The sequence below is a fragment of the Calonectris borealis genome, chromosome 4 (genome assembly GCF_964195595.1).
Source record: "Calonectris borealis chromosome 4, bCalBor7.hap1.2, whole genome shotgun sequence".
Classification (NCBI taxonomy): domain Eukaryota; kingdom Metazoa; phylum Chordata; class Aves; order Procellariiformes; family Procellariidae; genus Calonectris; species Calonectris borealis.
The window spans coordinates 47,436,412-47,501,418 of record NC_134315.1 but is presented as its reverse complement, the minus strand read 5'-3'; the positions used below and the strand labels follow the sequence as shown (position 1 = coordinate 47,501,418).

The window sequence follows — 65,007 nt, the reverse complement described above, 5'->3', positions numbered from 1 at the left end:
CTTACGAAGTCCATATGTAAAATTGCTGTTCTTGAATTTGTCTAATGCCTTTGAATCTCCTGATACTATGAGTTTCCACAGTCCCTCACGGCAGCAAGTTCCAGCTCAATACCTGCTCTGTGAAGAACTTTCTTTTATCTGCTTAAAAGAGATACTAGTTTCACTGGGTGCTCCACACCTCTGGTATTGCAGGATTTGCTGAATAACACTTTCTGCATTCACCTCATCCATCATCTTCATGATTTTGTAAACCTAAATTACCAGCCCCTCCAGCTTTCTCATCTTCAAACTGAAGAAATCTCTTCTTAGAAGGCAGCTGTTTCAGCACCTTGATCACTTCAGTTGCTCTTCTCTATACTGACTCTAACATCAGCTCATACTTCTTGAGATGTGGAGACCAGGCTGCACACACAGTCCAAGATTTAAAACCTCTCCAAGGTTTTAAATAGCGACAAAGTGAAGCCCTTACATTAATCCATACTGAAGCTCATCTGCCAGGTTTGACCTACTCAGTTTCATGAGATTCTTCTAGAGTCTTTCACTATTAGTCTGTCATATGAATGTGCAAAAAATCTTAGTATCATTTGCATCCTTGGAAATTTCACTGTTCACTGCCTTCTCTATGTCAGTGATGAAGATGATATAAATAAAATCAGTCCCAGCACTGATCATTGGAGGACCCCATTGCTTGACTCTCTTCCATTCTGAGAAGCTCTACCTTTGCTTGCCATCTTTTAATCAGATTTCAATCCACAAATAAAACATTCTTCATATACCATGGAAATTTTTTTTTTAATAATGTCATTTTGAAATACAGTTCATGTATTTCATGACAGACTAAAAGAAGATAGTGCTGCACTGCTTATTTTATTTTTCATCTCAAACGTTTGTATTTGGCTAGGCAAGGACTTCCCACAGAAATACAGGATAGTATTCTGATAGTCTGATATTCTGAAGGCTGATAGTCTTCAAGGAAAACTTGTAGATCCTGCTTGGAGCCCACAGATATTTGTTTAGAGAACTTGCATGCCAAGTTCTACACCCATGCTGTATCTCAGGCAACTGTCCTTCTTATTTTGTCACTCTCCTTAGGTCTCTTTTTGACCTTAGGGTTCAGTTCTCCAACCACTGAGAGTATGCATTAATCTAACTGGCTTTAACTGATCCATCTGGAAATGGGATAATTCAGTGGAATTGTAATGAATTTACACAAATGTATCGGAGAATTTAGCCTGAAGTATTCAGTAATGTGCAAAAATAAATAATGTTTTTAATAAAACAAATCAAATTACTTTGTGTGGGAAAGAGAATGTTTAAAAATATTTCAACATCTTTGTGTTTCCCATTAGTCTCTCTTGGATCATGGAAAAAATGTAAACTTCAGAGACCAGAAGTTCTTAGGCTACTTTAACTCTGTGTGAGTCTCTATCCCACGTAGAGTTCAGTGTCTTTCTCCTATCGCTGTACTTGCTCACGGTCTATTAGAAAGTTTACCAGCCATTGACCAATATTTCTGGCATCATAAATGGGCACGGCCTTTTCTGCTCGATGTTTGTGTAAGTGGGCATTGTCAGAGTGGGTAAAGAAGGCAGTAAATACTAATGCTGCAGTAACCAGAAGCTCCACAGCTACAGTGAATCAGCTTTGTAAGAAAGAGTTACAAGTCTCGTGAGTAAACAGCTAGAAAATATTTCCACAGGAAGAACTTCATAATCTGGTTTGGATTGTTTCTCTGAAGAAGCAGTTTGAAGGCCATAGTTCTTTCTAAACTGTATCTAGTGATCCACATATTACATTAATATGCATTACGGTTTTGTTATTGCAACTTAGAGATCTGAACTAAAAATCTGATGAAGACATCATTTTATTTTGTATATTCCTGGACATTACATGACAACAGCAGCAGAGATGCAAACAATTCATAATGCTTTTACTGTTACTAATAAAAGGACAAATAAATTGACTTTTTAAATGCACAAATTCCAAAAGAAAATGGGAATTCAATATCTAATATAAAACTCAATAAAAACATCTGATTTGATATCACTCTGTTGTCTGGCAGTTTAGCTTAGACACAAACATATTGCTGTTTTTCTCTACAATTGTAAGTAGAAAACTTAAGATTATATGAATTTGTTGCAAGAGGAGAGTTAATCCTTTGAGAACAAAAGTTTCATCCATAATAATGTTTTGTTTAAACTTCAAGTTGTGTATACTCAAAATTGGACTTACACTCACAAATACAATTCTACATGTAAACAGCAAATTAGATAAACAACTCACTCTTTATTAGCCAAACTGACCATTTTATAGAAACAAACCAAGGTATATATAGATATACATGTATGTTTGTGTTCGCATACACACACATGCATGAAAGTGTTCCCAGAATTGGCACTGGAGGCTTGTCCCTTAATGTACCCTAAATCTGCATTTGCTCTTTTGAAACCATGGAATTTATCTTTCTTTAATATAATGCATTATAGAATACACACACACAAAAAAAAGAATGAAACTGTGCTCCACAGTGCTCCACAAAAGTTTTCATGTCCTCAGCTTCTGAAACATTTAAGATTATTAACTTGCTGGCAGGCTCCCAGGGAATTTTAAGGCATCTGTGCCTGTGCTACTTATTTTAAGCTCTGTCTTCCAATGTTATGAAATAAGCAAACTCTTTTGACTTTCTTAGTAATTCCATTTCATGCGGTTCTGGCTTTCAGGCAGATTCAAGAATGACATAATCGTCTTTCCCACCCACAGGTTTTGGACTGTTGTCGTCGGTTACACCCTTCCTAGTAATGTGCAACATGAGTCTTTGTCTGATCCCATATGCCCATATATGGAAGACAGCCCAGCAAAGATGACTAAAACACAGTTTCTTGGCTTTCTGTCGATCACCACCATAGGTAAAGTAAGGCTTCTTTGGGTTTTTTCCTACCGGTTAGTTTTACTTACGCTACAGTGCAGGAATATCAGTCCAACGTCATGCTGTTTTAAAAGGAAGTGGACTGATTTCCCAATAAACTTTACTCCTATTACTGAAGGGAGAGCAGATATCTTGAATGTAGTAGCAGTGAATAAACAAGCTCTGCAAAGTGCTTCTTTCGTATTTTTTACTGGAGCATTTATGCACTCAACAAACACAGAATTCTTCACTTTTGTAAAAAAACCTAGAACTTGGCTAGTATGTAGTCATAAGCACTATCACAATCATACTTTGTATTACTAACAATACTGGATTCAAGTACCAAGCTCTATAGCAACAGGATAAACGTTATGGAGAAAAGGCACTTTCCAGAGTTTGTTATCAACACTAGAGAATACGAAGCAATTTACAGTCCAGTCCCACTGCCCAATCTCACAAAGCCTCTCCTGACTTCCCTGAAGACGATGAGGGTGTTTGTATGCATAAGAAAGATGGCATGTTAACACAGGATAGAAAGCAAAGCCTCCAGCTATGCATAGTGCAATGCTAAGGCACCGTTGTAAGGTGAAAGCAGGATGCAGAACGCCTTGTCCTAGACCCAAATTCAGAGTTTCAGAGAAAGTATTCCTACGCCCTTGGAAAGTGTAATGTGTGCAGTAATGGTACAGCTCTGGACTCACTGGTCCCTGCAGCAGTTCTGAGAAGACAGTGCCTTTATGTGCCTGTCTGGTCCATACTGGACAGCACAGGGAGATACACCTATCCTTCCCCTTGTACTTTCTACGCAAGTTTAAACATAGTTTTGCCCTGCAAAATGACAACTTGATCTGTACACCTCTGCCACCAAAAATATCTAGTAAAAAACACCATTCATTTCCTAAGGACATTCTTTTGCAGGATTTGTCTACAGAAGATCTGCTCTTTACAGTTATGCTTTTCACACTTGGTCAAATTTTTAAGTACTGCACAGCATCATGGCTACTTGGACCTCTTAAGCTCAGGACTACTGAGAGGCATGGCTCCAGGTCAGCTTCAGGGCAATTACTCACTAGTTGGCAATTACATTGCTGCTTTAAGAGCTGGCAGTGCACTACCAGGCAAATAAAAGAGCATGTATTGTGCTCAAGGAAACACTAGTGTCCATGTCCAGAACAACAGGAGAAGGCGGCATCAAGTTATCACCATAAAAATAAATGACCTAACCTGAAAAGATAAAAAATCCTGACTTCTGATTTCTTTCTCTTCTTGGACAATGAGTCAATTCTGGAAAAAACAACAACTGGGCAATGTGAGGCAATGACTTGTCATCAGGATGTGCAGTCTAAAGATAGAAGAGGAGAATCTAGAAGACAGAGTTCTCATGGGACCTTTTTTCATGATCTGGTACACTCTTGTATCTCCACTTGGCCCTCTTCTAAGCTCAGTGCAGCTGAGAGTCCTGCCTTTCTCTCACTCCCAGCAGTGTGTGATAATCCATTTGAACAGGTATCTAGCAGGAAGAAAACTGTGAGATAGGCTAGAAAATTAGACAAATTGATTGTGACGGTCACCAAAGAGTGAAATTTACTGCAACAGGAATTCCGTGTGAAATGGATCCAAAGGATTAGTTCTTTCTCTAGGCTCTGTTCACAGTGCAAGCTACAGTAATATTTTTGTTTCTGTGATAGAAATTACCGGGCTAGTAAGTTACAACATTTTAAGAAAAGGATAATATGAAAATATTATAAAATTCTACTTTGGTGCTATTAAAAAGCCCAAGGCACTCTAAAACGTGTCCTCTCAAGGCAATAGTTAAGCTCTAGGAAGTTTTTACAAATTTATCCGCCCTTTGCTGACAGAATAAAATAGAAGATTATTTAGATGGCCAAGCTCTTAAAATTTTACTAAGTATCTTTATCTCTGCCTATAGCGAGATCTATTTCTTCTAGTAAAGCAATTATTGTTAATAGCTGTTCTGATACTAGAAAAGAAAATCTGCAGTGGAATTGTAGTTATTTAAAACATTAAATTCACCTATCCAGTTAACATCGACATGAAACATTTTAGTTTCTCATTAATACCATTACATAACACTTTCAAAAATATTTTAAAATCTTATACACCCTATATTTTTTTACTATATATAAAGACAAGAGTAACTATGAAAGTTCAACTTTTGCCATTATCTCATGGCAAGAAGATAAGAGATATTTCTCTAGAAAGACGATAAAAGTCTTTCTAAACAGATAGGAAGAAGGTGTATGTCATGATAGACTATATCAGTTGATATTTTATTTCTGGAGCAGAAAAAGGTTAAGAATCCAAAGTGCTTATCCAACCTTCTCTAACAACCTTACCTGTGGGAATACCTGGGGCGAGTCATCAGCTAAAATTATCACCCCACAGTGGTCAATCTTAATGGAAAACTAGAGACTGAATTGCTGGCTAGAGCTGAGCACATAGCACAAACATTTTCTGTGCTGAGTTTAACAACACTCACGTCCTTAGTAGGTCTGCTTTTTGATAATATTCTAAAAAAATATTGTCAAGAATGTTGCAAAAACAAAACGTGTACACTTATTTAGCAGCATATTCACACAAACCTAAAGCTGAACTTCTTTTTTAAAAATAGTGGTAATAAAGGACGATTCTGTGAGTAACACCCAGTTAATCAGTAGACAGAAAATATCAGATCATCCACCCACACATCAAAACAACCTGTACTGAAAATAGTACATTGTAACAAGTGACTCATGATGAATTGTACTCCATACTGGCCAGGTAAAAACTGTATTTGTCAAATTATTATTGTTAAAACCATGTTCTCCTCACTCTTTTTAAATTTCCCTCATGTCCAGTGCAAACACCCCTGCATTTAAAAGAGCTGAATTTAGTCCTCAGATTTCAAAAGATCAAAATAAAATAAAACAAAATAAGCCTTTGGAAATGTTGGCATTTTAGTATTCATAATCAAAAAGACAAATTCCTGTACTACATATGTTTCAGCAGGTAGATGCAATGACAGTTTTCATCAATGTACTAAGTGCTTACAAATCTCTGTTCCCACTTAAATTTGCCATAAAACTTTTACTGACTTGAATGAGGGAAGTAAGAGTAATCCAGCCTAATGTACTGAAAATCCTGTTGCTAATTTTCAAACAGTTTAACAGAAGGAGTGTTCATGGTACCTACATATTACTACATTATTTATTGTACCATTTGGGTATTTTTCATTCCATTTCACTGGTGACAGAAGAGACCGCACTGTGTTGAGCTGCAGCTGCAGTTAAATGTTGCTTTTAAACCATGTAAGATTTCTTATTTAAAAATAAACTCGAAAGTTTGGAAAAAATAAAAATTAAATAAGCCTATGAATTAAATCAATTTTACTGTCAGTTTTTGCCTCGTACAAATTTTTTTAAAGACTCTCTCTCAGATAGAAACAAGACTGCCTCATTCATTCATGGGCAATACTTTGGCTCCATGTGCATTTATGTAAGTAAGAAGAATTTTGGACCTCCTTTCTATTACATCAATAAGCTTTTCAATTCCTTTTCTGCCTCCTTGGCTCTCCCAGTATATTTTGTCAAGGAACAAAGACTGTAGCAACTTCTCACGTAAACGCTGGCTCCTCAGCACTGAAACTGCAGATTCAGGGAATCTGGAAAAGCACAAAGAAATTCATCAGCTTTGCCATCACTCTGAATTGCAATATTTACGTTGTGGTTTAGCAATCACTTCTATGAATATAGACTGCAGCTCAGCAAAGGAAGTCCATGCATGGCTAACGATATGCATGTTAATTGTATCTTTTACAGCAGTGGGATTACTCATACATTTTTAGACACATCCTGTAAATGTCTGAGGCCAATGATATCTATTCCAGTAACTTAGTGTCTCATGCTCAAACTGGGAAGAAATTATCAATCTTTTTACAAAATTAATAACTTAAAACTTACTCATTGATTCCCTGCAGTATTTTGAAGTCAAGATTGTCCTCGTTTCTGTCAAAGAAACCCTTATTGTTTATAAAGGCCAAGTGCCTTTGGTCATGCCTTCTCTGAACAATGTGTGTCAGGTCAACGGCATCCTGATCACTACATTTCAGCTTCAGTCCTTGCTGCACGCAGGTATCCTCCTTGAGAGGTTTGAATCCACAGCAGTTTCTGTCTAGTCGATTATAGATCTAAAACAAAGCACAGCAGAGTGCCAAGTGAACACAATATCAAAGTATTTGGTGCAAAGTGTCACTGTAAGACATCACTCACTAACACAGCTGACAGGAAAGCAACTCGGGACAAGTGTAGTTAAAGTCAGCAGTGAAATGGCGTTGAAGACCTGGTCCCCAAACTTCACGTACTGTTAGAAGCAATTTCCCAGACTGTGTATTTTATCCATTTTATAGCCATGATTTGTTATGTCAGTAGAAATTCTTTGAAAATAATGGAACAATACCACTGTGTAACTGGAATAACAAGATGGTGAATACAATTCTATTTTTTTCAGAAGGCTGTAGTTTTTTTACATTTTCTCTGCTGGAAAACAATAGAAACAGCAGAGCCTGATACACACAGAGGGTCTCCATTTTGTGGGACCTATTAGACTAATAGTATGCAAAATAATTGAAAAGATTACTAAGGGGCACAGCAAGCCATCAGAAGCTACAAAATGCAACAAGAGTGCATTTATAATCACAGAGCAGCCTCCCTGAGTTGCACTGTGGTATATACTTCAACGACATGATGGTCTGGGCTATTTTTTCCCATGCGAACCCTCGCTCATTCATCACACAGCACTTAGCTGGAAGGAATACATCTGGTCTAACTTTAGTGGTGTAAATGTTAAGCATCTCTTCTGACTTAGTCGTTTATGTTCCCTTTCATAAACGATGACAAGAATGAGGCACCTCCAGAGCAAAGGATGCCATTTTAGGATAACCATCTAATACAGGAAGGATAAATCACTCCTTGAAAGTGCTTCTACCCCCGGTGACTAGATGAGAGTAAATACACAACATTGCCAGGGCCCTGAGTGCACAAATAGGCCTTAATTGCCCTAAGCAGTGACACCTGGGACCTCCACACACACACCCCCCACCTGTGGGCCCAGGAGCCCCATTTAAGCTCAGGCCTGGCACCTCAGCACTCCCCTGAGCCCTTCTGGGGTGGAGCAGGGTGGTGCGTGTGTATCCTGCTACCTGCTGCTTGGGGTTCCTGCTCATTGGCCTTGGAGCTGGCTTGCTGCCTTGTCTGTGCCAGATGCCCACTGGGCTGTCAGGGGGACCCATGGCTTTCACCATCCTTCCTGCTGGCCCTGCCTGCCGTGGGGCTGCCCTTGGCTCCAGCTCATCTCCCCAGGGAACAGCCCTGCTCCTGCCGACAGGTGCTCACAGAGAGGAAGTCTGCTTTGCTGCAGCTAAGGCTTACGGAGTAGCTTATCACAGGTAAATTATTTTTTCTGCCCTTGTTTGTTTTATGCTGCCAACTCTTCAAACTGCTCTAAGCACAAAAGCATTAATGTTCACTTCTAAAATTGCAATTTTATTTTTGTGACATCCCAGTGAAATGAACTGCTAGGACTCTTCTCCCGATGTAGAACTATGCTGCATGTTGAAAAGGCCTCCCATTTTTGTTCATCAAATGAAAGTCTGAGAGTTGTTTTGTTTTTTCTTAAGTAGGTAGTACTGCTGCCATCAGTCTTGGTGGCAGCGTTTGTTTTCAGCTGTGACAATCCTGAGGAAAGGAATAGATTTCTCTTCTTCTTTCTCTTTTCATGAGCAGCATTCAGCATCTGCAGGCAGTAGAGCCCCTCTTGCTTGCAGCATTTTAGCTCATGGGATGTCTCATTCAACTCACCCAAAGGCTTTGCCGAAAAATGAAGCAGAGGCCTTCCAGACAGACTCCTTTGATATAGCGCTAATTCACATGCACTGCACTTCATCTCATGCATTAAATAGACGAGGAGATCACGTTCTTACGGACAGCCTCTTCATAATATCTTGCATCATTCAGTGTTACGACAGAATGATGGGACAGTCCGGAATTGCTGCTGCAACCTTAATAGTTTAGCATTGGGTTTTGTCATGTATTTATGTACATGAGAGGTCCAAACCCTCAAAATTAAAGAAGCCATTTTACATTTAATGTCCTTATTTTTCTTGAGTTCTTGCAGAAGGCAAGTGAAGGTCAGCTATAAGCATTTTTCAGCCTGCTTCTATATTTTATAGCATTTGAAACCAGAGATTAGGAACATCTATTCTATTCTAACAATGGGCACCAAAACCATTCTTCTGAGGCAAGTATATTTAATGGAGAATACTTTTCATTATTCTTTACTTCTGAATGACTCATGAAGCACAGATTTATTTTTTTTTAATTCAGAGCCCCTTCTTGGCATATTTTGTTTTAGAGTCTTCATGTTCTGCTGCTGATAAACTTTAAAGTCTAGTCTAAGAGCACCCAGATAAAATTTTAATCTTTAAGAACCGTAAGACCAACTTTCACTCACTTTCTGGTATGCATGTTCTTGTCTGGTAGGCAACTGGAGGTATAAATCACTCTGATACCAGCTACTCTTATGAGAGTAATTTGTTTCTTTATTTCATGCACAGTTCAATCCTGTTGTATCTTATTTTAACTGACCTCTCCTTCTGGATAATAGGAGTTCTATTATGAAGTTTAAAAACTTGACTTAGAAGACCTTAAAATTAGAAATCAACACGGAACTCATGAGAATTTTTAAACTGTTTGACAAGAAGACAATGGCATGAAAACATATTAACTCTATGACACATTCTGTACTATTCCTATAGGGACATTACTATGCTTAGCATCAGAATAATTCACATATGGCTTTATACCAGTTTAAGAATTACTTGCTCGTAGTGGGACTAAAGATGGAGTCATTAGACAAGTGGCGCAATCTATTTTTAGAGAAGAATTGAATGCTCTGTTTAACATAACAAGTCTACAAAAATGTAACCCCCAAAAAATCGGGAATATCCATTCATCCTGGAACAGGACTAAGAAGGACAGGGATAGGCTATGCGTAAGTCAAGTCATGATTTTTATATTTCAAGAAATGTAACTCTATAAAAAGCTGAATTATATGAACAACCAAACACAGTGCATAAAACTAGTGCTTGCTGCAGTTTTAAATAGAAATAGTGTTACATCAACCAGTAAGTGCTGTAGGATGCTCAGTCACCCGGACCTGTCTGGCAGGCAAGGACAATTGGAAGTAGTGCCATATCTCAGGAAGCCATAAAATTAGCTTCCAGCCAGGTGGTTCAGTTCAGTCCTTACTAATACAGAGAGTGTATTAATATTTGACTACATAATTGCTGTAACTGTAGCCACACATTATGATACCACTGGGCAGAGTCCTAGTTTGGTGTTATTTGGAGAGCTAATGATTACGTGCAATACCTAATTGAAGAACAGCAGCCATATCATTCATCAGTTGCTGCTCTATTCTTTCCTTACTAAGTCACTGGCTAGGTTTTTAAAAAGAAGGAAAATTAGCTGCTACAAGTGTTATCTTGATCCAGATTTCAGCTGACCGAAACCACTTAAATCATCCCTGGGGGCTGGGGAGGTGCAGGAAGGACCACACAGTAAAAACCAGTGATTTACAGTCGTGAACATAGTCAAGAACTATGTTTGGAGAAACAAGGTATCACGGAGAAACAGTATGCCTGCCTCAAGGTGAAGTAAATCAAGACGTCTCAAGACAAAAGCCTTTGCTTCCTCTTTTAGAAAATGAGTCAGTTAAGTTCCTGATCTTTCCCTGATTATAAGTTGCATTTTGGATATTTTAATCATAAGAAACAACCAGAAACAAGTTCAAACTGTGCAAATACATTTCTTCCCCATTTAAAAAAAGGAAATAAACTAAAATGACTTTTCTAGGAGTCCCATGTGTGCTCACATGACTTTTGAGGCAGAAAGTTGCATTCAGTAAATGTTTTACCTGCAGAAGAAAATCAAAGAGTGCCATCTTGGACCACTCATGATGATGGATTTCAGTACAGCCCCACTCAGCTTTGGGAACTTTACCATTCTGCCAGCATTTCTGCTTCAATAGCTGCTGATATTGCCCCCAGGTTAATCTCACTGAAGAATGGGTACTATTATCTGTTGGGCTCAGTGACGAATCCCAGAGAATAACAGGACAGGCTTGACTGTCTGAAAAAGGAAAAACAGATCATCAGTATAGTGCAATACTGTCAGACTTACTTGATCATTCTTTAGACATTGCCTAAGCATCAATAATTACCATTTTACAGATGTGGCAGGATAAATGGCCAGGGACTAATAACTTGACATCCTTTGGTTAATGTGGTCTTATTCCACATCTAAAACCAGCCACTGCAAGAATGGAAGAAGCATAGACGTTATAAACGCCTTCAGTGTACAGAAGGCTTTCTCTGTTTGAAGCAAGAGATTAATGTACAAAATCATATACTAAACCAGACTATTAAAAAGTTTATAGGTAGAAGATTAAGAGCCTGCAATGCCACTGTGAATCAACGATGTAATTTCCCTCTGATTCCAGTGAACTGATAATGATTTACAAGAGCTGAAAACTTATGTCAAAGTATTTTTTCTGCATAATGGGCATAGAAATACTACAAATCCTATACTCAAAGTGGATTTATTTTGTTATCTTTAGTATTTTAGGCCTATAATGTATGATTTCACAGCTCTGAAATGATATATGAGAACACTAGAGAGTGTGAGCTTAGCATGAATAAACACCTTGACAAGCATTTCTTTTTTACCCAGATATAACATGAGATCTGTTTTGTATAGCAGCTATTTTGGCCAAATTCTTTAATTCTTCTGTGTAAAGAATATTCTGCTCTTCCCTGAAACTAAGTCAAAGGCCTTAGCTTTGGTGAGTTCAAGTGTTCAGGGTTCTTAGTGGGAAGAACCTCAGCAAAGAATTTAAAATGAGCTTTCACAGTATAAGAACTGATAAATATATTTCACCCAATATCAAGTAACAGGCATATCTATCTTAGGAAAGTGGAACTCTCCTCTTCATTGCTGATGCAATGCTGCTGCCGCCTTAAACTGTCAAGGACCCAGGACTCACTGTGGCTTGTACACTCTTTAAAACAAAGAAATCCTTTATATTTTTGGGTGTAGACAGAAGACCAAAATAGGATGTCTTGGTACAGAGAGGAGGAACCATTTAACTGCAAAGCTGGTATTTGCTAAATAGCACGTGTTGGAACATGTGTAAAGCTTTAAAATTTATTTATATTAATCTTGAAGATCAATGAACCTAAACTCTACACTGTTGCACAATTTATCGCATAGTTAAATGCAGCCTAAACTGCCTCTTTGTCTTCCACATGCCCGTGGAGCCAGAGATGCATCTGAAAAGAAGCTTTCAGAAACTCGCGTGAAGGCAATGAGATCCACGGCACCTTCTCCAGAGGCAACCCAGAGAATAGCACATAGAAAACAGGTATCAGTGCCAACAGCAAGGTAAAAGCTGCTAACGTGAATGCTCCATCTGTAAGCAGCAAGAACTGTTAAAAACACATCTCCATACAGCTGAATCAAAAAGCTACTTATTCAAAGGATGCTGACTGATCTAAAACAACAGGTAAGAAGTTATCTCTGCCCATACTTAGCAGCGAATCATATGAAAAGAGCCATCTTGTATTCACCAACAGTGCATGATAGGTCCTGCACGCAATCAAGCCCAAGAGAAAACCAAATTCCTCTCCAAAACCAGAATGTACTTGATCTTCTCTCTGCCAGGGCTTGCACATACAAGGTAGTCCTTCTCAAGCCAACCCAACGTGCAGGTCCATCTCCTCTTTAACTTCCTTCCCAGTTGCCCAATGTTTCCTTAGGAACACAGAATGTGTCCTTCCATTAGGAACATCAATCTCTCTCTGTCACTAGGATCAGTACTACCTTTATCAGCACCATGCTCCACACTTTCCTCTGCTGAAAAAAGCACTGAGCACTCCTGAAAATCAGTCTTCTCCTCTACTGAAGTGTCTGAATAAGTACTTAGGAATTTAATTTGGGAAATCTTAGCCATTTCCCCATCTCTTTCGCTCTGGGTCCATCACCTACATTGTAGATGACTTTAGCCAAGCCAGGTCAACTATCGCCTAAGCTTCTTTTCCAAGCTAGTTGGAGAAAGTCTATGTAAGCATTGGAAATTTTCACAAAAAAAGGACAGCTTTCTTCAGGACCAAGACTGATCTATTGTTTTTATATCTCCAATAACAGCTTATGTAACTGCTAATGAATTCTTCTACAAACCAAATACATAAATGGTCTTCTAACAAAACAAACATCTCCTGTCTACCCAAAAGGGACATGATAAACAACAGTAATATAAATACTTAAAAAATATTAATAATATCTTGCCAGTTTCCATTAAGATACAAAAACATTTCTAAAAGACCAAGGCTAAATACAGGAAATGTTTGCATTTCAGAGGAAATGGGAGCAGAAAAGATGAGCCAAAATAAAATCTTTCAACTCTATAATATAAATTGAATTACAGGAAGATGAAACGGCAGCTTCAGTAAGGAGCAATGACTCAAATTTTTTACACTTGCAGGAAAAACATGAAGATGCTGAATTAAAGCAGATAAGGGGTCTGATTCATAGCTGCATGAATTGGCATGACCCCACTGAAATCAGCAGAGCTCTTCTGATTCAAACCTCATGAGGATGGGGCTGAAGTTAATTGAACAATGAAAAGTAAGGCCTGGCTAAGAATGAGAGCATCCAGTTTGATACAGCCAAAACTGAGGAGATTGAGCACGCTTCAGAATACATCCAGCGTGTTCTGCATGCACTTCTTTCCTAATCAGCTTTATATATTAACACAAAGGGCTACGGCTTTTCTGTTGCTGCAGCTGCATTGCACTGAACCTTGCCCAAAGCTGATCGTCTTCATTTTCTTTTCCTCTGCCATTTTAGATTGATATATCTACTTGACTATCTGAAGATGATCTGCAAAATTGTATGGGAAAGATTTTAAAACTCATGTCAGAACCAGCTTCCTAGTAATTCATATAGATTTTTAAACAAAATTTCTAAAAATTTCTTGGGCCCTTAGGAGCTACTGGCTCAGGATATCCTAAGTTGAATAAGCTAACAGGTGAATCCTCTTGCAAAGTTCTCACCTGGGCTGTTTGAACCTGGGTCCATGCTCTCTTAACCCAATTGCTATTTGTTTTTAGAATGGGCAGACACAATCCACCTGCTTCTGCAAGCAGCATGGTGACCTGTCAGAGTTCAAGGATCATCTGGATGATGCTCTGAGTCATATGGTTTAGTTTTAGGTGGTCCTGAGAGGAGCAGGGAGTTGGACTTGATGATCTTTCTGGATCCCTTTCAACTTTAGATATTCTATGATTCTATGATTCTAAATGTTACTCTTCCATCTTGTGCTCTAACTTGTATCTATAGCAATTTTTCTAACTTCCTTGAAAGAAAATATTTTCAAACATGCCCATGGGAGCATCACTAAAAAGAGCAAATTTTTCACAAGGTACCTAAAAGTCCTTTCTCAAACTCCTCATTGTTCACTGTAAAGCAGTATAGCTTAACACTGCCACATTTGAAAGAAACAGTTTAGTTGCCCATGTATTAGCAGGAGAGAGTAATTTAGTGTGGAAAGATGAGAAGGACTGTCACACAGAGCATTACTTGAATTTGAGAGTTTAAGATTAAGTTCTGAGGGAAAATATAAGGGACAGAAGCAGAAAGCAGACAGAAGTTAGGCCATTTTTGTTTCTTCCCTCTGTACCTTATTTGCAATGTTTGTCCTGCACTCATATGAATGTCAGAATTAAGGAATGCATGAAATGTGCATTAGTTTCTCTCTAGACTACGGGCTGCCTTATTGCTTATACATTAACTTCTCTACCCAACAAAATATTGGAAATATGCCTTCTGGTACCCTTCTGAGAGGTACAATACTATGGTGCAAGTTGTTTGGGTTGATAGAAAACAGGACAGATAAATTGAAGCCTTTCAGAGCATTCTGAATGCATAAGGCAGCATTAGGTTTTTCTTATTCTTTGCTCTGACATTAGTGATTCATAATATCTTTTCCTGCTTTTGCATAACTTTTGGTGGGATGGCAAGGGCAGGCTGATAGTGCAGGGTATAACACAGAAAAACCTATGGCTCCATTTATCATCATGTAGAGGCCAGTAGAGCAAAATGACAAGTACAACCAGTGGAGCTATCTATCACATGTCACTCATCTATTTGCACTAAACCAACCATGAAAGGTGTTATTCAAAGAGTTTCTTGCATGTTTTTAGGAAAAGAAGTGGTTCTGGGCAAATATTAGGTTCAATCTTTAGCTAAGAAAAGCCCAACTGAATTGAGTACACCTGTGCTTATTCTTCTCAGCAGAGGATAAAACATTTAGCCAAACATGATACCAGAAAACCAGGGGGGAAGAGGGGTGGTTGTCAGCATGCAGTAGCTCAGGCCCTCAGCCAGTGGCGCAACAAAACTGCATAGCAATAGCTGTGTATTTTGTACCAAAAGCTGAGCAAAGAGCTCAGCCTTGTTGCTATGATCCAAGGAGTCAGTCCTATTCCTACAGCTGTCAGCTGCAACACAGGAGCAAGCCTGCTCCAGCCCATGTTGCTCCAGTGGTAGCTCAAGCCCTAGCAAACACTGGCATCGTCCTACCCTGCAAATGCTGTTGCTGAGCTAGAGGCTATAGGTGCAGTCACTTTACTTAGCTTCTGTGCAAATTAATTAAGGTAGGGCTGTGACACCAAGCAAGGTCACTTATGTCTCTCCTGTTCCTCAGGATGATCAAATAATGAAGATTCTCAGTCATGTGGTATTAATGTGAACATCCCAAAACTCAGACACACAAGGGTCACCCTTCATGTTCTCCACAATAGACACAGTTTTATGATTATTTCTTGTTGTTTTACAGGCTTATCCTTCTTTGTTTATAAGCGTTTTGGAGCTCTCGGCATTTTTCACACCTTGTAGGTGGCAATGGGAGTAATGAACGAGTGCTTGCATGTGCCCAGAATCATACTCTTTTAGTCTGTAACACTGAACTCAAAAGGGCTTTGCCCACCTGTACTCCCCAGGCTTTTTACGTTCAGCCAATTCATTGCAAAAATACTAGGGAAAGAGTTATCATACCCGATTTTTCCATCCATGATGGAAAAATAAGATAAACAATAAAAAAGATTCACTGTTAACACTTAAAAGGGTTTACAAGTAACTAGGGAAAGTAAGGGCAGCAGACAGAGGACTTGCGTACAGTATTTTTCTAGACTTTTAAAAAAAAATCAGTGGGGGATTTGTGGGAATAGGGGAAACAGAAACTGTACAGGGATTTACTACGCAGTTCTTTGAAACTGCTTCTGACAACATGAATGATGGTTTTGAAAAGCCCATTTTTTAAGATTTTAATGCTACATCAAACATGTCTTGTTACATCAGATCACAACTGAGGCAAGCTAAAGGGATGTGTTGTAGAGAGAGATATGTCAGCCCAGAAATTGTGTACATTCATACATACATGCACAGTCTCTAATCCTGCATTGCTTTCTTTCCCATATGAATAACCATGATTCACACAAGCTGCCCTGTAAAAAACTTTACAGTGCCTACCCAATCTTAACTTAAATGCATATGGGTTATAGAAATGAGCTCACTAATTGTTCATATTTTTCTAAGAATATATTTTTGCTCATTTTCTCAACACAGATGTTTTCTAGATTATACCAAACACAAGCATGTAAATAGTAATGAGCTCAAGTAGGTATTAGGCATCTGAGCTCCAGCATATTTCCAGGCTAAGGAAATGGAGAGAGACAAGGTACAGTAACTGTTCCAAATGCTCTGTTCACCCTTTAGCTGGAAAAAATGAAGTGGGACCAAAATAATGTTATTTCTCTTCTCATCACCTAGCAACACTCTTCTTGCTGTAGGAACATAGCCAGTTCTCAGGAAAAGAAAATTAAGGAGGGCAGAATGACACTCTCTGTCCCAGACAGTCTAAAACATACTGTAAGGTGACAGACACTGAGCAACACAATGCACAATTAGCCTAATAGCAGTTTTCAGAGGCTTGCAGTCTGTCGTCTCTGCAGCCACACTATGCAGAGCTCCTCCAACCGAACTACCTTAATGCCTTACGGCAGCTCTATAGCAATAAATCTTATTCCTAAAAATAAACTAGGCCTAATGTATCTTCCATGCTCTGCAACTATGAATAATATTCAGAAGCCTCCAAACTGTTGTTCCTAGAGATTCATTCACATTGTTGTACAGGCTACCAAAAGGAAGGTTTACAAAGCAGGAAGAAATCAGAGATCACTGCGTCCTCTTCCTGCTGTCAGACTTCAGACTAAAGTCATTCTTGCATTACTTTTTTTTTTAAGAAATGCAAACTGATATAAAAATATTTTGTATAAGCTAATTTCAGCAGCAAGAAAGGAACAGCAAAAACATAGCTAGCCACTTTAGCAATGATTCATTAAAATGCAATGTAGTCCTTTCGGATTGTGATTTGTGACTGTACAAAAATAGCAGTTAGGCTGAAGACATTTCACAAGATAGCAATGTTAGTAGACTTACTTCTAACTCACATTACATGTTTGAAATCTATCTTTAATTTCACTAAAGCATAAAAATCAAATTTTTAATTGAAAACTTTATACCAATCATGTAACAGGCATATTGAGATATTTACTGTGTATATTTCTTTGTCAGCATAATATATAGATGTGTGTAATGAACCTCAAAATGTACAGCAGGATTCACTGAAATGTAGGGGGTTTTTTTAATTACCAGGGAGAGGGAAGCACTTTTAAAATTTTTTCAGTTCCCAGAGGCATTAGTACCGTGAAAGTAGCATCAAACTTCTGCAGGAGTTTCCCAGTTCCCCCACCTCCGAGTAGGTTATCTGACTAAATACAAACCCCCTTTCCTACCATCTGTTTGAGAGGTGAATTTTTGTGCTCCCTTTCAACAACATTTTGTTAAAGTCAAATCTAAAAGATGAGAAAACTTAGAAAAAAAAATCAGAAATACATATTGAATCACAGGGTATTCTGGAATTTCTTTCCCCAGTTTCACTTCAGGCAGTCTGTACAACGTCATGCAATCTATGCATGACTCCCTCTTTTTTTTTTTTTTTTCCCCCTCATTCCAGGCTCTTGTGGAAGAGAAATTGTTACTGCCCTCAGCAGCTCAATGGTATTTGATCTAAACTTTGGGGTACTGCGTCCTTCAGACAGGATAACTGCGCTGCAGAAATTACACACAGATACCAGCTTTACGTCTGCCGTAATGATGGGGTTAGTTCTCAGGCTCGCAGGAGTTAAGGTGGCTGCCGCCCTATGGTTAATATGGGAGGGAGGAAGGAAACCTCAGCACCCCACCTGCAAGCTGAAAGCCATAGGAATGTGTTACCTTGGAAGAACTCCGATCTCCTGCTTACAGAAGGTAAGCTCCTGTTCAGCCCCAAGATCCTATCCAAATGAAAGGCAAATACCTCGCTCATGTCGAGGGGTCTTTTGATGATGCCACAGTGCCCCTCGTTACAAGCAGTTCCTGTGCTGCTGGGACCCCTTGCAAACACTACCAGGACTGCTTTGTGAGAAGGTAGTTCTTGGATGTTCTCTATCTGAGAATCCGCCAGCATGCGCATGTTGAGGATGTCGTCTTTACTCAGCCAAGAGGGAGAGCTCTCGCTGTAAATCCTGATATTGCTTTCCTCAGGCTGGGGCTGTGCCTTTATAGCTCCAGAAATCCTCCCAGGTCTCCGGTGACCCCTCTCCCTGATTGCCATTCCTTTATGTCTGAGTTCATCCAGTTGGTGCCTTCTTGCCTCCAGAGCTACTGCTGCTCCCACCGCGCCCGTAGCACGCGTGGCCCTCCCCGGCTGTGGGGCAAAGGCCTCCTCCCGGCCTATAAAAGCGGCTTTTGGAAAGTGCTGCCCGTAGGACAAAGCGGTGGCATGTTTCTTCCTGCGCTTTGGCTTCACCGTGCCTCTGATATTGGCAGGCTTGCTGCGCTTGGACCGCAGGGTGATATAAACTACATTGGGTGGCAGCAAGGTCCCATTGCTACCAAGCTGGGGTTCCTGGAAATTGGGTGGTGACAGGGTGCCATCCAGTGGGATGCCCAGAAAAGGAGTTTGGGCTGCATCTTGGAGACTTCTGGAACTGATCTTTTGGTGTCCTCCTTTGTGCTGGGGTAAAACATGACCCACTTGACTGACGAGGAATCCCAGGTAGATCACACAGGCAGTGCCCGCTAGCAGATTCCTCCTTGTCCTTGGGCGCCTGCAAGTCCAGAGCCTCAGCACCCGCGGGGGGCATAGGCAGCAAATAAACAAGTTTTTGATTTTACTTGGCTGATCAAAGGTGGTCATTTCTCTAGTGAATCCACATGATAAAAACAGCATAAAGTCTTCCGTACGTTCCAGCCAGGATGATGATGATGCATGATTTCCCTTCCCCAATTTCTATTTCTCCTTTTCCAAATAGCTTCCAGCATGGGTGATGGACAGAGGCTACTGATATGCCTGCGAACGAGTTTAGCACTAAGGATGCTGACACTCCACCTTCTCAAGCTGTTGAATTCTTATCAGCCACCACAGGGGAAGTGATTGGCTTCAGGGAATGAATGGAGCCAGCTACGTAAGCGCAGTTTACTGATTTGTAGTCTAAAATATCTGAAGTATCTCCTTTGCAAACTGCAAAAAGAAGAGTAGTAGCATTTCATTTCATTACTCACATACAGTGTCTGTGGCTCTACATTTTTAAGAGATAGAAGTTCTAGATGACACAGTATGCATCTAGAAATTTGTCAGGGTACATCTTTCACTTTCTCATTACAGTGTAAATTAAACACCAAAATCATGAAATACGGGCTCAATTTGCAATCTCAGCTAGCTGTATTCCAGCATTAGAAGAAAAGCTTGTCAAACCCAGATCATTACCATCTTTTTCTTATGAGACGAAGTCTTACTGAACCTCATGTTATGGAAGTGCTGTAAATTATACTATATTAAGCATCAGGAACTGTAGCAGTTAAATATGCACATATTCACTAATAGACAAATGTATTAGCAGTGCCAAATTTTCCTACTTGAATATGAATACAGTTCACATTCATAAACACAATAAAGGTGAAAGAGGGTTAATTCTCTTTACTCTTGTGAAGCCATAAATAGGATCTAGCTATAGTTTTTCAAATAAAATGAGTGGTTTATATATCCTTTCAAAGAAACAAAGATAGAATAAATGCATGTTGTATATATATTGCTATAAAAATATAAAATCTCTTACCTATTCGGCTTGACACATCCTTTGTTCTGGTAAACTCCTTAGGGTAATAAAAGTAACTTAGTAAAAGCCGACGTTCTCAAAGTATTCTAGCACATATTTCAGTTTTAAGTATGGTTCACATTTAAGTATTTCACTGCAAGCTAAATACTGTTTGGAAGCTAACTGTACTGAGAGGTGGTATGAACTGCTATAAACTTACATGAACCTCATGTTATTTAAAAAAAAAAAAAAAAACACAAAAAACTCAAAACCCAGCAACTTCTATTTTAAATTCTTTAATGAAAAGTCCTGTGAAGTATGTGCCTTCCAAAAGTGCATTCCATCCATTTCTAACTCCTGAGGGCCCTCTAGTGCACTGCATGCAAATGTACTGAAGAAATTCCCATTTTCCATGTTTGGGGGTTTTTTAAATTTAAAATACTGCCCCCTAAATTTTAGGACTTTTGGGAATCATATGTTCTTCTAATGAGAAATGAAAAACAGATAGTGGCTTTTAAAAATCTATTAACATGCTATTAAACAGCTCAGGAGTGTTTCCTATTTGTGCTTTCCAAAACGAGGCATAGCATAGTCACTATACAGATGGAAAAGTTGAGGCAGAGAGAAGTTAAGGGCTTGTGCAGAGTTAAGCAGTGAGACACTGGCAAAGCTCTGACTTCTGACTCCTTGCCTAGTCTAGGCAAAAAATAATAAAATGTGTATGTTCGCTGTAGTTCAAGCTAACGGAGATATTCTCTTCTCCATAATTAATACCAAGGGGAATAGGCAGTTAAGGAATTGGTTTGTATTTCAGACGGATCCAGTCTGAATTTATAAAACTTTGTGAGTGGATTTTGTCACTGGCCAGCATCCGTGCCTGTTACAGGAAAAAAGCCTTCATATCACCTGCTTTTTCCAAATCTGAGTTCTTGGAGAAATAGGGATTGTAAGAAATCTCTCTGGCCACTTAAGTTCTTCTCTCTTTTTTTTTTTTTTTAGTTCAAATATGACTTAAGGGACATATCCCAAACAAAGAATAAGTCAAAAAGCTCCAGACAAGTGTATCAATAAAATCAGTAAAGATGTGGCTACTGCTGCTTAACATTTATGCTTTAAAGAAGCTGCCAAAGATGGGTATTGTTAGATCAGCCTTAGATGCCTGAGGGTCCCTCTGAAAGATGAAGGGTCATTAGCGAGAGGTACCAGCTTTGCAGCCCATTTGACCAACAGACACTGTACGTGGCTCACAGTGAGAACGGCCCATATCCTATTTAATACCAGTGCAAAGTATCAGCAAAGATATATGGCTAAAACCAGGGTAAATAAGGGTAACTGGGTACTGCAGCCTGAGAGCAGAAGTTCACCCATAGTGCATATTTACAAATCCACACGAAGAAATTTTTTGAAATGTCTAAGATAGGCTCCCCCCTTTAAAGATAAATAATGTAAAAAAAAAAAAATTATACCTCCTGGATTCTGTTTTGACTTACCGCTGATTTTGACAGCAAATAACTCATCATGAAGCATTTACTCCACTATATTTCTTCCAAGTGTCTTTGAATTATTTTGTGGGATTTTACCTTATATTGCTAATGTCACAGAGTTGCTTGAGTTGGAAACGTATCACACTGCAACAGTTGTTTTCAAATGCCCAGTTCTTGCATGTAGACAGCACCATGACCTGTCCATTACAATCAAGCAGCGCCAAAACGCAGTCCATTCCAGTTACTAACAGCTTTCCTTTGCTATGACGTTTCTCTTAAATTAAAATTTTGGAACCTACATAATCTTCCTACTGCAACTCTTTAAAGATTATATGGAGGAAATTTTAAAAGTATATGGAGAATTGTTCTTCGCTCCTCATTTCCTATGTAGCCTAGAAATTAAAATGTGGTGTACCCACTGAGGTACAGTGTGGACTGCTGAGGTTTTTTCTGAGACTTTCTAATGTTATGATAGCAATAATATTTCCTTTATTTTTCATGTTCAGAAAGGAGAACTCATTCTTGCACTATTACATTCTTTGGAATGGATGGTGGTAGGAATTCCATTAAATTCCATTCCAGGATTCAATATCTTGTTAATTCAGCAGATATTTGCCTCTAATTTTGGATCTTTAAAAGATAATATATGAAGAGACATTCTTTTTCTCAGCTCTTGTGGTGTACAGCTCCAGCACCCTACTAGATTTCACAAAATAATCAAGGCTGGAATGGTTATGGACTTGTTTGGAAAACAAACGTTTCTTTGTGTTTCAGGAAAGACAAAGAAAATGTTTGCTGTTCAGGGGAGTAGTATTCTTCTTTCTGGAATTGTTACTAACCCAAAGCTACAGCAGGGCACTAAAGGCTCTGAAATTTGAAATATGAATGTTGCCTTTTTCCATTTTATTAAACACTGTGCATTCATGGACTTCCTTTCCCATATACTTTTCATCTCCAACAACATATGATATCAATAAAACCAAACAGCACAAATGAATGCATCAGAATCTGTCCATATTTGAGGTGTTCCATTTGTACCATTAGTATCATTTCAACTGTTGTGTTAATAGAGAAAAACAATGCTCCAAAACCAGCATGGTTTGAAGAAATAGTGAGAAATAGATGAAACAGTGAGGAACAGGTGAGTATCAGTTCAAGTGGGATAGAGACAGTAATTAGAAGTGATTGCTGAACACTCCTCTAAGATCCATTCTTCCAAATGAAACCAGGGGCAGAATTTTTGGAAAACATTTTGTTCAATATCAAGATTCTTCTGAAGCCAAAACTCAACACCCCTCTTTATCCTTGGACACTTGAAAGGATGTCGTTTCAGGCTAGGCTCCTTATTGTGTGTGCTCTTGCTTTCTATGTGCAGGCAGTTCAATGTAAAAGATTAACATTTTTCTTAACATTTTCTTTTTTTCTGAATAAAATAATGTAACACATAGACTCGCATTGCCTTTAGAATAAAAAGCACTTCTTCTCCAGGCTACATTTGTGATTATCGTATGGGATGTTGTTCCTCTTCCATGCACTACAGCTAAACTGTTTCCATAGAGACATTCTGCACTTCATCTCTCTAAATGTCACTCAGACAGACATTTATGTTAAAATGATTGATAAATGGTCCACTCCTAGCTTTACCAAGTCCATGGGACTGAGAACTTATTCTCTGGAGAAAAACCGTATGTCCTTATTATGGATAATACAGATTTGATTTGCAAAATATGAAACGTTACTTTAGAAGGCTTGTCCTGTGTGTGAGGAGATCGATTTGGGCTGCCATCTGGAAACTGTACTCCAAGAGGACAGAGAGAAATGTTTGCTTCGTGACTAAACATGCTGACTAATAGTCTGCGCCTGAACTGGTCTGGGTCAAATCCTTACACGGAAATCTGCAAAAATCTCTTCTCAACATCAGGCAGAAGATTTTTCTCCCACTCAGTTTTCGCTGTTGAACAACATGGGGGCTTCACAAAGCAAAAGGTGGTAATTTTTGTGCCCAAGAAAAACAAACCCGCCATGTGCCGGCTGCCCAGCCTGGGTGCCCTGACCTGGCATGGAGCTTTCCCTGCCTTGCTGCGCACCACAGCCTCAGCGGCCTCGAAATGTCGCTGCCTTCCCCGAGATGCCCTCAGCAGGTGCCTGCGGCCCCCCCGCCCCGCGGCAGCTCCCACCAGGCAGGGAGGCCTCAGGACCGAGAGGAGCCGCAGGGAGGTCGCCCCTTCCCCTTCAGTAGCAGCCCTGCCTTCGAACCACGCGTGTGGCCCTGGGCACACGCTGCCAAAGCCAGGGCGCCTGTTATTCCGGGGGTGGTACGGTAACAGCAACAGGCTATGAAATACACAGGTGCCCTTCCACTAGAAAATAAAGAAGTCTCAACAGCTGCCGTTTAAGACCGGGGGGGGGGGGGGAGGTCCGGCAAAGGCGCTTTTATCACTCTTTTAAGACTTCTCTTAGCGTTTCTCCCCGCCCGGCCAACAGCCCCTCCGCCCCACTGAGGCCGCCGCCGCCACCACCACGACAGCCCCAGTCCGCAGCCCGGGGACGCCTCCGCGGGGGAAAGCCGGGCGAGAGGGGCGCGGCGGCCCGCCTCTGCCTCCGCCCGCTCGCCTCCACCCCGCTCCCGGCCGGGGCAGCGGATGGGGAGGAGGCGGGCCGAGGCGAGGGGCGGTGCAGCGGGTGGCGCAGGCCCTGGCGGGAGGCCGGAGCGGCGGGGGAGGCCTGTGCGTGAGCGCGGCGGGGGCTGGGGCAGAGGGGCGCGGGGAGCGGCGGCGCGGCGAGGGCCGAGGCCGCACGGAGGGCCCAGCAGAGGGATCCGCCGGTGCGGACCCGGCCGCATCCCGCCCCGCCGGCTGCGGGAGGGGAGCGCCGTAAAACACGCCGCGGCGGTCAGCCGGGGAGAGGGCGCTGGGGAAGGGAGGGTGTCTGGCCGGAGGGGGGGTTCTTAAGTTTCCTCTCAGCGTGCCTTGCCGAGCAGCTGGCCGGCTCAGCCGGCTGGCGCTTCCTTCAGCGGCGGCTTTGGCCGAAGGCTGGGCCTGCCCCGTCTGCGGGCCGAGTCCCGCTGGCAGCGTGGGCCTGCCCTGCGGAAGCCCGGGCGTGTTGGCCTCAGCAGCAGAAGCAACATCCTCCCGCCTATGTCGAGGGCTCGGCTGCGCCTTTTCCCTTGTTGCGTGGTACCGCTTACTGAAAATGTTGCCCGAAGAACGTCTTTTTCAAAGGTGTTCATCTTAGGGAAGCAAAGAAACGTTTCTCTGGCAGGTAGTCAGGAGTTGCAGTGTCACCTGAGGACATTGCTCTGAGCCACCTCTGGACTGACAGGAGTCTCCTAGAATAAGGATGAAAGTATCCACCCTTAATGGCAAATAGGTGATAGGAGAAACATGCAAATAAACAGTCAATGTGATATGCAGCCTCTAAAACTACCCGTTCAGTTAGCGCAGACCGTTTCCATCTGATCTTGACAACAGCATGGATCTACCTTGAGATGGAAACTCTCAAGGGCAGGCTTCTTGATTTCATGCCTGTCTGCAGAGACTGTAGCAATGTGTTGCTGTTGCATTAAGTGAGCATCATAATTTGTTGTGTCTCTGTGCAAAAGAAGAAAATGGTGGCATATTTCTGAGGAAACAGTGAAAATACAGAGCACAACCTTCCAGTGAGGTAAGCCAGTGAAGTTAGTAAGATAAGGGCAATGTGTGCCAACAAAATTCCGTTATAATTCCTCTGCAGCTTGGGAAGCCCGATATGCCCTTCAGTAAAGGCTACTTAGTGAAAAAAACCCTTTAATAACAGCAGCAATTTCAGTTGTCTCTGCTTCAGTGTTAGATACAACCACTACGTTCTAACATCTCAGCAGCTGCAGCAAATGCTTCTGGTTTGGCATTTTGTAGCTATAAACCTTTGGAGGCACGTATGCTGCAAGTCAATCTGGCAATACTTGGGATTGTAGAGAAGAGAAGAGGCTTTTAGTGAACTCTCTGAAACTCTCTGAAGTACAAAGTATGTGCAAGCGTGTGCAAGAAAGTATAGTCAACTTAATGCTGTGTGCCAGTTCATTATTTGCTCTTGACATTGGATCATACAATCGTAGAATAATTTAGCTTGGAAGGTAAATTACTGACTCTGGAGGTCATCTAGTTCAACTCCCTGCTTAAAGTAGTGCATCATCGAAGTTAGAGCAGGTAGCTCCAGTAGCCTTGTCTGGTTGAGCTTTCTCTTGAAGGCATTAAAATGGAGTTGAAAGTTGGGTCTGAAATTTAGCCAAATTTGGGGACCAAGTGCCCCAAATCTTGGAAAGTTACAGTTTTAAACAGTCTGTATGGTTAATTGGAAGTTGTGTTTCCTTTCCATTTTTGGTGTCATGATTCTGGTTCTCCAGTTGTGCAACAGCTTTCAATGTGTGTAATATACAGATTTTTGGAAGATAAAAAGCAAGCAGAAGAGTATATTGCCTCACAGCACACAGATTTTCTCTTAATAGATACAAAACTGAAATGTTTATAAAGTGACATTTCTCTGTACATGAACAAAATCAAAAAGGCTGATAAACCACTTTAAATTTGAAAGGTTCTTAGTATTTCATCTCCATAATGACTTATTTATTTAAAGGCTGAAGTATTGAGTCCTGCATTCATAGAGGTGCAGCATTATCAGCTTTATTTCTATGTCCTTAACAGCATGAAGTTCTTCCTGTGCAAAAGCAAGCTCTTGTGCCTTACTTGTCCACTAAATGAATTAAATTTATTCACTCAGTGAGTCAAGTTTGATGGAATGAAGGTAGCTGATGTAAGTCTTTTATCTATCTTAATCCATTCTTGTGGTGTCACAGTGTTTCTTAGCCTGTGAAGTCAGTCTTTGAAGAAATCCCAGCATTGTTATTTGCACTGCTTAGTGTCTACAGGTCCCAGGTAAAACATACGTTATAGAAGAGTCTTAAATACAGTGAAAACTTACTGGAGAAGCTTATCCTCTAAGTAGGCAGGAAAGATGAAGAGTGAAGGAGAAGAAGGTAATAAGACAAATGGAAATACCTGTGCCATTGTACCTTCACTATGTGTCTTTTAAATGTCATCTGTGTTTTTCCTAAGTACTCACGTTAAAAATATACTGACATCTTTCGAGGGGAAAAATTACAGAAAGTAAATGGTTGTATTAGTTGTGGGATTGAACTTTTCACCTGCTAATGCAAATAATTAATTTCAGCTGACACTGATGGCTCTGCTGAAGCTGTAGATGAAAGCACAACCTCATCAGATGCAGTTCTCTGTGTCCTAAGGGCTCCAGAGAAGGTAAGACTGGAAGGTGAAATAAGATGAAAGAACATGCAGCAGCTCAGCTCTTCCTTTTGTGTGGAGAGTGTAGTCACAGCACCCCTTACCAGACTTGGTAAAATTTCACCATCCTATTTCAGCTTTTTCCTTCCAGGCAGTAGTTAGTCCACCTACACTGGGGAATGTCAAACTGCATTAGGATGTCATTTGATTCAGAATAAATAGCATTGCTTCAACAACAGAATTGCATGCGTATCTCTATAAATATGCTGCTTTATACTCACAGTATATTAAGTATCCTGTTGCCATTTGAAGTTAAATTTCCAACACTTTTCTTATATGTAGACTTTTAAGTGTGATGTTAAGATTATGTATGCAAAGATCATGTTACTATAGTTGTCCTCAGAGCCACCTTTTCTGTCAAAGTCATAATCCGTATCAAAAGTATATATGTGGTACTTCTGTTGAGTGTAACCTCAAGATGAATCTCCCTATTAAAAAAAAAAAAGGGAGGTATTATGGGATTAAAATAAATCTTTGCCTTTCTTATTATAGTTATGTGGAATGAATGAAGAAACTTAGATGCAGCTTCTCCCTTCGTTCCCCACAGAAAAAATGAGCCTTTATTCGCGTTTTGTATCAGCTAGAGCAATCCCCATGGTTACCTTATGATCATAGATTGATCCCACTGTGGCATCTATAGAATCTGCGCCTGTTCCTGACTTCTAGGCAGCGGGGCTGCAAATTGCTATAGCTTCTTCTGCCAATTAAGGTTTTGTCTAACCCCTGCTTTTTTACACACCGCAGTGAGACCCCATTTTGCTACAGGAATAAAGAATATTCTGACAGAGCATCTCCCTAAAGCATCAGGGCTTCCCATAGGCCTCACAGATTTGAGTCCTCATAACCTCTGAGTGCATCTCTACATTCACGTTGTTGTATGTTTTCAGACACATCTTTTCTGTGAAGCTGATTATGAAACACACAACAGTGATTTTTTTGTGCATCTGTTCTTAAGTTACTTCATTCATGTTTTATGGCAGCTTTTCATGGGATTCTATAGTATACTTTGCAGTTGTTTCCAGCTTTTGAGAGATTGATAAGTAGGGTCCTGTAAGTTTCAGATTTCTGAACTAGATTGGTATTATTTAATATTCCGCATGTTTAATTCCACACTCTGATTTCAGAATCTGTCAGGACCCACAGCAAAACAACTCCACAAAAAGAGGCACCTTCAGAACAAAGATGAACATCAGGAAAGCTTACAGTACCTTTAACATCAGCAATGGAACAGATCTAGCTATTGGCTTTACCTCTTCCACAGTAGCTGTCCTTCTGTTTGGGACAAACTTTGTGCCTGTTAAGAAATTTGATACCGGTGATGGTAAACTTATTTAAATTCTTTTGTTGGTTTTGGTATTTTTGCTAATAGGAATAATATTTTACCAGGAAATACGAGAGTTTCTATAGCTAGAGTTATAAATATCATCACAGCCTTAATCCATACGGCATGTTTTAATTTTCTTTGCTTGTTAGGGTATGAAGCAATAATGTATTGGTTTAGGATGTGGCAAATCTTTAGAAGAGCCTTATGTGGTGTTGTGCACTTTAACCATGGTGATGTGCATTTCATGAGCATTTCACAATGGAAAGCGAAATGTCCTTTCTTCTACCCTTGTGGGGATTCTCAAATACATACAGTGTTATTTATACTGTAAAAGTTGTTGGACTTTGGAATATTGCCTTTCAGTTGTGGACCTAACATAAAAACAATCAAAAATTGAAATTTTAATACTTCTATCTGGTGACTAGGTAAGAGGAAACAATCGCTTCTATTTCCTACTTGGAATTTTTTCACTTTACTGTACTAGGTTCGTGTCGTATTTGCACGTTTATATGAAGCGTAGTCAATTACCAGATCCCTAGGTTAATAAATCTGCCACTATGTTACTGCAATAATAGTATCGGCATTACAGGCTGGATATAACCTCTCTCTCTTCTTTGTGCCAAATATGGTCCTAACAAGACAAGGCTAGACTTTAAAGCAAAAGTCTTAGCTCAGCTGGCATAAAGTCAACTGGTATGCCTGGTTGATCCTTAGAGAATCTACAAGGGTAGAAGAGATCTGTCCAAAGTTTTTATCATCCTCAATGTCCTGGATTAGTGGAAAAGCCTGAGCCCTGAGCTTTGAAGGAGTTTTGTCCTGTGCAGTCAACTATGTTAGCTGCCCCCAGGATGGTGGGAGAAATTTGCAGTAACTGACTATCCTCTTTGTCAGAAGCCTGTCAAAATTTTCATGTGTTTGAGAATCGGGGCTCGTGTAAGCTTTGTCCAGCAAAGTGTCTTTTGCAGCTGTGTATAAAGAATGCATGGTAAGGAAAAGGTTGAGAGAATTACAACACCCCCACCCTAAAATACATCTTTTGAATATATTGTAACATGGTTCCCTGAAATTCACAAAGGAGATAGCCACCTTTCAATTTTTTCTGTACTATTTTACTTAAAACATAGTATGTTAGGAGATTCACACATGCAATATTCTACAAGTTCTCTATTGTATGCATTTTATTTTTCCATAGGCATGTTCTTCCAATGGATTCTCTGTGCCTCTATATGGATAGTTTCTTTAGTGGTCAATTTAATCCAGAATTGCCCCCGGTTTTGGCCTCTGGCTATGGTAGGGGGTTTCGTGTGGGCTACAGGTAAGGATAAAGAAATTCTATTTCTTGAAACACAAAGTAATCCTAACTCATCATAAAAAAACAGTGATAAAAACTTTTCCATACGTAAGGTAGTAGTTATTTGGTAGTTATTTGGCTTTTTAAATTCTTGGTATTAATGGAGCTTTACCCTTATAGCAAATATTATTTTATTATGCTTATTTTATAAGCAGCAAATTCACACCAAAAATAACTTTAAAAATGGTATTGAGGAAAAGTCCATGTTTAATGTACTTATTTTTAAAAAACACTATTTTCTACCACCTTGTAGTTGCATGAATTTCTTTGCCTTCTGAACAGTCACAGAATCTAAAACAAAAATATACAAGTTCACAGTCTACTTTTTACCTGATTTTAATTTTGTTTTTTGTATTTCAGGCAATGTTACAGTTGTCCCTATTGTTAAAACTATTGGCTTAGCTCTTGGTCTTTTGATATGGGCTTCTTTTAATTTGCTGACAGGTTGGGCGAGTTCCAGGTGAGTATGTTTAAGTCTTAAGTCATACATAATTAATGTTGCTAATTCTTCATTAATAACTGCAGTGAAAACACTATCACCTATAAAGAGGATTTATCAGATATATATAAGATCTTTTTCCCTCTCAGTGGAAAGTACTCAGGTTAATTATTTTATCTTTTTGTGTTTCCTCTGTCTCAATGGGAAGAAGAATGCCCAGTGATGTTCACTAACATAATTGAGTGAATAAATAATGTATTTCTTAATGTAAAACTAGTTCACTGTTTGTATTTTTTTTCTTCTGCAGCATGGGCTGATAAAATAATTTATATTAACTTCAATTTTTAAATACCCAAATTAAAAAAAATCAATTCAATTAGTTTAAAGATGATTTTTGTAAAGTAGACACAGTGCAAGCCAACTGAAGCACCGATCCAATATTGCAAATATAAACTTAAGCAGAATTATTTACATGAGTAAAGATTTCCAAGACTGGGTTATAATTTAACTATTTGTATGCAGTCAGCGCAACTAAGTGAAACTGGTTAAATATTCCAGGTTTGGTTGGTTTGGAATTGACCCAGAAGAGGTGTCAAGACCAATCTTAAATTATTGTGGAGCTGGACTTTCACTATTAAGGTAAAAATTTATTCTTATAATAAATTTCTGTAATGTAAAGTATATATTTAATAACCACAGGGACAATTTAACTAGAGGGCAAATGTATTGAAGTATTTTTTGCAAATTGATTTACTGCAGAATTCATGAGCTATCCATACCTAGCTGGTCAGTGTTGTATTTCGGAATAGAAATATACATGATATCCAGTACAGTGGTGAAATGGTTATTCATAAACACAGAAATATATTATTATGCTGGTAGGCATGTTCAAGGCAAAGCAGTGATGCACTGATTGTCTCCCTAGCTAGGTTATTCAAATGGTTCACTTTCCCAAATTTTGTGAGAGAGGAGAAACTGACTAGAAGAATCTTGGTGAGAAAACCTCTGTGAGATTTCCAGTCTGACTTCACTCGGTCAGGGGTACAAATCCTTCCTCTTAACTGTAGAATATGCCACAGGACCCCTTCCCAGATCCTTCGGGGTCCATGAAGAGCCAGAGGCTTTGCATTATCTCTTGTCCTTAATAGCTCCCTGTCTTGTAATTCTTCAGCCACGCTTAGAACAACTCCCAAGCAGTGGCTTCCTTTGGGATCTTCAGAAGGACTTCTACTCTTATTTTTTGTTTATTATTTGTATGAGTGCACATTTTGGTCCAAACACAGAGGAAGGAGGGTCTTCGCTGCGTAGCAGTGTTCTTGCTTTCCAACTGGGTGGCCAGGAGGGTCTTCCTAGGAACATAACAGTGGCCCTAAATCCCAAGGGCAGTACGTTTGCCATAAGCGTGCTAAACAGCAGATGCACATAATGCCTTTAGGAAAGAAGGGTGTTAAGAACATGGAGATGACAGAGCCATTCTTGATTGCTAGGAGAGAGCTGCTGCCTTAGATTCATGAATTTTGCTTCCGCTCTTCCTCTTTCCTAAGATTCTGCAGCTTTTTACCCATTGCCGTTACATGTAGCACGTGATTTTGTGATGTACTCGCAAAATAGTGGCAGTACTGGTGTTCCTGCCTGGTGAATTCATTCAGCTCACCACCTGCTTCCTGCCTGTTTTTGAGATATCATGGAGAAATGATCAACAGGGAAAAAGATCCTGACCAAACATGTTTTCCTGGCAAGCTGCACAAAGCCTGTGTGTGTTGCTCTGCAGAGCTCAGAAGCATGTATTTCATTTTAGCCTCCTGTATGGAACCTGTGCATACCTGTGCATACCTGTACATTGTCTGGTCCCTCTGGAGGAAGCTGACATCCTTTTATATCTATCCTTATTCCTTCGGCAGGAGATGAATCACTCTTCAAATAGAGACATTTAGTTTACATGAGAAGTTATGAGAAGGAATTCCTAAATCATTAAAATATCTTGCATAAAAATAAAAAACAGATCCTGCCAGTTCTGATTACACGTATTTACCTGATTTACTGGAGCTGGGCATACAAGTAGTAATGTTACCCTTTCTTACTCATTTTATTCACTTAGTGCACCGGAGCACCACTGAGCAATACTCGTTCTCCTTCCACATATGTATGAGGCCCTGTAGGAACAGTATTCCCTCACACACAGGTGGAATCATGGAATCGTTGAGGTTGGAAAAGACCTTCAAGATCATCAAGTCTAACCACTGCCAAGTCCACCACTAAACCATGTCCCTAAGCACCACATCTACATGTCTTTTAAATACCTCCAGGGATGGTGACTCAACCACTTCCCTGGGCAGCCTGTCCCCATGCTTGACAACCCTTTTGGTGAAGAAATTTGTCCTAATGTCCAATCTAAACCTCCACTGGGGCAACTTGAGGCCATTTCCTCCTGTCCTGTCACTAGTTACTTGGGAGAAGAGACCAACACCCACCTCGCTACAATCTCCTTGCAGGTAGCTGTAGAGAGCAATAAGGTCTTCACGACTTCCTATGATAGAAGGCTAAAACCTAACATTTTTGCTTGAGCACAGAGCCAATTCTCTACCGGTTTAAGTTGTTCCATAGAATTTTCCTGCAGGTGTTCCATTGTATGTGTGGTTTAGTGCAAAAGGGCACTGTTAACTGAAGCAACAGTTGTTAGCATGTGGCTGTAACTACACACTGTAAAAAGGAGACATTTCAATCCCATTAGGTAGAAGAGAGATCTATAAAATGAGAGAATCTATAAAAAGACTAATTTATTTACTTACTTTCACTCAAGTTGTTTGTTAAGACTGTTAAAAGCAATTGCATTTTTAAAATATATTGAAGTGACTCTAGGGCAATAATGAAAATAAAGTAATATGCCTCCAAATATAGCTTTTGTCTCTGGATGCTAAATGTTATGTCCTTATGAGCTGATATGGTATTTATTGGTGTATTTTTCTCTTCTGAGTGCTGTCATATTTCTTTTTATAAAAACTGAAGTTCAGAGTTCTTCAGCTTCATTAGAAAGTACGCCTTTACTGAGAGAAAGTGTAAGTATTCTACAGTTGTTATTTTACAACAGTGAAAGTACATATCCATTTAAAACCAAAAAATTTGCTTAATGTTAACCAGATTTGCTAGGATTTGTGGTAGACTACATAAAACTACATAAATATACATTGATTGTATTTAATTTGTGGATCTTGTATATCCAGTTGAATGTGAGCAACAGAAAAGATTTTCCCAAGTGTTCTTTCTCTGTTGTCAGCTTTAAATGCCGTAGAAGTCCTTTTTCATTATGACAGAGGTTATATAAAAGACAGTGTATTACTTTCCTATCGGAGAAGAGGAAGCAATTTTAATTAAAACTTAACTATAAAACTAGGAGGGTGCTCAGATGAAAGGCAACAGGGTGTATAACTTTTATCCACCAGATTTTTGCCACCTTACTCAGCCAGAAGACTGTCAAGAGTTGCTGATTCTCAGCATCAGCTGTGGCACAGGTGGAGGCCAAGGAGGGGTGCCAGACTGGCTGTCGCTCCTTCGGGAGCCCAAAGCATGCAAAAAAAGCTAGAGAACAGTAGGCTCCTACTACCATTGTACCTTACTCTTATAGGTCAGTGATGCGTCAAAACTCAATTGCTACCTGAACAGAGAGCCCCTCAGAGCTATGCTCAATGCTCACTAGAGGTTCCAGTCTACCATTGCAAATCACAGAAGACAATCTGGTTGCAGGATTACAATAAAGGGATGTTGCAATTTCTTTATGCTGCAGACAGGAGTGTTAATTTCCCTGTTTGCAAATAGTCCTAATATTCTGATAGTAACACCAGAGCTGTCAACAGAAGGCAAAAACATCATAAATAAAATCTATAGATTAAATCATTCATCAAATTTAAAGAAGGACGAGTTTTGAAAGTCAGATCTGCCTGCATGCAGATGTAAAAAAAATGCTAGCGAGTGCTCTATTATGTAGTAAACCCAAAATCCATATCCAAACTCGTAAACTTCAAAGTAGGTAGATCTAATTATTGTTTTGTTATTTAAAAAAAAGTATATTTCTCCTTTCTTCAGAGTATTTCTGTAAATTCCTATTGCTTCTCCTTCCATTTTCATTTTATTTTCTTAGACCAAAACTGTTCTGTTTAATACAATGTTTGAGTTACAAAAGAAAAAAAAAAGCCAAACAAATCTGAGTGAAAACTCTTGGGTTTTTGCAGTCTATTAATGTTTCTGAAGATACCTCTGATGACTCATGGGTGAACAGACTTTCTCCAGCAAAAAAAAGACTCATGTAAGTTATTAACAGTTCTTTTACTGGTGCAAGCCAAGTAGCCAGAGAAAGTAGTTGAACACAGAGGAAGAACAGAATTTGTGTCCTGTGGTTTTCCTAGCAGTCATGCACTAACAGTTTTTACAGTACTAGTCTAATGTGCATATCTATATATGAATAGCTGCTCAATTTATTACATTTTTTCCTTCACACTGTTTACTTTATCAAGTATTAGTTACTACTAGTAGTACAAAAGAACAACATTTGCAAAGTAAGTAGCAATAGCAACTAATTACAGAGCTGTTTTTTACCACCTGGTTGATTAACACTCCAGCACAGAAGGAGCCTGTGCTAATAACGTGCTTCCAAGTGTGGTTTCCAAGTGAATACATCTGGAGAAGGCATGGCAGTGTGGTACGGAGACAGCAGAAGTGCTCCAAGCTGGAAGCAGCAGCTAGCAAGGGACTACCGTGGGGAGTGGAGACAGCAAAGAACACAATGATCTGGAGGCGGAGAAGGGGACCATGAAGGCAATGAACCTGGGAATAGTTATAAAGAATATATAGACTGCAACAGTGAAGCTGACGGTGGGAGCATTTTAACTATATTTTTGTTGGTTTTCTCCTAGCTCTGCTTTTAGGAAATTCTGGTTAGTTGATTTCTCTTGTCATTAATCTAGACTGGCAGGCTCTTTGGGCAGGAATTGTCTGTGCTACATGGCCACAAAATATAGGAAAACTAAGTTACTACATTGAACCATTTCTACACTAGAAAATAAAAATGTGCTAAAATGTATTATTTTTATGGTGTTTCTAGCAATTTTCATATGATACGCAGTCTTTAACTGCAATACTGGACTTAAGTGTATTGTCTACTTCCCTAACTAACACTAGGCTATTTTCTTTGATTTTTGCTGTTTTTAAAGAGGATGTAGCCTGGCTGTAGTAGCTGGAATACTCTACGGTTCCAGTTTTGTACCAGTACTTTACATCAAGGACCATGGAAGAAGAAATGAAACTATATACACAGGAGCAAGTCAATTTGGTAAAGGCTAATAGGTTACTTCTACTTTCTTTCATCAGTGTATTGTGGTCTACTGCTTTCGTAAAGGCATAGAGTGAAATTCTTGATAAGCCTGGAAACATACCATGACAACTTACCGGTTCTGCACTATGTTATATGTTGTCGTAATCATAGTACTAGTACTCCCTTTTTCCCAGAGGTGAATTACACCATTAAAAGAACAGTGAGAAACAGCCCAGAGGATACCATACTTAACTCATAGTATTTAATGCCTTCTGAAACATAGCTAGCATTCTCAAAATACAAAGCTCATATGCCAGGAACATGAAGTAAACAAGGGCACAAGCTGTACCAATTACCTAATTAGTACACCATTAAAGGAAGAGGAGAAGCTTGATCGTAATTGGTGGGCAGGAGAGATATATAACAACTTAAGTAATTAAAACCTTGTAGTCTTTGAAATGGAAAGCTTTTAACATAAGCCTAATCACGAGTTTCAAACAACATTTCCCCAGAAACATTTTCCTTAAGATTTAGTGTATAGTCTATCAGGTAATACCAGCAGCAGCTTAAAAGCAACATATTGCTGAGACCGCATAATGTTGCCATTAAAAAATTGTTTGTTATGTCACATACAATTTCTCTTGAATACTGCAACTTAGATATTCCCCATCTAGACAAAACAGGTGTTATCATTACTGTAGCTGCCTTTCGTGTTGAGGATTTACAACTCCAAGGCGACAGAGATCACCTTGCTACATGTTTTTGCTTTACCATATGGGAAAGATTCTCTTCAGCGCATACCAAGTCTATAAAGGATTTATTATTGTTAATGATTATAGTGATCAAAATTGTGATACATTCCTCAAGATAAAAAAAGGACAAAACTGTGCCATATTTAGCTACACAGTATGTGCAGTTGTCTTGCCCTTAAATGTACAGAGAAGAAACAAGGCTATATACAGGAATACAAATGTAGATGGTGAGGAGGGGATGTAATTATGCAAAATCCCCACCCCAGTTTTGTAGCCTCACCTGAGGATTTTCTTAAGTTCTTAAATTAATTCAGTAGTTTGACTAATAGAGTTCTGAAAATGACAACTCGCAGAAACGCACAGAAGCTTGTGATAAATCCTAGGGTCAATGCAGCTATTAATTCATGTTTAATATATGTGTGATTGACCAAATCCATCCACAGTCAGACTGGCAGCTTTATTCTTCACAATCACAATTGAATTTGAGTTGTTAGCAGTAGTACCTTATGTGTTTTTGTCTATGTGAATGCTATCAGTGAAATAAATTTAGTTAAAATTAGTAACTGATGTTTTGAACTAATATAATTTTATAATTTCACTTTCAGATTTAGATTATGTTTTTGCACACTTCAGTGGAATATTTCTTACAAGTACCATCTACTTTTTGATCTACTGTGTAGTCAGGAAAAATAAACCTAACGTTTATCCCCAAGCCATATTGCCAGGTATGACTGGTTTTACTACTTCTGACTGTTTGGCAGTGATAAGTTCAAGCTATTTGTTGGAATTGTAGTTAGCCTTTCAAGTCTCTTCATTTGACTTTTTGTCTCTTTTGAAAGATCGCACCTATTATGTTAATTAAGGTTAGGAAACGATAAATTTTGTTCTAATCTGAAATTAGAACAAAATGATATTGCATATAGTGGATTTTCAAAACGGACTCTGCCAGAGCGGAGAGCACATTGCCCAGAAAATTGTGAACTTTAATTAATTTGCTACTTCAGTGGTAGTAGCTGATTTTATCCCTTGAGCTTTGGCTTAGATTATCAGAGCCAGCTTGTTAAAGTAGTTAACATACTAAAATACATAGTTTCTGTATTATGCTATAAATATAAATGTTCCACAAATTGCTGTCTGTACCTTGCTGTGCATGTTTTTGATTGGGATTTATTTTTCTAGGTTTTGTTTCGGGTCTGCTTTGGGCAATAGCCAATTGCTGCTGGTTCATAGCCAATCACTATCTCAGTGCTGTGGTCAGTTTTCCAATAATTACTGCGGTAAGTATATAAAAAATAAAATCAGTGACTAGAATTAAAAGTGAAGGGTTTTTTTCCCCCGGATTTGTGGAATTAAGTTGAAATTATGACGTGTCTAGAGCATTTTAATCAAGAGTATACATTGCCTGTTTTTCTGCTTGTCTGTGCTAGCCTTTGGTTTTTTAGGAACGTACATGACTGTGACAAGCACCATCTTGGTGAACGCCAAGCACAAAAAAAACAGAGGAATTGAAAGTGTGGGTCTTTAGGTTACGTAAAAGCCAAAGCTCCGTAGCCAGAGCTATATCAAATATATATTAAATAATAAACTTAAGTGATTAAAAGAAGAAACATTTTATGCTTTCATCCCAGCAAGTACATTTTGTTCTGGATGTTTTCATTTGTGATTTTTATCCTTTAGCAGTCATTTTGCTTAGTTAAGTCAGGTATTTTTTCTTTCTACAGTTCTTGAACACACAGAACAGATTATCTATTGCTGAAAATAATGTTCTTATGCAAATGAGGGAAAAATAGGTTGGCCTGTTTTGTCTTTTATTCCCATTTATGATACTGTACCTTTAAAGCACTGTTAATTTCCAGAAGCTGCATAAATTCCATCACTAGGTAAAAATAAACTTTGCTTTACTCTCTTGCCAATCTACTAGATGGTGCTGCAAAGGTGGATAAATTCTGGCAAATGAGAGTTCATAAATATCAAAACCAAAGTTTTCCTGAACAATGGTATTTTGGAAGCAAACTAATGAAACAACATTAATAAGGATTAAGCTTTGCCTCAAGATGCAGTAAATCAGAATAAACTCTGCGGTATGCAATGAAAAAAAAGACTTGGGATCATTGTAATTAGAAATTGAAGGATTAATGGAAAGCAGCTTTAGTAACTCAGTTATCAGTATACCTAAAGGGCAAGGATATAAAATGACGAAATGAAAAATTTAAGGACAGCACTGATGAGAAACTGCCTATTTGGACCACAGGTTTGCAACTGCTGCTTTAATTCATCCTCGAGAGAATTTCAGACAGCTATTCATCACATCCCTTTAACAATTTGTTTCATTTTTAAAATGCATTCCTCTCGCAGCATATGTTACCTCGAAAGTGAAATAACACCTTAGCTATTATTCAAATAATAGTTGGCAATTTTGCTAGGAAACACCACCCACAAATACATTCAGCATGAGACACTGTTTCCTGCTGGCCTAAATCTGTCTTATTAGTGGTACTGAAGATGGAGAGAGGGGGATCACTGTCCAAACATCTGTCAAGTGTTTCTGAGAGCAGCTCTAATGGGAAACATTAACAGAGCCAATTTTCACTTCATATCAGATAATATTTTCTCATCAGTCATGAAAATTCAGATCGCTGCTCCCACAGGGAAAAACTCTATTACCAGGAGTGCCTGGAAATTATCGTTGTGTATCACTGTTTGCTGTTAGCTAGGAAATCTGTATGACAACATCACAGATAATCAGTAGTTTTCCTGACCTGTCTTATCTGGCTGGCTTTGCTTTTATGTTCCTGTCTCTTGATATCATACTTAGTGATAAAATCAAACTTTCTGCAACTAGTTAGTCATGCTAATAAAGGAGATGTTAGGAATATCTGTGGTAGATGCCAATAAACCTGAGTCCTCTGAAATGTGGTAACATTGTGGACTGTAGTTTGGACTAAAGTGAGACATATTGTTTGGAGCCTACTAAAAGAACGTACAACAGCCAGTGCAGACTCCGCAGTGTAAATTAGAAATAAATTGTGCCTTCTCTGAAAAAAAGTCTTTTGCCTCTTTCGCCCGTCTTGAAGATTTTATTGTGTCTGACTTCATAAAGATTTCAGTGATGTTTATGCTTTTGCCATGAGTGCTGTAATTATACAGAATGGAAAGGCCTAAATTTGTTATCCAGACAAAATTCAACCACCCTGAGAACAATAATGAGAAGGCAGCACATTTTAATGAAATGTTGTAATGTACAAATGAATCTTATTCTTTAGGGTCCTGGCCTTGTTGCTGCAATGTGGGGAGTCCTTGTATTTAAAGAAATCAAGGTAATCTCACTGGTCTCTTACCTAGTATCTCTCACTTGTCTCTGGCTCTAGGAACAGCATGACTTGGTATACAGCTGTATTTTTAGATTTCTCCTCCTTACAAGTATTGCATTATGAAACTGAAAGTCATATCATGCAATACTAAGTTTTCCAAGAAAGATGAAGAACTGTGAACAATTTTTACAGGAATGAAGATTTGAATTCCATAACTGTATGAGCAGCAGTGGGAGTAAATGAAGACTGTAGCAGGGCCAGGAGGCAGGATGCCAAGCACAGCCTGAAAAGAGTCTTTATTTGAGCCAGTTCTTTCAGTGGGGGCAAGGGAACGTTGTCCTAATAATCACATGGACAAGTAGATTAGACTTTTAGAGTCAGATTCACCAAAGGACCAAAAAATGAGACAGAGGTTAGTTGGCCTTGCTAATTACAGTATAACGTAGAGATTCCTAAACTGATGTGGCAGTGATTGCCTAGAATAGGCTAATTTACTCTACTGCATGTTAACATATATGGCAGAAATTATTTTTGTAGTGGAATTTGAAGCATTGAGTGCTAGCAGTGTAATCCTCAGGTTCCCTTAGCTAATCTGTACAGGATCCATAGGTACCTAATTTGCCATTGGAGATAATCTTTCCCAATATTTTTGGTGACTGTATAAAATGCGTTAGGCATCCTTGGTTCAGGACCTGGAAGTTCTCTCTCTCTCTCTCTCACCGCAGGTTAATAAAGACCATCATGTTCGTTATCCAAACCTTTGTGACCCACCAAATCTTTCATTCTTTTGATACATTTTAGAATAGTCTCTGCATAAGTGCTTACTGCTTAAAAATAATCTGAAAATAGACAAATGCCTTTAAAAATACTTTTAAAATTGCTGAATTAATTTTGTGAATATTTTACGAAGTGTATGGCATCATAGATTACTTGTATTAAAATTTTTGAACAGCAAATTGTTACAAACGTTAAATGAAATAAAATGGTATAAAATTTACCATTTCATGTAACGGATTTATTAATTTTGTCATAAAATGAAACCCTAGTTATTTTATTGTACTTTTTTTTTGTGTGTGTGTGAATGACAACATGATATTTTTCTTTTTCTCTCCCTTTGGCTATCCAGGGACTGAAAAACTACGCGTTACTCTCGGTAGCATTTTGCATCATTTTGGCTGGATCACTCTCCACAGCTTTTTCTAAAGTTTGAAAGGATCTTCTGGACCAGTAGATGGTGCTGCTGTTTAATATAATCAGAAAGACAATATTGGTATATCGCAATACATAATAATTTTCAAAATGTATGTCCAGCATTTACCCTAACTTGCTTCAGGCAAGTGAAAAAGAAAACCTTTGCTAAATGTTCCCATTTGGGATGAAGGAAAATCTGGAAATGTTTGTTTCTGCATTTCTTGGAACAGTAAGAATATCAAAGGATTTTATTAAATAAAGCTAAATGATTTTATCGTTACTAATTTTTTTTTTCCCTGGTTCAGGTACTGAACTTCATGTCATCATAAATTGCAGTTCACTGTCGTGATGGTGCATAAATGGACTTTAATTCTTAGTCTGTAATACTGTATGTATTTGCAAGCTGATTTTTTTATTATACCATTCTGTCTTACTGACTTGAATGTAAAATGTCTTGGAATATTCTTTATGGAACTGATACACATGAAGATGTGAAGCATTTTTTTATTTAGAAGCATTATTCTTTGAAGTCATCAGTTTACATAAAAACTTTATCTTCCAATCACTTCAGAATTTTGAAGGAAATACAGAAAAAAAAAAAAGGCCCTGTAAAATAAATTACTTGTGTTTTCTGCTAAACTGTTTAGTTGCAAGAACATTATGTAGAAATCATGACCAGGATATGAATAGTTGGGGAAGTTTGGGTTTTTTCATTTCAGTTGTATGGAACTTTGCAAGTAAACATGTAACTTGTGGTGTTGCAATATGAGCTAAGTATGTGGTTCAAAGTTCGTTTCCAAATAACTTTGGGCATTTTCTGAATGCTTACTTTTCTTTTCTATGTAGCATATTCAAATCTTAAAAATTATGTATGGTAGTATTTATTACGTTGAAGCATCATGCTAAAACTACCCAATCATTGTTCTACCCAAAGCAAGGTCATCTATTTGTAAATCACTTCTGACAGTTATTGTCTAATTTGTTTCTTTAAAAAAAATAAAAGTAGTAGGTTTCACAACATTTTTGGGGCAAGCTAACCAGCTTCTACCTATCTGTCCTGCTAGAAAGCCTTAATATCCAAAGGAAATTCCCTATGACGAATGTTACGTCCACTGTTCCATGACCACCACTACTGTGGCGAACTGTTTATTTTCTTACTCATGGCAGTTAACCTTTACATGAGCAAAGCATGTTGCCTGAACATCCCCTTAGTCTTTTCCTCGGTATATTAGACAACCCCAGCTCCTGCAGTCTTCCCTTGCTTGTACTGTGCTCATAATTTTTCTCACTCTTTCCTGAACTCTCACTAAGTGGACTAGATATGTCTATTAAAACTAGACATGGCAGTCGGAATACAGTCTTACAAAAACCAAGAAAAGCAGCAGTAGGATTTTTTTTTTTTCATCCAATTTACAAGCTCTGTTCATGGTTACACTTCATATTGTGACATTTTTGCCATCGCGGCTTGATATTGTCAACGTGTTCAGATTGCAATCATAATTTCTCCTTTCTCCGTTCCACCCTTCTTTGTCTACTATTTATCAGATTTGATCTAAGAACTGTTACTTAGCCTGCTTTTTCCCTGTCCCATATTGTTGATATCTATACAAGTGTCTAACAGGTTTTTTTCCCCCTTAAGGTATTTCTCTGATTTTGCTCTGTATGTTAACCCTGTCCTCCCACAAACTGGCAGCATTTTCCAGCTAGATGTCATCTGCAAATTTAATAAACATACTCTCTAATTATTGTAAATCACTTATGAAAATGCTGTACGATACTGGCCTTTACTTACTTTTTGGAATCTAATACTTCTTTTCACTCTGGCAGGGAACAATTGATTACTCTTTTGAGTACAATTTCCCTCTGTCTTACAGTGGGTTTATTTAGACTGCATTCTCCCAGCTTTTATGTAACATCTGATACAGTTGTTCAAGTCAAGATACATGATTTGTCCCACCCTAATACCTGATACTGGAAGGAAAACAGGTCAGTTTTCTTTCTAATATCCCGGTCAGACACAATTTCTTCTTGGCAGATCCTTGATTGTTACTTACCTAGCCATTACTATATTGACTCAGACAAGGAAGAGTAATTGGTTCACATATTTTTGAAATAACTTGAATTAAATTGGACATTTATAATTTCCCTGGATGTTTCCCTTCTTAAAGATCACAAGAACTGCTATATTCCTGGAATATACCCCATGCCAGAAAATTGCTGATAAACAAAGAATTGGCAAAACTGAAATATGGTGTTCTTAGGCTCCTCCACTTTACAGATATGCTTCAGTATGTCAGTTCTTTCCCAGACAGTATTAGTTCTTATTCCTATGTCAGTGCTCACAGTTGTGTTAACACTGACTGTAATCTGTTCAAGTACGACTGAAGGAACAAGGGTGCTGTGTGCTTCAGTTTATGATGTCATTGCTGAATAGTGGCAGATTATCTCTTATTTCCACACCGTTACTGACAAAAATACTAGTGGTGTAACTCACTATTTCGCTAAAATAATTACAATGCAATACAATATTTATAAAGATTACAGCACCAGTCCACTTTGATGTATGAATGCAACTGCTCAAGAAGGATCAGCTGTTTAGTTTACTACTACCTGTAGGTCACCTTCCGCATTTGGTTAACGTCTGCAAGTACAGTCTACGCTATTCAATAAGGTATACTCTTCACTAGTTTATGTTAAGTGAATTACTAATGCCTCAGGCTGGACAAACGGTTGGAAAATGTTCAGCCAGAACTCTCGGGGAGGAGAACCATGTCGGCATGGGCTTGGACAGCGAACTAGCCTGTTCACGCTGCTGCTTCCAGGGTAGAACTGGCTTTTAAGGAGTGTGTAAGACCCATAATGCCCACCAGCTCTCTCAGGCCCCAAAGTCAGGCCGTAGAGCACCTTCAAGGGAGAACAGGAGCAAGCAGAAACAAAGGTCAGAGAATCAAGAGACACAGGAATGAATGGCATGATTAAAAACTGAGCTAAGCATCAGAAAATCAAAGACGCCTTTTTTTAGCACAGCAAAGCTCTGGGGGGGGAAAAGGAACCGGGGAGCAGATGAAGCTGTGTGAAGATGTTACAAGGTTAGGCGTATCGCAGAGCAGAAACAGAGCTCGGTGTTTCCTAGTTGTCTTCCACAGCTGGGCAAGCCGCAGCACTCACTGAAGAGTCAATGCAGAGGGGCTGTCGTGCCATTGCTGGTGGGCCTGCACCACCTCTGCTGGGTAACCTGCGTCCCCAGCTGTGCGAGGAATGAACAAAGAGGATTGCTCAAGCGGAATTACTGTGGGACCTGGTGTATCCCTAACCTTGGCCACCTGTTCCCTATCCTACACTACAGTGAAGTGCCATAGGCCTTGTGTTCTGCTGCAGTACCCTGAAGCGCTGTTTTGTTCGGTGCCGTGAGTGCTCTGAGTGAATGCACCTTGGGTTTTTCAGATTTTTAGCCCGTAACGTACAGTGACAGGACAAGCTGGCTGCTAGCGCTATGGTGGAAATGTTATGACAGATTGGCAAGTAGTAGAAAAATTTGTCCTGGCAGTGCCTGGTTTTACTTGCCTCAGTTCAGATTCTGTTTTGCTCGCTGCATTTGTTGTTTGTTGTGGTTTAAGATAAACCTGAAAATGGACAATGAGACTGAATCTACTACATCCACCCCTTATTAGAGGACGGGCTCTGTCTCATGCTACTTGTGCAAAAAATTTAAGCTGGCTTATACCTTGGCAGTTGAGATGCATTTAGGTCTTAGGTTTAAACTGTTTCCATATGCTTCAGTTTCCTTTCACTGAAGAGTCTTTTCTAACGTTATCTTAAGTTTCTACTCTCTCTCTCGAGGGATGCTCCTAAGTTAATGTCTGGTGTGGGCCCAGCATCCATCTACTGGATGTGATTACAGGGAACAGTTGAATCTTCCAGGGCAGGAGCACCTTTACATTTCCTGGTTTCTGTACAAGGTCATTGACTTTCTGAAACAAACCAAAAAACTGAACTCCTGACTGTAGCAATTGCCATGTAAATGTATGTAGTTTGATGCAGCTCTCCAGTCTATATTGTAAAGCTATCAGATGTGCAAACTTAATTGCTGACTGCTAGGGCATTAATTAAAATTCTTGTTTGTGAAGGCTCAAGTATGACCTTTATTAAATGCTTTCTTAGCAGCTATCCTATTGGATTTGTCTTGCCAGCAGCAAAAAAACCCCACGTCTTGCAGCTCTTTTCTGTGAAAAATCCCCTGTGGTAATTCCTGAGGATTTATGGTTCAAATATGTATTTATTCCAAAATATTTTCTTATGATGTTCCCTTGGAATATATTGGATAAATATTCCACTCATTTCTGAGATTTTCTTGTTCTTGAAGTTTTGAGTTTGAAGTAACACTGGTGGTACTTTCATGTTAAGATGCTGGATTAACAGCTCTCTGTTTATGGAGATGTTTATACAAAACAGTCTGGCAGTAACTGAGTTTAGTAAGAGAAAATTCTACAGCTAATATAAATTATCATGGCTCTGTTTATATCAGCATGTTTTTATATCAGTGTAAGAACTGACCCAGAATATTTCTAATTTTTTTTTTTTTTGGGGGGGGGGGGGGTGGAGGGGGAATGTTAATTTTTTTGCATATAGAACTGAAGGACAAAACAAAATTGGGACCAAGGTAGAAGAATCACATTTCTTGGAGAAAACTATACTTTCAAATATTTGTTTGTGCTTGTTTAATAACTTCTAAGAATATATTTGAGCTTGCTTTAAGAATTTTTCTCTGGCAATACTTAGAGGCAAACTAGTCTTTAAAATATGGGTAGACTGGAAGTTTCCAAGTAAGATTTTTTTTTTTTATGCAGTGTTGGGAACCAGGGAACTCAGTGTCACCTTTTTTAGATTTCTCTTACCTGTTTATTCCTTTCCCTATGTTTATTATCAATTAATTTTCTGAGGTTCACTGCCCTTCTTCCAGATTTTTATTCCTTCATATTCTTAGTAAAAATGATTGTTATCTGGAAAAATAATTTAAATACATTAATTCCTAGCTCTTCAAATGTGAACAGTGAAAACTGGCATTTTTTTAATCCCTATATACGGTTTTATATTTTCTCTATATCATAATTTTCTTTTTCAACCAATATTCAAGGTTGATTAAATGCTAGTTCAACAGTCTGACCTGATCCTTGAGCTTTCTGCATCTGGCATGAAAATAAAATGACAGCCAAGATGATGCATGCTAGCAGTTAGTGTCATTTTTTTTTAATTTTGACCTTGCTTTCAAATAGAAGACTGAAGTTTAATGCTGTATTCCATAATTACTGAATGACTGATGTATTCTACTTTCCTTTAGCTATACATAATGCTGATAGATAGTGACTATGGTGCATTGTATTTTAGCTGATACAGCTGAAGTGATGGTTCTTACATTTTTCATGCTTATCACAAAACATTTTTTAAAAATCTAAAATGTGTTTTCTCTTTAAAGTAAACACTGGACAGTTCTCGTGCCTCTTATTGCACCAAAGGGCCTGTTTGAGAGTCTAACCTGAGAGGGAAAATAAGACTCCAGAGAAATGGGACCTGCATTGGTCCTGCTGGTGTCAGGGTTTCAGGCAGTCTGACAGCACCGCGCGTTTTCAGGTTGTGTAAGTAACCCCTAATGATCCCAGGTTTTGGTGTTTATATAGGAACCAACACACTAGTAATGAAATACATTACACACAGAGATACATTAGTTATTTCCCATGTCCTAGCATTTTTCATGCTGTGGATCTTCTAAAAACATTTCCTGTAGAACTGGGAGACAAACCACGCTGTTCCCAGGGCCAAAGCAGGGAAGGGATGGGGAGGGAGAGGGTCTTCACCTCACTAGCTAATGAAATGGGAGAACTGGTGCCAGTAGTGTTTCTGCGCCCTTTGGTTTGCTGCAGTGGGGGAAGTAACCGTGTCCCCATACTCTGAGCTACTCCCACTGAGCCCACAGGCAAGCCTCGCAGGGCATTGTTTATTGTTACTGTTCATGGACCAGAGAAAAAATTATAGCCTCCAACTGATGAGTCATTTTTCATTTTTATTGTTTACAGATGGGGGCTGGGGAGAGGAGCACTTGTTCAGGAGTCGCAGAATGATACCTGCTCCCCACTTGTATTTACGCATCTGAGCTTTGATCCTAGCCGAGGAAGAGCCCCAGGAACGCAGAGGTCACAGGCTCTTCACAGATCCAGCTTAGGAGAAGGGCTGATCTGGTACTTAACTGGACAGTAATATTTCACACCGAGCGATGCCTTGACTCTGCAGTTCATTTTCCAATTGATTTTGTGCGCAATTGAAAGGTTGGAACTTGTTGTATAAAACTATATCGTGGCTTGTGTTCCCTGAAGCACACTGTGCTCATCAAGTTCAAAGGAAATAGTTTAGACTGTTGGCTTGTGGTGAGTCCCCCAGATGTACTTGCAGGGAGCATGCATAACCTCATCTTCAACTTCTGCTTCAGATGTTTGTGTTTAGCACTTTTAAGTGAAGTAGTTGAAATTTAATTCATAAATCCATGCAAAAGCTACAATTTCTAGCTAACTAAAGCTGTATATGATTAAAAAATGTGCCTTTTTGAATATTTTTAGAAGTTGGCAGCATTTAATATTATGTGATGTTTGTAATATGAACAACAAGATATTTTTAAAAAATAAATTAAGCACTTGCAACTTGTGACTTTAGCAACATACATTGTATTTTCTTGGCTTTCGAGAGGCTAGTGACCGCAAAACTTTTCTTCTTGTGCTCTTCTAACTTTGCAGACGTTGAAGTAAAATGCATGCCTTTTTCTCTTCACTGATTACATTTATTATAGTTTAGTGCTTGATATATTCTTTTTCTTAACTTAGTGAGCAACAATCCATTTAATGAAGCAATAGTGAATTTCACAAAAAGGAGGATAAGCTGAACTATGTACAATGCATGTACAGTTTTATGGTTTTGGTGATATCAAGCCATGCTATTCTTTAGCAGATGGCACCTTTTGTTTTAAATTACTTTTATTTGGCAATTGCCAATCTTGCCAAATCCCCTGCGTCTCCTTTGTTTAAGGGAAATAGTGGTACCATCAAGACGGACGGATCCAATTAATACATTTCTTCCATTGAATCAGGATTTCACTGGTGTTTCTCATTATGTGGGTCATGTCAATTGAAGATGCTGCCACTACCCAACTGTTTGCTTCTAACAGACACCTCACAGCAAAACCAGTGGAAAGGATTGTGAGGCTTTTTGTGTACTTATGGGCAAAAAATCAGCTACGTTAACTTGCTTCGCTGTGAAAAGGTCACCTGAGGAAATTCCGGGAATGGTGAATGGCACCTCAGCCTAGCACATTACGAAGAGTATGTCCTTGCTACTTTTTATCTGATTGTTGTGGCAGAACTGCTGTTTCCTAAAACTTTTTTCTCTCTTTATTTTCCTTTGGTGAGAAGATTTAGCTTTAATTTTTACCTGAAGATAAAGGCTTTGCAAACATCTGTAAATTTACTATGCCCTGCTAGGCTTGCAAATTTTTTTGCTGCTTGTCCTATTTAGCATGATTTCCTTGCCTTTATAGATAACATCTTGAGTTTACTAGAAATTCAAAATCTTGGCTGCCGTAAACACAGTTTTGCATATGATTTGTTCTTTATCGCAATAGACATTGTGTATGAAATATTGTCTGGTGTTCGTGGTTAGCACTGTTTAAGGATGTGATGCATAAAGTTTGGTGGTCTCGTTCAGTTTTAAGTTTTCAGAAAATGTCAGTGTGATAATTGGAGCTGAGAACACAAAAAAATGTCTGTTCACTGGGCCTCCATGAAATATGCCCTGACCAGGATTTGGAGACCTCTTACATTTGTTTCGTGCAGGAGAACCAAAACAGCATGGTTAGACTCCAGCAAATGGATTTCTGCGTAGCTAGAATGCATAAAGCGCTGCTGTACCATGAAATCGCTTCTGAAATTTTAAAAGGAAGAAAGCACTTCAGCACAACTATTCCCCTTTGTCTTACATTAATTCATTATGTCTTTGTTGCTAGAAGTATTAGCTTTTAGATTAATGACAACTTGCTGATGGAAAATTATTCAGAATATCAAATTTTCAGGCTGCCATCAAAGCATTGCAAAGAATGTCACAGATCCAAGTGACTGAGTTGTGTGTATCTGCAAAATACAGTGACCCTAAAGGTGTAAATATCAATGTATATGTATAGACATATAAGGATACACTCTAAATTAGATGCTTATTATTAAGAAAGATCTGGGAATTGTTGCAAGTAGCTGTCTGAAAATGTCAACTCAGTGATTAGCAGCAGCTGAAAAAATGCTAGCATGTTAGAAATTATTAAATAGTAAACGGAGAAATATCACTATGCCCGTGTACAACTTCAGTTCACCGATCTCCAAAATACATGTATAATGGATTTTTAAAAGTCATAAAGAAACAACATAATCTTCCCTTGTACAGAATAATTCCTTATTTAAGTAGAACACGACTCCTTAGCCTGAGTTATAGAATCAAAATGTGAAAATAACATGCCGATACATTAATTAATAATATGAAGCACATGAATAAGGAACGATTAGTCACTATGGGTTATAATGCATGAACAACTGAACACACAACAAAGTTATTAGTGATGAGATTTGAAAGACAAAAGAAAGTGACTTTTTCAACGAACGCATAATCTGCATTTTGAAACTTATTCTCAGAAGATGTAGTATACATCAGTATTATAAATAGGTTCTGAAGCAATTAATGAAAGATAAGGCCATGTCTGACTATCAGTCACTACAGGTGATCTGAATGGAACCTCTGGCTCAAGCCTTTAAGCCACCTGATTTCCAGAAGGAGGTATCTCCTGACAGAGACTTTTTAGTCCCAGCCATAATCACTCAAAGACTAATATTTGCAGACTCCAGCTATTCTACTACATGTATAGGACACTTGATATTCATGTCATTATGATGGTCAAACAAATTCCATGGCTAGATTAAGTATATAAGCACCTTTTTAGCGTAATTTTTTAACAACTCGCATTATTGGAATGTTCCCAACCAGTGTAAATGTCATGGATAGTACTGACATGCAGTGCTTAAATTAGAACTTAAACTTTATCATTTAAAATCTGTTTACATTGATCAAGAACATTAAATTAAAAGTCATAGACTGTACTGTGCCTATTAAAGGTTACACTGTTTGTTTACATTGCGTCTACTGTGGCTTCTGTCCTGCTTCTTACTGCACAGCAAAGAAATTTCTCAACGGAATCCACATGTGATATCTTAATACAGGTGGGGAGCAGTTTTGATTAGGGGTAATTGCTTTTTTTCTGCAACTTCTGTCCAAATTTGTGACCATAATTTGTATTAACTTGTGATAGCAAACACAAGGAAGAGTACAAGTCAAAAGAGAAAACTCCTGAAGGCGATAAAGCAGAAAACGTTTATGAAAGTGATGTCTGAGAAAAGCAGAAGGAACAAGCTAGTAGAAAGAATCTTATGAGAAATATAAGCAGAACATTTGTGTAGGACTTCCAGTAGAAGAACAATGAGCTTTTAATTAAGATATAGGAGACAGGCAGGAATTCAAGAAGTAAGAATGGCAGATGAAACCAAGAGGAAGATGATCGTCTTTTCAGTGCACATTAGTAACAAAATTAAAAAGCAATAAAGTTAGAATAACAGTTTCTGATTACCTGTGTTGAGGGGACTTCCAGCAAATCAGTCTGAATCTGGCACATTGAACTGATTAGGCTTCTAATTTAGGGACTGTGTCATGTTTTAGCATAACAGGGCTCAGATAACAACTCGGAATCTGTCTCTTCTAGCCTTACACAGTGAAGTACAGGATGCTGAAATAAGCAGAGCCTTTGTATGCTTCCGCTGTCTGAGAATGCTTTCAGTATTTCTCCCCAACCATTGTGGTATGTCAGCAGCATAACTTATTTTTCCAGTTACTCAAGTAATAATTTCATTGTTTCTCCTTGTGTCTGTTCTCAAAAAACAGGACTTGGCACAAATTTCCTTTGTGCTTTGGAGACTTCATTTAAAAATCTGTAGGCAGTAAGGCTGGCTAATAATGCTTGAACCTATTAGAGCAAGGACATAGCAGAAAAGCAAAATAATGTTTTAGTCCTCTTACAACTGCTTGAATGACTATGAATCAGAAGCAAATTTAATTTGTTTAATTTGTTCTTTTATGCAACTGAAAATATTAATTCATAGTTTAGTAATGTTTCTGTCAGTTACATAATGGAATTAAATGCTCTGCTCACTTTACCAGGCAAAGAATCTTTCTATTTAAATTAAGTACAGTTCTTAAAAAAATAGTATTGAACTAATCCATATGCTATCAGTTTATTGATAAGGCAATATCTCATGTAGCTCCCCTAACGTTATCAGGAGAAAAAAAAATAGTTACGGGGAGAAAATACTTCTACTGTGGGTGCTGTGATCTAAACTGCTGCTTTTTTTAAAAATAGAGAAGGCTGTGCATGAGGAATGTTAAAGAACTGATCCATTTGGCAACCTGCCGTATCTTTTAATTCAGGCTTTACTACTTTTATATAAATTCTGTACTTCTGTATCCTGCTGAAGCTGTTTGTCAGATTTTTAAATATGTAAGTCCAGGCTCATAGTCAGTTCCTGGAAACAGCAAGGATGTGTCTGTATATCATATTGATGCCAGTATGAAGAGATTATCTTGTTTTCCAGAATCTTGTCTTCTGCTTTAAAATAAGATTTAAAAGCATGTCCTTCAGCTGGACAAGTTTCACAAGAGAAGCCCCGCTCTCAATGCGCCGTGTGTCAGGCACACCAGTGGATGAAATTGCAGCCTTCCAATGGTGTGCCCACAGAGACATTAATAAGGGAGGCTAAGATGTGGCAGTCTTGACAGGAGAGTGCGTCAGGTGGACAAAATGTATATGCCTAACCAGCTCCTGCATGGTGAACTGGAGTGTGGGAAGAGGAAAAATAATTTCCTAAGAAAGGGCTTTGAGGATGCTCTCAAAGCAACTTGACTGACAAGAAGCAAGAGCTAGGTAATTTTAAATAGTAACAGTGTGCTTGGGTCAGGAAATGATAAAATATCTCTCTCAGTAGCAGGGATGCTTTAAACTATTCAGTAAAATATTCTTACTCTGCCCACACTGCTGTCTGTAAACCTGGGCAGGTGTAGGACAGAAGGGGTGGGTGATCTGCCTATTCCTACAACCATACCCTTATCCTCACTTCTGTACAAAGCACTGTCGTTGTAAAGAAAATCTGAACAACTCATAGGATCACTGTCTGTTTCTGAGGTGAATCTTAGACACTTTTTTTATCATATTGATTTATTCTGACACCTGCTCCCGTAATTCCCTCTTAAACATGGATAGGGACAAAATTAAAACTGATTACATGACATTATAACCATCATTGTTTTGCCCAACATACAGGAACTTCTAGAACTCAATGAGGAGGTTACTATGGTAGAAGTTATACCTTAAAAACAAACTTACAATGTTTGTCAATCAGGCTGAGAAAGAAATAAAAGCTTCTGAGTGGTATATATTTACATAACATATGGTTGTAGAAGCATCTTAATGTTATCTCCATAGTCTTTATGATACCCCTATTGCTTGCGGCATTCTCTAACCTCTTGCATGCTCCACTGTGCTAATCTTGCTGCTCCCTTCTCATTCTCCTTACCTTCAAAATAGTTCAGCAGTAAGGACCTTAAGCAAAGGAAAGATACCTCTCAAGCTGTGTGGAGAAGAGTTACCACTTTCCCTTCCTAGGAAAGCTGCCCTTGCCATGCTTTAGTCGTGTAAAATCTCAGTGAAATTGGGTTTTATTGTAAAAGAAATTAATACATGGACAGTATTCAGAAGGCATCAGTAAACCTTGGTCTCGCCAGTAGTATTATGTTCAATCTTTTCAGTTTACTAGACAAAAAAGAGAAGGTAGGTGAAAATACAATCAATATTGGAGTACAAATCTATCAAATCATCAGATTTTGGAATGGGTCATAAGATACGAGTTACATTGCTGGCATTATATGTCATGTCCTCTCAGCAGAATTGCTTTGAGTGTTCTCCATGAAATACCATGACTTGTGAAAAGTACACCCACCTTCTGCCAGAGCTGCTGTACAAACCTCTGGTATTCCCCCCTCCCCCTGTCCCAGCACTGGAACAAGAGATTCAGTCAGGGGCCAACTGGTTCTCAACTGTCACATTGTTATCACTCAGAGTAAATAACTGAATTTTCTTGTTGAACAGCATTTGAATTCAAATACACATACATGGGCAGTATTTATCATTTAAAAGTAGAGGATTACATGAGATAATCATGTGCTTGAGCATGTGGTAGAAATGAAGAGGCATGTCTATCTGAACAGAGAAATGATCACAGAAGTGTTAGTGGTGAAATACTAATTTTACTCACAAGAGTAATATCAATTATTAAAGTGGAAACAATTTTTTTTTTTGTGACATAACGGCTATCTTTGTTATACTGTACCTGACTTTTTAGCAAATCTGGTGCAAGTTGAAGTCTCGCATCCTGCATACAGGCTCACACCCTCACTCACTGAGTGTTAAAATGGGATTTGGATATATGCAGTCCCATTGCACACTGTTGCTTTGTTTCTAAGCAAACCGGGGTAGATAATAGGAGCATAACTATGATAAAGGAACCAGGACTGCATTTTGGACAATGCTATTGTCCAAATCTCACTGTTGTGTTAAACAATTGATAACTCCAATAATTTTATTGTTTAAATGATAGTTCTCATGCTAAGCCCGTAAACATGTGCTAAGAAGGCTGAAATTTCAGGTGTAAATTGCCTGTCAATCTAAATATTCTGTTTCCTCTAACTGACTTACAGACATCCCTTGAAGAACAAATGATTGAAAGAAAATGCATTCCCGGGTAAAATATGAGCTAAAAATCAAAATGTCATCAGTAGAAGGGTGTCTAACTGCTAAGCTTTGACACGTCCATTGTCATTCAAAAACATCATCTCAAGAAGAGTGTTAAGTGCTGGCTCTTGCTTCTAAACTTTTTCAAGTCATAGAATCCCAGATGTATTCCTCGGTAGGATTTTCCAATTCAATAACTTTCAAATTATTTAGTTCTGTACAAAACATGAATTTTCAAATATGTGTAAATTACAAGTGCTCTTACAGTGAAAAATACTCACTTCAGCAGATTCTTATGAATGGAACATGAGCAGGTACCAAAAGAACAACTGCATTCTTGTCAAGAGTCTGCTTTAAACATCTATATTTCTGATTTTCACCTCCATTCATCTTCACTCTAACTTCAGGTATATCGGGAGCTAGTTTGTTTGTTTGTTTCTGTTTGTAGGCATGGAATTTGGTTTAAGATCATTTAAGGAGATGTAAGAGAGTTTAGGACAACACAAAAATTATGTGTCTCACTTATTTCTCCTTAAAGGAATGCTTGAATTGTCCACTGTGATATAGAATAGCAGTGCTACAAGATTTTTAAAAGATGTATAAAATTGCATAGATGGATTCAAACTTCTGAATTTTTGCAAATCGGGGACAAGCCCATCTTCTGGATTTAGAATCAAACTTCTTAGCTGATCCGTCTTTCATGTAATTAATAAAATCAAAACACTAAATCTGAACAACTGCCTCAAAAGTCAACTCTCTCTTGAAGTATATTACCTGGACCGATCTGTAGTGCTTCCTGACAGCACAGGTGATACTACCACAAGTGAAAGCGTTGCACCTGGAATTGGTGCATATCAATTGCAAATGGTTCACATGGCACTGACTGAACTCAATGTTAGCAATAGGGAATGGTATAGTCATGAATGACAGAGTATTAAGATTTAAAAAAAAAAAAAGGTTGGTACTCCAGTATTTCAAAGTGGATGCACACAAAACAGCATAACAAACTTATTATTACACTTTTTATTCAAAAACATTAGCAGATAATAGTAAAAGTGGTAAAATTCCAAGCAAAAGAAAAGGGAAAACAGCTTATTGATGTTGAATAGACTTTTAAAAGAATCCTCTTTCTGCTGATGGCTGAGCATCATATTCTAAAACATGATAACACTGAGGAATATTCACTGATTGTTGTTGTTGCCAAAACTACCAATAAAAAGTAAATAAGCGATCATCCACAATATAAAAGAAAAAAAATTTAAACATTCTCTTTGTGCACTTTTTAGTCTGATTCATGATCTAATCTAATCTCTGTAAATTTACCACCTACCGCCTCTCCAAAGTAAACTGTTATAGCTCCTTTGAGGTCAAGAACTCTCAACAGAACTCTAATATTTTACAGTAACGCAAATCTACCTCAAAGACGAATAATGTTAGATATGCACAAAGTAGTTATTATTACAGCTTTAAATCCTTCAGATTAATATTAGACAGCATTTGAGAAACAAAGTAAAACAAATTATTTTCTAGAAGTTTTTTCATTTCTGTTTTTATTACACCAAAAGAGTGACATCAGAGTTCAGTGATACATACAGGGTTACCAAAGCAAAAAGTTTCTTTTAGACATTGTAAGTTCTTTTCTATAGTTCAGTCTCTGCCAGATAAAATAAAAATATGTTATATTCAAATGGGAAGAAGCTGTTTGCTTTAAGTAATGTTTTAAGACTCAGTAATCTGAGTCAGTAATCTGAGTCTTAAGTAGTCAGTGATAAGTAATCAGTCTTAAAACTCAGTAATGTGAGCTGTAAGTAATCATCCAGGTATACCTCCATCATGAGATCTATACTGCAGCCACAGACTCTCACCACGAAGATCCTGTGCCCACTGAAGTCATTGTTTTCATGAAAGATGTAAAACATTGTTTTTGACTCACCGGCTCTTTATATATCTTCAGTCTTTGGCAATTAGCTAAAAGTGAGACCAGTCTTCCAAACAAACAATGATCAATAGCTATTTTGTTGATGATTTTATTTGTAACTCTTATCAGATTTCAACTAGATTTAAGGCTGGGAGAATCAGATGTTAATTTATGAACAGGTGAGTGTACCAGTTCATCAGTGAAACTGCACGAGGTAACTTTTGCATCCATCCATTGCAGGGGTGGTCGGGTTCTGTGTGGAAAAGTGTTGCAGGATGCTTTCTGTCCATTGTGAAAAATCATAACCAGTTAAGTAAAAAATGAGTTGTAACATCTGGTCTGAGAAGAAAGGTGACTACTCGGTATCACTGGGAGCCGTTGTGCTCCTTCAATTTGTGTACCCTGACCTACCATCAAAATACCAGACCAGATGCCTCACCTGTGGGCTGCCAAGACAGAAGTGACACAGAAAGCCAAGTATTTCATTGCCTTGATGCAATTTTGTACTTTAAAAATGTTTATTTTGAAGGGGTGGATAATTCCGAAATACTTTGTACGGCTTTTTTGTTCAGGTGGCATGTTGGGGGGAGTATTACTTAAACCCAAGACAAAGCAGAAATTCCTGGCACGTCACATTCTTTTCTAATGTAACATCAAACAATGTTTGATTGTGGTGGCTTAAATTTTATAGAAGGCTAACTTTGCCGAAGTTATGTATATAGCTAGTTCTTATTATTGTCTTTGGCATTGAATTTAAAAATTAATTCACTGACATCACCACCATATAGTCCTGTGATGAATATAGTCTAAAGTCTTCCAGCTGCACAAGCTTTAAGCATTCTATCTTAGCATATGTCACAGTGAGTCAGTCTCTCTGAGCTGCACTTCATTAAGGCATTTATCTCAGAAATGTATTCCAGGAATTTCTAAGACGGTAATTAAAAGTGAATTTTCAGGTAGATTCTTCCTTTCAGCCCCCAGTTCCAAAAAAGTGGATGTGTGTATCTCACAGCAAAATCTACAGTCAATATAAGTATTTTTCCCTAGTGTACTGGAGCTAAAGCTTTACTTATGTACAAATTTTGAAATGCTGAGGAACATCAAACAGGCAGAAACTGCTAAACAGAAAAAAACCCCAGGTTTTGGACATCAGAAGCTTAGTATGCTTCATAGTTCAATATAATTTTTACATAGTGTTTGGAACAGCTTTTAGCACTGATATTTTTTTTTTCCTTGGGTTTTTTTTGAACACAGTCTGGTCAGAGTTTTTGTAGACTCTGGCCTGTCTAGTTAAGAGGAAAAGAGGATTTTTTTGCCTTGCAAAATTAATTCAGACAAAAATTACTATTCATAATTAAAATCAAACCTTTCACAAAAAATGCACTATTCTAGTTTGTTACATGGGATAGTGTGTTGTCTGGAAAGAAAAAAATAAAGTTCAGATTTTATAGTGTGGTATATGGAGAACAAAAAGCCACAACCAGACAGATTCCTCAGGCTAGGAAAGCAGCCTGGAGTGCAAGGAGAGTTTGCAGACTTATTGGATGTTCATTGTCCCTGCAGTCAGAGCAAAAGATGAAGGGACAGACTTAGATCTGCGATGGAAGTTGCAATTTGTAGCTCAAATCTTCTATTCCTCTCTATAGAGGAACTTCTGAGTGTGTGTGTTGAGGGGAGCCCTCTTTCTTTTGCCTTTTTATCGACAGGCTTAATCACAGTTTACCAAGAGGAGGTGAGAAACCTGCCTTTGAATGAACGCTAAAATTCTTCCTACTTTAACAGATATAGCTAGTCATCTTTGCTGCTGCCAGCCAAGACACTGAGCTTCAAAAAGGCTGAAGTCTCTGATTTTCCTGAGAAATGTATAGGAAAAACTGGCACAGCAGGTTCCCATGCCTACGGAGCCACCTAATTTGAAGTTTCCATCTCCCAGGGCATTAGACAGAAGTGATGGGGTTATGTGTCAGGACCCTGATGAGCCACATTGGTAGCGGTTGGAGGCAGGGAAAAGAGACCACAAGTAAAAAACAGAAATTAAGAAGAGTGTGGAAGCATGTTTTGAGAGAGAAATGTATAATGTATAATGCCCTCTTTGATGCATCCTTCCATAAAGAATCTCATACTGGAATGATGTGGAATTGAGCCCAAATTGGCATGGTAATTCCTAAATTCCTGTCCTTGGCATCTCTTCTTCCACTATGTAGAGACATGGTACATGACTGTTTTCAGGAGACTAACGAGACACATTCTACCATTTCAAACATCACAAAACATCGCTATAATTTATTTTTAGTTAGGAAATATATATGATTTAGCTTCAAACGCTGCTACTAGAATTGGCAGTTTAATCAAATTTATTGTGTTACTTACCAGACTAAAGAACGCTGTATTTAATTTTACTCAGTTTGTGATAAGGGAAAATAGTTTATTTAATCATTGCACAGGGAACTGTAGCATACTGGGAAGGTGAATTCGCTAGAGAAATATTACAGACTTTCCCATATTTGTGCAAAAATGTAGTGCTTGAGTCTACAGATAGAGAACTTATGCAAAGATTTCTCTGAAAAATCTACAATCTCTGTGTCAAATATGACAGTCTATTCATTAACAGATAACTCATTTATTTCTATAAGATAATGCACTATGAAAAAACAGAACATTAGCAGAAGCCACGCTTCTACCATGTTACCTAACAGGCAAATTGGCACCATACAGGGGAAGAGGAACAAAACCAAAAAAGAGATGCTCCACAGAGACCTTTAATACAGCCATAAAGTGCTAAACATCCCCAATCTCATGCTGAATAAATCTAAACATACCAAAGGACTGACAAGAAGGTCGTAAACAAATTGGTGATTTTACTTGAATTTATACTCCGACATTTTGCAAACATCGGATTACTGATCTTGAAAACTAAGGCCTTCTCAGAAAGAAAGAGGAATATGACCATTAATGTCTATGTAACAGAGGATTATTTTATTAATGATGCGTTTTCTTCAGTTGAAAACTGTAATTTTTAAAAAAAGTATGTTTAAGTTAAATTCAGAAAAGGGAAATGACATTAACAGACTACTGCTGTGTCTTGCCAGATGTAAGGAAAAGCTGCATGTTTATGGATAATTTTTTTTCCCCAAATTAAAATAAAACTGTTTTGGCAACTGGGCCATCCTTGTTTCCAGTTCCTACCTTGTCATCAGAAATCCTGCGTTCTTCTCAAACCATTCTCCTGCCTTTCCTCTTGTAAACTAAATTCATCATGCAATTTTATTTTGTTACCTTGTTTTTTAACCCTCCAGATCCAACCTAGGTTACCCTGAATCCTCTTCAGTAAGGAGCTTCTAGCTTTCTGCTGCAGTCACCAGGAAACCAAGAATATAAAGCTGTCATGAATGCAGAATAGATTTTTTTCGTAAGGCAGATCTCATGAGACAAATTCCCAAAGTGGAATGAGAAATCATGTTGGAACACTTGTCCCTTAAAAACCTGTTCTTTATTTATATTTTCTGTTACTTCACACACATTCCAAACAAGGAAAATATTACAGCTATCATCTGTAACATTTTAGGCTGACTCTTCAGGTTTCTGTATGTACCAAGATACACTTTTACTAAGTGCAAAACTGACTTGAATTCTTTGTGCTAGGGAGAGCTGCAAAAATGCTGACTTTGGTTCATACCACCCAGTCGCTTATGTGTTCTTATACACTAGAATTCTCTTTCTGAATAACATTAAATTCTTCAACTCAACCCAACTTTCTGGGGTTTTATCCTTGCTGCATTTTTATAGCAATATTTTCAAATTTATTAATTTAGACAGCCTGTGTGATATGTCTTCATTTTAAGAATATGGTCTGGATTTAGGCTATACTTAAGTCTCCACTATCATGAACAATAGTTGAGACTTAAGTATAGCCTAAATCCAGAAGAGAGAGATGGAGCAATTTGTGAGAAGCAGGAGAAAGGAGGACGCCAAACAAAAAGAAAAGAAAGAGTGCTGAAGAGAAAGAGGGACAGTAATTAGAAATGGAAAAGAACAGACATGAGGGTAAGAGAGGAAGTAAGAACAGAAAGAATAAAAATCATGGATGAAAGTGTAAGGGTAGAAGGAGGGAGCAAGCATAACTGGGGCCCACAAAGAGACATTGAGTGATACAAATAACAAAATTAGGGCTGAAAAGGAAGCAAAAGATGTCAGGCTACAGACAGGAACAATGTTATAAAGAAGAAAAAAGAGGGAAAAGGAAAGATGAGGAAGGATAACTGCCAGGCAGTTATCAGGCAACAGAATTTAGAAGCACTAACAGGGTTGCTCAGTTTTGGCATAATGCAACACAGCAGTGCACACGTGCATGAATGTTTGACAACATGGATGAAATAATCAACACACTTTGTACCATAGGTCTGCTTAAATGGTTTTAAAAATGAGAGGAAGAAGCCAGATTACGTGGGAAATCCTATGCAGTGTTCTCGATGCAAGTGCTAGAAGACCCAGATTAGCCCTGGCCAGCCCTTGTACCACCTAGGGCCGCCAAAGATTTCCAGCATAAAAGTTTAGTGGCCTCCTGATCATCTTGTGTTCATTCACTGGAGCAATTTGGGGAAGGAAAAAAAAAAAGTAGAAAAATGTGAAAGAAACCTATCGGAAGCCTATCTGCAGTTCTTACATTATTTACTTAGAACAACAGTATTTCAGTGGATGGGACACTGGCCTGGGAATGGGCAGCTGTGAACACTTCTCAGAGCACCCATTTAGAAAAGGTCAAGCCTCAGTGGGCCCTGTGTTTCCTGGTGGTTGGTTTCAATGTTTCCCGAGTCTGGTGGTTACCACAGTGACATAACTGTTTTGTTGTGGTTCACTAGGGAAATAAGTGACTTGCTCTCAGCAAATCCCAATTACCCACCTTTTATTCTTTTATGTGTCAACATCATCTCTTTCCTTTGATTATTTGAAAGTTGTTTGAAATTAAATTGAAGAAATAAATATTTCATGAGCATTTAAATTTAGTTGTGCAGAGGAATACAGAAAGCAAGAACCCCAAAAATGCATTTCAGACAACATCTTTGGGTTACATTTGAAGAACTCTTATTCTATTCTACCACTGCATATTTCCCTCCTCTCTTTTCGAATCATTTTTTCCAGGCCTTTGTTTTCTACAGTATCAGTTTTAATTCTTTAGCCTCTAAAGTTCAGAGCTGTCATAAAGCTCCAGATATCTCCATCCTTTCTTACCTAGAAGTTCAAGGCAGTATGCCAACAGCATGCTGGTTGTCTGCTCAAACAAGTGGAGCTCAAATGAACCATATGTTAAGTCTCATTGACTGGATTGATGTATGGCACTGTATAGATATAGATCTCTAATCAACAAAACAATCTGATTTTAAATTGCAGTCATCAGAAAACAAAGTAGTTGTCATATCTTTTAGCAGTATACCATCTCTTTTCTGCTTTTTTGCTCTTAGTGTTGCTTACTGTACCATAGTTAAACAATTTCTGATACGAAGAGCAATAGGAATGGGAAGAAAAGACTTCTGGATGAAATCTTCATATTTCTTTAGCAAAAATCTCTGAAACTGGTGATTTCTATAGCATATTGAGAGTTTGGGATCATTTCATGTCTTTTTTCCTTCTTTCTTCTCCTTGCTGTTTTACAGTTAAAAAGCAAATGCTGGCACAGGTACTTTTCCCAATCACTGCAACCTACATTAGTTTAACACTTCTCCTTTATTGACAAGTTAATACAGCAGCCTTAGACTGCTGTGGGGTGCAAAACATTGTGGTCCTTGTTCAATTGGATTACACCAGCAGAAGTCCTTAGAATTGACAAGTGGGACCAGCAAAACTCCATTTCTCTCAACAGAGCTCACATAACCCATTTACCACATTGGTACAGTGTGATGTCTTTAATACAGCTTCATTTATACCAAGAGTGTTTTGCTGCTACAATACCCAACTATGCTGGAGTGGTAAAGCACTACTAAAATTGAAAACACTTAAGAATCCAAATGCATACTATTTCTCAACCTTAAAAAATCCTATGCGGACAGAACAATACGCTCCATCGTGAGCAACTTAAACAAGAGGCATGTTTCCCCATTTCTTTTTTCTATTTGTTATCCTCGGCTTAGTTTACAGAATTTTTATGTGTGGTAGTTCCGTACTCACGTTATTATTGTTGTTGTTATTGTTGTTGTTGTTATTTATATTCATGGTTGTATTTTAAGGGCAAATTTGTTTCTCTAAAGGAGATTTCTGTCAAAGAGATTGTATCAACAGAAGGATTAGCTTCTTTTCCTTCATGCTTTGAAACAAAGTTGGCTTTGGAAAAAGTCTTATCACTCAACTAAAGATATTGTTGCAGACTGTTAAGTCACAATCTGATTACTCAAAGCAAGTTAATTAATCTTCAAATGCATATTTAATCACACATGGTATGCATTTCAGCACAGCTCAAGCATTAAGTACATTAGTCATTACTTTTCCATAAAAAGTGAAGTCAACAACGTATAAGATTTGAGAAGTATGAATTTTAATCAAAAGTACATTAAAAGTGTATCATTTGGGATCTGCAAGGCTGAACCTCCAGATGACTGGCATCGTTACAGATCAGCGTGGCTGAACATTATTATTACCTGACAGCTGCTCTGTGTCTGATGTGAATGAGTTCCTGGTCACAGTTCATGTCGAGCTGGCAAGTCTCTACATAGTAATTACCCCCAAGTGCCACAAATCTGCAATTTACTTGGGCAATTCAGTCCACAGGCCGAAGATCAAACTAACAGCAGAGGGGCAAGACACAGAGGCAGGACAATGTGTGCTGCCTTTCCCTATGATGTATTTTCTCTTTCAGAGCTAATAACTTAGAATTTTTTTGAAAATTTACACAGAACATTTTTCAGGGAACTTATCTAACTCTTCAGTTAGATATCGCTATTCAATTCACTTTAGCAAAATACATTCAATTTTATGTCCATTACCAATATATCCATTCACTTAATTAATTTGCTTTAAACAGGGACATTTCTACTAATGCTTGCTCTTTTGTTGCCCCTTATGATCTTTTTACTACTTTAAAGAGATACTATCAGTTTATTATTTTTAAAAGAACCAATTTCTAAACTCTGAGTTTGGCTAGTTAAAACTGTTAAAAAGCATGTGTCTGTGTTAAAAAGTCAGTTACAAAGTACTTTCTTTCCCTTTACCATCTTTTTTTTGAGTGTAACAATTTTCTCTGACGCTTTTAACTAAATAACAGGAATTTTTGATTTTCAGCTTGATGACCTCTTTTATAAAAAGTCAGCTTTCAACTACTCCGTATTTTAGTGAAATAACCTCATAACATTTTCCATAGCAACGTGCTATGATGTAATTGCTTTTGAATTATGATCGCTGCAAGAGACTATGAATGAGAAAAGCCTCACAAGCAAAGTAAAGCAATAGCTAAGCACATTTTCTTTCTACAAATATAGTCTATTTCAAAATGTTTCTATGTGCAAGTTTTCCTTTAATAAGCATTGTACTACAAATGTATGAGATTGATAGTGGAAGATGTCCTCATTCTGAAAGCCATGAAATTATTTAAATTGACCATTTCTTAACACAGCTGTTCCTTTAACATATCAGAGAAATGAACTCTCCTCATTGCCAACTGGAAAAGAGCTAATTAGATTCTCATCTGCCTGCAGAGCTATTAGTTATAAATAAGGCACCTGACAAACATCAGGCTTCTTCCCTCTCGAGACTTTATTTACAGACTAATGCTGCACTTAAGAAGGTTGTTATTCACAAATACCCATTAAAACAGGTGGTTTAGTTTCAGCTCCTGGAGATTTCACAAGCCATCTGATGATTGGTAGGTATTATTTAGAAGATAATATTAATGATTTGGGTTATACTCTACTATTCCTTTTGTTTAGTTGGAAGACTGAGGTATCTCAGTTGTAATATCATGGCTAAAATTCTGCTAGGAGCCTCTTATATTTTACAAACCTATTGCAAAGAACCTGAAAACTGTTTGATGCACACCTACAATAAACAAAAAAGTACTGAATCCCATGATTGACTTCCTTCTGTTGCTGCAAGAAGAAATCAGATCTTTCAGGGTACAAACTGAGAATGCTTTTAGTATTAAAGCTACTTAAGTTGGAAAAGGAGCTACTACTACATAGGTATGATGTTTCCTTGAAAACAAAGAGAAAGATGAAAACAAACAAACTTATCTTTTAGCAAAAGAGAATTCAGCTAGTAATTATTAATTAAAAGCCACTCTAAATCTTGAAGCTTGTGATTCTGCAGAATTTAAAGGGACTATCCTCAGAAAGATATAACGGAAGAAAAACTTGACTCAATTCAAGTTGAGAAGGATGAATTAAACAGAAGTAATCAAAAAAGTTTTCAGTGACAGTTTGTGCTGCTTATATAAAGGATATACTTGTCATGCAACATAATTTTTTTTTGCAGAATGCTCTTTCACAATTTTAAAGAAGCAGGGAAGACTGATCCTGTATGACAGGTAACAGGCATAACCAATGTGTTAGTTCTCACAATATTTTTTTAATATAGAGCCTTCATTTCATTTCTTTGCCTTATGTCTAATCATGTATTTTCAGGCATAAGTAGTAGAAAATCTGGATTTTAAAAACTAACAGCTTTTTGTGAATACTGAGATCAAATAATTTGAGCAGATGCACAAGATCATATACATAAATCTTGGACATTACTTGGAAACTCTTTTGGAAGTGAGTTATTTAACTCTTTATGGAAAGATTTCTTCCACCTTGTTCTAAAATATCTGGTGCTGTCCCCAGAGGAGCAAGTATGAGCTTGATAATGGTATAATTTAATTAGATATTGATTTGGATGATCACATAGTGTAGTCACTTGGTAGCATTCCTTCTTGGAAGGAATTTAACCTGCTTGATAAATACTGTTCTCTATGATTGCTTGAAAATCTCTTCTGTGAAACTGTTCAGCTTTCCAAAGTTGAATTGGAGATGAGTCACAAAGCACCCAAATCTTCCTTCACCCCTATCGGAGCGCTATACCTCAGACGTAATTGAATTTTTTGTATCTGAATCTTCTTGTGGCACAAGAATTAAATCTCTAGGATCTAGAGGGAACTCAGGCAAGATCAGTGTGGAAAGAAGTTTAAAGCTGACTCTGAGAAGGTGACCTCTAAAGTTACGGAGGGATTTTTACTGCAGCAATAAAGTCCTCTGTAAGTGGGATATATTAAGTATGCAAAGCACAGAGGTGCTTAATATCTGGCAAAATTATACCTTAGTTTTATGATCTGCTCTTTTTATTTTTACAGGGTAAATTGGCATTTTTGTTTAAAAATCAAAAGCTGGATGCATCTAGAGCAGACATCAAAAGCCAAGGTGATCCGCTTTGGCAACTCATGGGGGTCACACAGGAATTTTTTTTTCTAGGAGTTGGATGTTAGATTTTTCTTGTGCATTTTAATTGTA

General features: G+C 38.3%; 2 protein-coding genes across 2 annotated transcripts; one reads left to right on the top strand and one right to left on the bottom strand.

The window, feature by feature from the left end:
• Positions 1-6,313: 6,313 nt before the first annotated feature.
• GASK1B (golgi associated kinase 1B) lies at positions 6,314-19,351 on the bottom strand. The gene is made up of 4 exons (XM_075150578.1): positions 18,355-19,351; positions 10,877-11,091; positions 6,865-7,091; positions 6,314-6,566 (listed from the first exon to the last, which is right to left on the bottom strand). The coding sequence occupies exons 1-4, from the start codon at positions 19,349-19,351 to the stop codon at positions 6,359-6,361; spliced, it is 1,647 nt and encodes a 548-aa protein (XP_075006679.1). The 3' UTR covers positions 6,314-6,358.
• Positions 19,352-24,355: 5,004 nt separating this feature from the next.
• Positions 24,356-40,989, top strand: TMEM144 (transmembrane protein 144). The gene is made up of 13 exons (XM_075149428.1): positions 24,356-24,426; positions 26,906-26,991; positions 28,161-28,357; positions 29,553-29,675; positions 30,072-30,171; positions 30,709-30,789; positions 33,125-33,206; positions 34,377-34,450; positions 35,355-35,473; positions 36,813-36,932; positions 37,387-37,484; positions 39,471-39,524; positions 40,645-40,989. The coding sequence occupies exons 3-13, from the start codon at positions 28,219-28,221 to the stop codon at positions 40,726-40,728; spliced, it is 1,074 nt and encodes a 357-aa protein (XP_075005529.1). The 5' UTR covers positions 24,356-24,426; positions 26,906-26,991; positions 28,161-28,218; the 3' UTR covers positions 40,729-40,989.
• The last annotated feature ends 24,018 nt before the right edge of the window (positions 40,990-65,007 follow it).

Bases quoted from the DNA above. Each gene is read 5' to 3' on its own strand.
- GASK1B (XM_075150578.1), bottom strand. From the start codon at position 19,351: ATGCTGTTTTTATCATGTGGATTCACTAGAGAAATGACCACCTTTGAT. The intron at 11,092-18,354 runs GTAACACATTCC...TTCCTTTTTCAG, and splicing joins GAGATCGGAGTTCTTCCAAG to ACAGTCAAGCCTGTCCTGTT. The intron at 6,567-6,864 runs GTAAGTTTTAAG...GTGCTTTTCCAG, and splicing joins ATACTGCAGGGAATCAATGA to ATTCCCTGAATCTGCAGTTT.
- TMEM144 (XM_075149428.1), top strand. From the start codon at position 28,219: ATGAACATCAGGAAAGCTTACAGTACCTTTAACATCAGCAATGGAACA. The intron at 34,451-35,354 runs GTAAGTTATTAA...CTGTTTTTAAAG, and splicing joins CCAGCAAAAAAAAGACTCAT to AGGATGTAGCCTGGCTGTAG. The intron at 35,474-36,812 runs GTAAAGGCTAAT...TTTCACTTTCAG, and splicing joins CACAGGAGCAAGTCAATTTG to ATTTAGATTATGTTTTTGCA.